The sequence below is a fragment of the Nicotiana tabacum genome, chromosome 6 (genome assembly GCF_000715075.1).
Source record: "Nicotiana tabacum cultivar K326 chromosome 6, ASM71507v2, whole genome shotgun sequence".
NCBI classification, from domain to species: Eukaryota; Viridiplantae; Streptophyta; class Magnoliopsida; order Solanales; family Solanaceae; genus Nicotiana; species Nicotiana tabacum.
Window position 1 is genome coordinate 215387194 of NC_134085.1, and position 72089 is coordinate 215459282.

A 72089-nucleotide genomic window follows, 5' to 3' on the forward strand; every position below is an offset into this window, starting at 1 on the left:
ACGTACGCACGAGGTGACGAGAGTTCGTGCGTAGCTACTATTATGCTATTGTCCGGGTAGTTTAGGACCCAAGAGCATGTTATACTTGAATTATGTGTGAGCTTATTGACAGTTTGAATAGCTTAAATCACATTGAATTAGTAAATGAACTTCTAAAAGGATTAAACTGGATTTTCTTAAATTGTGAAAGGAGGATTGGCTTTTATTTGGATAAATGTTCCCCGATAAATCCTTAATTAGTTGTTTGAGCATGTATTCTTATGTGTACCTACGTCGCACATATGATTCGCGAGCAGGGTATTTGTTTACTTTATGTTGACCGCGTCGCAGGATAGTTCGCGAGCGGGGTAATAGATGCATCTATGGTTCGAGCCGTTCGACCCTCGGCAGTGCACAATTTACATTTTCTGTTGGAGCAGGCCGTCGACCTCGACATGATATGCGCATGCTTATATTGCTTGCCTGAAACTATTGAATGTTGATATTGTCTTTTATGGCCTAATATAAATTGCTGAAGATAAATGAAAAAAGATCTTGAAAATCCCTTATTACTTGTTAAAGGTGTTTACCTGTTTTCCCTTCTTTGTGAGTTAGAACTGCTATAATAATCCCTGATGTCCTCACATTTAGTGTATTATTATTTGACCACTAGCAAGTGTTAAAGTCGACCTCTCGTCTCTACTTCTTCGAGATTAGACGGGATACTTGCTGAGTACACGTTGTTTTCGTACTCATACTACACTTGTTGTGCATTTTTGTTGCACAGGTTTATTGTGCGGCTAGTGGCTTAGTGGCATAGTAGCATGATTGACACGGAGACTAGGTGAGCTGTATTTCCTCGAGGCAATCCGCATCTAGTATAGTCTCTCTCAGGATTCTATTTATTTTCTGTCCAATTGTATTTCGGACAGCTGTTGTACTCTATTTAGTTTTTCTTAGAAATTGCTCATGTACTTGTGACACCGGGTTCTGGGATGTAGTTGGGTGTATTCAGAAATTTTAAAGTTGTTAAATATTTCCTTATTTATTCGGAAGAATATACTGATGTGTCATGTTAATCGTACAAAATAAGTTTTTTCAAAATTATTAAAATAAGAATTGAATTAAGTATTTCAGTTGGCTTGTCTGACAGCGATGTCCGGCGCCACCACGACCCTTATTAGATTTTGGGTCGTGACATGTATGGTACTTGTGAGTCAAATCTTGAGGTGAAGATGTTAAACTCTTATCCTTAGTCTATTTTAAAGATTCTTGGTGTGATGAATTAGGATAATTGTTTAAAAAGGTCGTGTCTATATAAAGTGTAGTTTGATTGCTCAAAGACAAGCACCATTTAAGTGTGTGGTAGTGATGTTTGGCTATAATTATATATTTTTAGTGCATTACTTACCTTATGTTTTGGGGCTTTAATGCTAAACTATTATATATTTGTGCTTAATTGAGTTTATTTTATGTGTAATGTCATGGGCGGCTTTCCAGCCATGCCCCATGACCCCTTGGGCGCGCCCCGTGGCGTCCTAGCAAGCCTCTCAATGCCTGGCGCCACGGACGGCCCCGTGGTCTTGGCCGCGCCAAGTGACAAGCGCGCAGATGCCTTTGTCGCCCCACCGGTATCCCTCGCCAGCGCCCAGACGCAGGTAGATGCCAATAACACTGCGCGCGCAGACAATGCCGCTCGCGCCGACCGTGATGCCAAAGACGCTGCTGCTGACAAAGGACCTGTTTCTGCTTTGTAGAAAACTAAGTCCTTTTCATTGTAAATATAGAGTAGTTTTATTTCATGTACTTCCATTATGTTTCTATAGCTTAGTCAAGTCTAGTCTTGTAGCTTTGGTTCATTTTTTTAAGCATTATTAGGGGGGATCAAGCATTCAAAACTTTCTAGCAAGCAACAATTCTCTGTACTAGTGTCTCTCCCCCTCGACACCGCCTTGCTTTTCTATAATAGCTTTCATTAATGCAATCAAGCTTTCTTTCATTATCAATTCTCATTTCTGTTCTCTCAATTGCCCTTGACATTGGTTTTCTCATACGGCACTAACAATCTAGTCTAGCGTACGGAGGGGACCTAAGTTGGCGGATAGTGACTGCACTGATATCAGTTGCTTAGCCTTACGTCGCCCTTCCAAGGAATCTCAGGAAGGCACCGCGTAACAGTTGGTATCAGAGCCTAGGCTCGACATCGGACGAGGGAACGCATTGCCATTACCACCATTTCTGACCATGGTGAATCATGGGGACCGCATTGCGGCCCTTGAACAGACGGTTGACGGATTACGGCCCATTGTGGATACTGTTCCTGAAATAAGAACCAGCCTAGAGCAAAGGTTGGATGACCTGGATCGCAGGGTGATCCAGGCCGAAGTTGACATAGAAAACATTAGTCGCGACTCCGAGGGAGACCGACAAACAGCAGCCACAGAAGCAACCAAAATATTTGGCAAATTCGATGGACTCCAATAGGAGCGTGCCGATGATTTAGCTTACAGGGCACAAGAGGCAGATATGATGACTGCCATGCAACAAACTATTGACGACTTGACAGACAAACTCAATGTTGTCAATGCTGCTTTACACGGCCTGCTTCAAGGAGGTGGAAACCAAATCAGGGGCGCTGCAAACCCCGCTTCCGTGACACAAAAACTAAAAATTCCTGAGCCAAAGCCATACAGTGGAGCTAGGAATGCCAAGGAAGTGGAAAACTTCATCTTTAACGTCGAACAGTATTTCGATGCTGTTGGGGGCCTAAAAGAAGCTAAGAAGGTAGCAACTGTTGCCATGTATCTTCAGGGTGATGCTAAACTCTGGTGGCAGGTGAAGTAAGAAGCCATCAAGGCCGGTGAAGATGCTCTCGAGACATAGGCAGAACTGAAGGTAGCCATACGCCTCTTCCCCGCAAATGTGGAATACAATGCAAGGAGAAAGCTACGGGAGCTCCGCCAGACCAAGTCAGTGCGGGACTACGTGCGGGAATTCTCCGCGCTCATGCTAAGAATATGTGACATAGGGGACAAAGACAAGCTCTTCACCTTCCTGGAAGGGTTGAAACCATATGCCCGTGTGGAGCTACAAAGAAAAATGGTAGATACCCTGCCTAAGGTGATCCAAGCATCTGAATGCCTTGGGGACTACCAAATGGAAGCTCGGAAGGATAGGCCTCAGCCGCCTGCCCAAGTGGGATTCAAAGGGGGCCAGCCTAGCAATTGTGGCCCTAGCAGAAGTGGGGGAGATCGGAGCTCAACCAAATCTAAGGCTCCCTCCTCAGGCAGCAACAATGCTGCGTCAAACAACAATGACCGGGGGAGAAAGCCTCCTTCAGGATGCCATCATTGCGGCGGACCACATTGGAACAATGAATGCCCACATGCACAGATAAACGCCCATCAAGCTCTTGATGATGGGACTGATGACGATTCAGACGATGCGGATGAGACGGAACCAATAGGTGCCTTCAATGCAATTGTTGGTTCTATTTCCGAGGCATTAGCGGAGATCAGTGCTGGTATCTACAAGAAGAAGAACCCAGGCCCAATCAACAGGAAAGGGAAAAAGAAGGCGGATGAGGGGACTCCTCTTAAGCAAGAGAGGACCTTGATGTTCGTTGAGATGAAGGTGAATGACAAGCCCATTCTGGCGATGATAGACACGGGTGCTACCCACAACTACTTAGCCTCAACTCAGGTGGGGCGCCTTGGTCTAGTTGTAGGAAACGGCAAAGGTCATGTTAAGGCTATTAACTCACCTCCTCAGCTAGTGGTTGGAATAGCCAAAGATGTACCGGTGAAGCTTGGCCCTTATGAAGGAAAATTCAACCTACGAGTGGTGATCATAGACGACTTCGAGTTGATAGTTGGGTTGGAATTCCTGAGGCAACACCATGCCCGTACCATATGCAGACATGCTACTGATGATGGGAACAAATGGGGCCAAGCCCTGCATCATCCCGTGCATGCCCATGAAGATGGCCGTTGAGAACATCTCGGCCTTGCAGTTGAAGAAGGGGGTCAAAAGTAATGAACCTACGTTCTTGGCAACCCTCTGCATTGAAGATATAGAATGCTCCTCGGGTCCCATTCCTGAACCCGTGAAGGAGCTACTACTGGAGTTTGAGGATGTCATGCCACAAGACATGCCAAAACGGCTCCCTCCTAGGCGCACTGTGGATCATGAATTTGAGTTGGTGCCGGGCGCGAAGCCACCTGCCCGGGCACCCTACAGAATGTCACAACCCAAACTCACCAAGCTCCGGAGACAATTGACAGAAATGTTAGACACAGGGATCATTGTACCCTCCAAGTCCCCATATGGTTCCCCTGTTCTATTCCAAAAGAAACATGATGGCATCCTACGAATCTGTGTGGATTATCGGGCTCTAAACAAAATCACAGTGAAGAACAAGTACCCTATTCCGCTAATGGCAGACTTGTTCGATAGACTGGGTGGTGCGACGATGTTCACCAAGATAGACCTGAAGATAGGTTATTGGCAAGTTTGGATCGCAGAGGGTGATGAACATAAGACGACCTGTGTGACAAGATACGGGTCGTACGACTTCTTGGTTATGCCATTCGGCTTGACTAACACCCCAGCCACATTTTGCACTCTGATGAACCAAGTCTTCCGAGAGTACATTGATGAATTTGTGGTGGTCTACTTGGACGACATCATGGTATATAGCCAAACATTGGAAGAACACCTGGTTCACTTGCGGAAGGTCCTAGCTCGATTGCGGGAGCATGAACTATATGCAAAGCTATCCAAGAGCTCTTTCGCACAAAGGCAAATCGACTTCCTCGGACATGTCATCGAGGAAGGGCGGATCAAGATGGACCAACAGAAGATTCAGGCAATCACAAATTGGCTGCCACCTAAGGATATCCACGCCTTGAGGGCGTTCCTTGGCCTATGCAATTTCTACCGGCGATTTGTGAAGAACTACTCCCTCATCGCAGTGCCATTGACAGAACTCCTCAAGAAGGTCACGCCATGGTATTGGGCCCCCAGACGAGCAGAGGCCTTCAATGCATTAAAAGCGGCTATGTCAGTAGCCCCGTCTTGGCCCTCCCTAATTTGGCCAAGCCATTAGAGGTACAAACGGATGCATCCGACTATGCCCTCGACGGAGTCCTTCTATAAGAAGGGCATCCTGTAGCGTACGAGAGCCAAAAACTAAAGGATGCAGAGCGGCGCTATGTCGCCCATGAGAAAGAATTATTGGCTGTCGTCCACTGCTTGTGCCTTTGGAGGCACTATCTACTGGGGACCCCATTTGTGGTCAAGACATACAACACAGTTGTTAGCCATTTCATGACCCAGCCGAAGTTGAATGGTCTATAAGCTAGGTGGCAGGAACTCCTAGCTGAATTCCACTTCAACCTGGAGTACCAAAGTGGGAAGACTAATAATGTTGCTGATGCACTCAGTCGGAGAGCTGATATAGCATCGGTGTGCCTACTCGCCACCCTAAGAAGGAGCGAAATTGCCACCTTCATCAAGGACCAGATACAGGATCTACTCAGCAAGGATCCTTCTGCACAGTATTTGGTTTATTTAGTATGACAGGGCAAAACTCGCCAGTTCTACATGGAAGATGGTTTTCTGAAAGTGAAAGGAAACTGACTTTATGTTCTTAAAGGAGGAGATCTGCGAAGCACTCTTCTGGCGGAATGTCATGATACTCTGTGGGCCGGCCATCCCGGTGAGGAACGCACCATACCGTTGCTTCGTCGTGCATATTATTGGCCTCAAATGGCCGACGACGTCACTCAGTATGTGAAAACTTGTCTAGTATGCCAGAAGGACAAGTTAGACCGCTTGACACAAGCGGGACTCTTGGAACCGCTAGCTGTCCCAAAAAGGCCTTGGGAAAACGTTTCCCTGGATTTCATCACCGGATTGCCCAAGGTCGGAGATCTCACAACTATCTTGGTTGTGGTTGATCGGTTTTCCAAGTATACTACCTTTATTGCAGCCCCACAATATATATCAGCAGAAGATACAGCTCGACTCTTCTTCTCTCATGTCGTCAAGTATTGGGGCCTGCCCAAAGACATTGTTAGTGATAGCGACTCATGCTTCACTAGCAACTTTTAGACTCAGCTCTTTAAGTGCCTTGGGTCAAAATTGAGTCACAGCTCAAGTTTTCATCCGCAATCTGATGGCCAGACGGAGCGGTTCAATGGTATGTTGGAGGAATATCTCCGCCACTTTGTAACATGGTCGCAAAAGAATTGAGTGAAGCTTCTGGATGCTGCTCAACTGTGTTTCAATTCACAAAAGAGCTCTAGTACAAACAAAAGCGCTTTTGAAATTGTTACCGGACAGCAACCGCTACTCCCACACGCTGTGAACGCACCAAATATGTCTAAATCTCCTCGAGCTGCTAGCTTCTCAAAGGATGGAAGCAAAATTTGGAGATAGTGCGGAGCTATCTTGTCAAAGCTCAAAAGCGGATGAAGAGGCATGCTGATCAGAATCGTCGCTTTGTTGAATACCAAGTAGGAGACAAAGTGATGGTCAAAATTCCGAAGCGGTACTTATTTGCGGGGGTACATGGCCCTCGCCTATTGCAAAATACATTGGACCCTTGTCCATTGAAAGACGCATTGGGAAGGTTGCATACCGGGTGGATACCCCAGCTTGGTGGAAAATTCATCATGTCTTCCATGTCAGTCTCCTGAAACCTTTTCGGAAGACACAGAGGATCCTTCACGGAGTCAGCTTACAATACCTAGTATTCGAGGTCCCAATTCAACTGGGAAAAGGCGTGTTGAAGCTATCCTTGATGATAGAGCGATTCATGCCTCAAGGAAAGATCACCAAGAGTTCTTGGTGAAATGGCAGGGCTGTGATGCAGAAGAGAATATTTGGGAGATGAGAACAAACCTCAAAGCTTACAAGAGCCTCATTGAAGATTATTTGGCAAGTAAGGCGCCGAGGACGTCGCCAACTCAGGTGGGGGAGAATGTCATGGGCGGCTTTCCAGCCATGCCCCATGACCCCTTGGGCGCGCCCCGTGGTGTCCTAATAAGCCTCTCAATGCCTAGCGCCACGGACGGCCCCGTGGTCTTGGCCGCGCCAAGTGACAAGCGCGCAGGTGCCTCTGTCGCCCCACCGATATCCCTCGCCAGCGCCCAGACGCAGGCAGATGCCAACAGCGCTGCGCGCACAGACAATGCCGCGCGCGTCGACCGTGATGCCAAAGACGCTGCTGCTGACAAAGGACCTGTTTCTACTTTGTAGAAAACTAAGTCCTTTTCATTGTAAATATAAAGTAGTTTTATTTCATGTACTTCCATTATGTTTCTCTAGCTTAGTCAAGTCTAGTCTTGTAGCTTTGGTTTATTTTTTAAGCATTATTAGGGGGGATCAAGCATTCAAAACTTTCTAGCAAGCAACAATTCTCTGTACTGGTGTCTCTCCCCCTCGACACCGCCTTGCTTTTCTGTAATAGTTTTCATTAATGCAATCAAGTTTTCTTTCATTCTCAATTCTCATTTCTGTTCTCTCAATTGCCCTTGACATTGGTTTTCCCGTACGGTACTGACAATCTAGTCTAGCGTACGGAGGGGACCTCAGTTGGCGGATAGTGACTGCACAGACATCAGTTGCTTAGCCTTACGTCACCCTTCCAAGGAATCTCAAAAAGGCGCCGCGTAACAGTAGGTACGTTGAAGACGAAATTGAGAGCGGAGTAGAAATTTTAAATGTATTTTATATACTACAAGAATGGTTCGTGATTATTTAATGACGAAAAATATTATGATTGTATTATTGTGCAATGATTGAAGACAAACCAAAAGAAGACAAAAGAACCATTGAAAAAAAGAGAACACGTGAAATTGAAAAGTTAGGCAGCAAATTTGTAAATGAAGTAGCAGCAGGCGACGCGAGAGTTCAAGCTCGCGTTAGAGCTCGCGTCGCGAGGGCTTACAGCGAGATGGATGCGTGCAGTAGATCTAGCGACGCCAGGGTTACAGCGAGATGGAACTCGTGTTGCGTGGTCTATAGTGAGGGTGTTCCAGGTTTTAAAGCCTATTTTGTTTCCTTTTTGATTTTGGATTTGGTTATTTCATTTAAGTCTTTTCCCTACATATATAAATAGTTATTAAACACCATTTTTAGAGAAGTTTTTGGGCGGGAGGCAAGAACATCACGTGAAACAACTTTTGGAGGAGAAAATCATCAAGTTCTTCATTCCTTCATCTTTTCTTTATAATTTGTTTATGCAACATACTTAAAATTTGTTACTACGAACATAAGTGGCTAAGCACTCTAGTTTCTAGGATCGTGGTTGACATGATTATTAACGTTTATTAATTACATTTTCGTTAATTCAGATTATCATCTTGCGGTTATTTCTTTAGTTCTAGTTTTAACTTGTGAATTATCGTAGCTACCAATTCACCCTACTATATATGCTATGCTTGGGAAAGCCGTGTTTAGATTAGAGTAGAATTAAAGAGAGCTTGTTTCTGAACCCGTGGCTCAGGGAACGATTTCGCGGTTAGGATAGGAATATACCATACAATCTTGCTTAGTTGAATACCGTATTATATTCGTTCATGATAGATTCAATACTATAGGAATATAAGATTGATATATTGCGTACATGCGAGTAGTATTGTGGGAAAATGCTATTCATATAAATGATTCAGTTAATTAGCAGCCATAGATAATCTGGATTAAGGAGTGTGATTATTGAACTTAAAAGGATTGATAAACCAACCACAATCCTGGAATTTTCATCTCCTATGAATTAAAATCTCATCATACATATTTGCATTCTTGATAAATTAGTTGTTACTTGTTTACTTTCCGCAATCGTAGATTAATAGAAAAATATCACTCTTGATTATCTTGGACAATTAACCGATTTTAGTTTGCTTAGTTAACTATTGATCTAAGTTTATGTGGGTCCGACATCCGACATTTGAGTCACTTTATTACTTGACGGTCACGTATACTTGCGTGTACTTGGGGAACCAACAACTTTTTGACAACTTATTTGGATGATTGTTATATGTTATATTGCACCGTATTGTAACTTTAAATGCAATGTTTGTTTTGATTGTTACTTAAATTATATTATATTGTAACGTTAAATCCATCACTACGTAACAATAAAAAGTGTCACTATATGTAACGACCGACTTGGTGTGATCACATCGTTATCATATTTTTCTCTCTCATTTTGTCCTTCCTTATTATGAAATAATTATATTTTATCTTTTTACTCTACCTTTTTATATAATAGTTTTATCTTGTACCATATTTTTTCTTTGTGATATTGCAAGTTTATTATTCATAATGTTGGTGCATGACATCATGAAACGATGATAAACAATACAATCTATCCAAACATTGTATCAATCAAAACGATACGATACAATACAATACAATACAATATATATAATATATTATGAAATGATACATAACAATCATCCAAACAAGATGTAACTAAAATAATAATAGTTACTGCCAATGTTAGACATTAGTTATTATATTTGATAATTCTTTATAGGAATTATGAATTTCCCCCCCACATAATTACTTGATACTTATCACTAATTTTATTTTTATACTTTTCGCAGGTTGTTTCCATGATAGCAACAGTAGAATCCCTTATTAGAGAATGATGGAGCAAAAGAAAAGAGAAAATAATAGCTATAAATAAAAGGCAAGCTAAAATCACACAAATTTCATTGAAAATGACCATTTAACATACTACGTGGATAAGTTGTTGAAATTTTAAATTTTAAAATATAGGTATGATCAAATAACTGATAATTTATGGATAAATTTTGGTGAAAGCGATGGTGATTTTAGAAAAAATAAAAGATGATAAACCGATATCATACATGCAAAAATTACAACGAGCAAATTTGCTACCAAAATATTCTAAGAATTTACTTCTTTCCCCTAATATATTCTTTCAAATTCATCCGAAAATAATTTTATGTACGTTTATGTTTTACAATGACAATAAAAAAAAAACTCTAGTGGTGGATTGTATCTATGGCAACATATATTCTCACATGGTCAATTTTATGTAGCACTGTCGATAAAAAGTTATGATCATATCAGAGCAATGAAAATAGATGAAAGGAACATACACCAAGAATATTGTCTGCATATACTCTATAAGAAAGCATTAGTGAGATATTTTTCATTACATGTTTATACTTTATAAAATTAAAATATCTAATTAAACTTTAAATGTACATCTTCTTATATTCGGATGACATTCAATCATCTTGACCTCGACAAATAAGCTACCACATAACAATCCACGTTGATCATTCACAAAACAAATGCTTATTAATTCATGTGTAAATCTTTACAAAAGATTTTGTTTCAATAATATTAATATTATTTTGCAAAATTGTATATTACATAACTCACTATTAAGGATGGCAAGCGGTGCGGTGCGGTTGCGGGGTGAATCCGCATAAACACGCAAAGATTTTAACTCGCCCTGCTCCGCCCGCGTAGCATTTTCACCCGCGTTCACCCTACCCACACACACCCGCGTCCACCCGCCCCGCATAAGTTTTTTATTTTATTTTGTTTGCTTATTTCTATTTTATATTTTGGCTGAAATTTCAGTTTAATCAACCAAAAATTTGAAAGTTCTTTTGTTGCTTATGTACTAATTCTTCAATTTTTTTAAAAAAAGAATCTGTTGGTTATTGTAAAAAGCAGATGACCGCTTATGTATTAATTTAGTATTCATTATAAAATAGTATTTACATTCCTATAATATTATTTCTAATATTCCTTGATAACTTGTGTATAACCCAATAATAAAATTAATTTGTTTGAGTTAGCTAAAAAAAATTGACTCTAAAAGAAGTTCAATAGGAAAGTTAAAAAAAAGTCTGCTTTGATCAAAAAAATATTAAACACGAAATATTATATTTGTCTTTTCGAAACAAAAGTCTATAAAAAACCATAACTTGAAGTTATCATCGAACTTCAAAAGAATAAGAAAGAAAATTTACTTAAACCCGCATAAACCCGCATGACCCGCATCCCGCCCCGCATCAATTTTTATGAAAAGATATTTCAACCCGTCCCGCCCCGCACCGCACTCGCATAACTGTGAACCCACCCCGTTCCGCATAGCCTTCAATATTCACCGTAGACTTGTCTTCAACTTCATTTGCACGATTCAAGGACAACCTCTATTAAGAAAAAAAAGTAAAACAAGAGTGGAAAAATAATATATTACGTAGTAATTTATATCGCCACTCGTGTGACAAAATCATAATAGAACCCAAGACCTCACCTCAAGCAATAACATCAAAAGCAAACCATTCAAAAGTCGTCGCCATTACCTTTCTCTCTGAGTTTCATATAGTCGTCGACTTCAACGCCGTTGGGTCCCTCCGGGGACCGGTAAACGAAAAGGTCTTCAACGCCGTTCCCTGAACCAGTTGAAGACCTTTTTATTCTACATTTTCCAATCATTTAATTAACCTTTGATTTCAATCTAATTCTCAAAGCGTTGTGTGTGTATATATAATATTCGAGTGATAATGGGTTGTCGCAGCAGCAAGGCAGCTGATGCTAGCACAATTTCGCGATGGCGTTCCACTGGCATCGTTGCTTTACGCGACTCTAAATTGAAGGCATTTCCTTTTTTAATTGTTTTATTTTCTTTTTTCTGATTACAATTAATTACATCTTCTTATTGCAATCACAGTTCGTATAATGTTTATTTCATGGCACTTTTAATTCATCGCCTTTCGTTTCACTATTTCTGAAAAATATGTTTTTGGACTTCAAATCCATTGTATTCTCATATATGTTTGATTAGCGTTTGATGGATGATGCTTACTGTTATGAAATTCATAATATAGCTAATAAGGCAATTCAGCTAGCCCGTTTGAAAAAGGTCAAATATTTGTGATGAAATGTTTGTTTGACTATCTTTTTTGTTTCTGTAAACAGACATTTCCTGATGAAGTTTTTGACCTGGAAAGATCTGTACGTACCCTCGACTTAACGCACAATAAACTGGGTATTGCTCTTTAGTTTCTTGAGCTCATAATTTTATATATATTTATTATCACTTTAGAGTATAAAACAAATGCTACTAGAAGATTGTTTTCGTATACTTCTTTATCTTATTTTCCTAAAGATTGTTTTCTTGGAAGCTAACTATTACTATTCTGTTGTGACAGTTGAAATTCCCGTGGAGATCAACAAACTAACTAACTTACAACGTCTTGTAAGTACAATATCCTGCTCTCCCTCTTTTTTTTTTTTTTTCCGTTTCTTAAAATTGAACATATTCCTATTAATGATGACCATATTTCTTAAGTTGATTATCTGATACTAAGAGCAAAAAATTTGTATTTCCAATTATCTCTATTCAGATTTTAGCTGATAACGTTATTGAGCGCCTTCCCATGAATTTGGGATTGCTTCAGTCTTTGAAAGTGGCAACACTTGATGGGAATCAGATCACAAACTTGCCTGATGAATGTAAGTGCAGATATGTTAGATCACTCATGTTGAGTGGATTACCTTTTTCTTATATATGACTGCACTCTCGGTTCTAACCATAGAAACTTCATGTGTTCAGTGGGGCAGCTGGTGAAACTTGAGCGTCTGTCTGTTTCAGCAAACTTGTTGACAAGCTTGCCTGACACAATCGGGAGCTTGCGTAGTGTAAGTGATTCATTACACTTTATCTGGTACCTGCTTTGTTAGTTCATTTAATGTGCTAATAAAGTTATTGATTATACGTTGTTTTATTGTTTGTTAAAAATATTTTTATTGTAAAGGTGTTTGGTGATAAAAGATTTACTTAAGTTTTGATCTTGCCAATGCCTTTGTTTGGAGAATTCTTCTAACTTGATATCCAGGACTATTGTGCTTAAGCTGTAGGTTTCAGTTGATACATATTTCTATGAAAGAAAGCCTAATTTATTTCTCAATTGTGCTAGTAAGCCCTTATTGTGACATTTATGTTACACCTCTTGCTTAATATTTTGATTAGTTTACCGTTATCTTTTCATTGTCACTGTTAAACAGAGTAAGTACTACTGTGTAGACTCGTTATAACTTATCATTCAAATTCTCGTGGTTGTTGTCTTGAAGTGATGAATTGGAGGCTCTGAATCAAGTTCGATGGTTCTGTTGACTCTATAAGGGCGTTTACAATTGCACAATATTGTTATTAAAAGATTATCAGTTACTTATGAATTCTAGATGATGTTTTTCTCTCTGTCTGTGTGTGTGAAGGTCATATTGCTTAGACTGGCATCTTCTCAGTTCTTTTTCACTGAAAACTTTGAGCTTTAGAATTTATAATATATTTTGGCAATGCAGTTGGTTTTGTTAAATGTTTCAAACAACAAGTTAAAGTTTCTTCCGGAATCAATTGGAAGTTGCTTTTCTTTGGAAGAACTGCAAGCAAATGGTACCTTCATCTTTAGCTCATAATCCTTCTGATTTTTCTGTCTCTCCTTTTCCTTTGGTTTCCTAGGCGTCGGAGCTTTGTATGTATATCAAATTGAACATTAGAATTTCCATCTTACATCTGAGAAGACTAGTCTTTGTAGTAGCCATTTTGAGTTGATATATAATATCATTTTCTTTTCTCCTTTTTCCTCAGATTCACAGTTAGTACTTCTATTGCTTTCTCTTGAGACTATGATTGCTTCTGTTACAGATAACTCTATTGAAGAGCTTCCTGGTTCAACTTGCAATCTCATTCAACTAAAATCACTCTGTTTGAATAATAATAATCTCAATCAGGTAATTTTCAAAATTTCCTCTCTCTCTCACTCTCACGTACACACTCATGGACATGTGCACAAGCATGGTAAGTATAAGTAGATCTAAGGTTTTACTGTCTGTACCACGTAATATTTTTGAGTAAAACCGATATTTACTTTGTTATAGACTAAAATTTTCTTTTGATGCTTGTAGTGTTTTCTCTCTCCCCCCCCCCCCCCCAACCCTCTCGCTCCCCCTTTCCTTACAAAAGACTATTCAACAGAATTGTATATAAATATGTTATATAGCTCTTCATCAACCATAAGACAAGCATGGAAAAGCATTTTCTTTAACGAAGAAGAAGCTTTACATAGGGAAACTGTAATTGAAACATCCTCGTGTCTTTAACTTGAGATGTGAAATAGTCGTTGTGCCAAATATAGATATTTGCTTAGTAATCTTCATCTGAAGTCATTTGTTTAAACTTCTAAGTAGATTCTTGTCTTTAAGGCATTATCATCCTGGAATTTACTATTCTACTAGCTTTTGTGCTTATTTTATAGACATCTTTTAGCTGTTGATATGTTGGTTCTCATTTTCTCAGATGCCTTTAAACTTATTAAAAGAATGCAAGGGTCTGCAGAGCATAGCTCTACATGGCAATCCCATTTCCATGGACCAATTTCAACAAGTCACTATTGGGCTCACTTCCGTGCATCCTGAAAAAAGTCACTAATGGAGATCTCCATTGACTACTTTTCTTTCAGATGGAAGGATTTCAAGAATTTGAAACCAGGCGTAAAAAGAAGTTCGACAAACAAATTGATTCAAATGTGATAATTAGTTCTAAAGGGCTTGACGAGGGTGTTGATTTATGATACCAATGTTACCGTATTTTTGTAAGGCTCTCCATCTTATTAATCTTGTCTTTATATCTTTACTTCCTATTTTGGTTAAAAAAAATGAAACTTCTCCCATCCTATACGGTTAGGCATAAGCCACATTTCACGAAAAGGGGTTGGCATCTGCTTGTAATGTCTTTTACGTCTAAATTTGACAACTTCATTGTAGTCAAATGCTCATGTCATTACTTGATATGCATGTTAGCTTTGATCTTACCTCCGTACCATATTACCTCTGCTATCATTTACGCCCCAACCATATAGCTTGTATGACAACTATAAGCTTATAGCGCTGCCACTGAGGGTATCCATGGTGGAAAACATGTTCAATATAAAAAAAGTACGAAATAATTGCTTACGGACAATGTTCCTTGCAACATGATTCTGTTGTCTACCAGTTAATTTGATTGCCAAACTAGTTTCAACTGAGTATATGCTGAAATGCCAGATCTGCTGGCCAATTTGTTTTGTTGCAGTTGGGTGGAAATGTGAGGCGTTGTAATTGTTTGACTTCGATAAATGGCTATTACTGCTGACTGCTAAGAATATGCTCAGGCCATACAAACTTAGTAGAGCCTTCAAATCAACTTAAACAACATCAAAAACACGAATCACACATAGATTCAAGCCTAATACAACAACAACAACAACAACAACCCAGTATAATCCCACTTAGTGGGGTCTGGGGAGGGTAGTGTGTACGCAGACCTTACCCCTACCCTGAGGTAGAGAGGCTGTTTCCAAATAGACCCCCGGCATCCTTCCCTCCAAGAACTTCCCACCTTGCTCTTGGGGAGACTCGAACTCACAACCTCTTGGTTGGAAGTGGAGGTTGCTTACCATCAGAGCAACCCCTCTTGTCCAAACAATTGATTTCAACATTATTACCTTCAAGATTATAACATTTTACAACTAAAAACACAATCAGACACATAAATAGGAAAGAATGGAGTGAAGCCACTCTGTTAATTTTCAGAAATATAGCAGGAACATTGGTGTGATCTTATGCAAATGTCTAGAGTGTTACTGTAATGTATAAAGCATGAACCAAATTTTTTGAAGGAAAAAAAAAACTAGTGTGGAGAAAATGAATGAAAATACCCACGGTTAACGCCCCGGGGAAATTTCTATGTTAATACCCACTAACAATAAAATTATCCCAGATTTCTGCATTATGCACACCTTACGTATTCGCATTATGCATATTCCACCATATAATTACATTCTTTGATTTACATCTTAACTGTTCGATTTTATTACAAAAAGATGCAAGATTTGTGATTCAGATTTAAATATTTCTTATGGCTGAATTGAAATACCAAAATAAAAAATAATGTTGCGCCTTAGTTCATATAATCTCTAATCTTAATATAGCTATTCATTCTATTCGTTCACTAGGCAAAAGGGAGGGAATCAAAACCAGCGGTGTGATTTGGTTAGCAGAAATCGTTTTACACATTCATGCCAAGTCTCAATTAGTTGTTTTGCCAAAGGTGAAACTAAAAATAAAAAGAAGAAAAAATACAATACATATTAAGAATGGTAAAGGTGAGAAATTTCACACAAAGGACAAGATACAGTAACTGTAATCAAATTGTACCATATCTTTTTCCACACAAAATAATTCACTAAAGTTACACCACGTGAGTGACCAATTTTACTAGAGTATCCTTTTACACACAAAAAAATAATGAAATAATCGTATGAATTCGAACAAGTGAAATTAAAGTGGTAATTTCTTACCCCTTAGCAGCACGTGAGCAGGGGCGGATCTATGTTGTAGGAAAGGTTGGTACGCCACCCGCAAGCTTCGATCGAGATTGTATTTATATCTTTATGCACATAGTAGATTATGTATAAATACTAAAGGTGGCACCTACACTATATAATTGGTGCAAGGTGCCACTGGCAAAGGGCAAGGTTTTCCATCCAATTGAGGGGAGTTCGAACCTAGTCTACGACGTGTATTTTGCTGTCTTTTTACTTTTTTTGGCTTACTGCAAATGATTGTTTTTACGTGTATTTTTGTTCTTTCGGCTTGCTTCAAATACATGTTTTTGTATTTTGCTCTTTTTGGCTTGTTGCAAATACACATTTTCACATGTATTTTGCTCTTTGGATTTGGTGCAAATACACCTTTTTTTTTTTGTAAGAATTCCTCTTTTCACTATCCTTTATTAATCCTAATTGACTGTTTTTTAATTAATTCTTAATTTTTTTCTCGCTATTTTAGGTATTACTCTCACTAAGTGCTAAATTTAAATAGATTATGGTTGTTGTTGTGTTATTTATCTTGATCACCTGATATTAAGAGTGATTCTGCTATGTTCTCAATCATGATATGGCCCTATAAGGACGCCAGTTAGAAGAAGTACCAGCCTCATAAGAAGTCAGTACGAAGCTCCCACCGGATTGTGTATGTACCAAAGGTGCGAGTATCATAATAGAGCTTCAAGTTATGGACGTGAATTACACCTAGGTGGAAGGGAGGTCATGAGAGAGATAGAAGATACGATGCGGGATTTTAAGGTAAGTAAGGTAAAAGTGAACAACGTATGAGATACTCAAGGGCAGAATATCATGAATAGTCTATACTTCGGATAGAAGGCTATAAGCACGAGGATTCAATATCCAAGAATAATAGCAGCATCGTCAATGGCATATCTTCTAGTCAATGATTTCTAGGTATCGAGAGGTCTAGTTAAGAACGTAGAGAAAAGTTAAAGGGGATGCGATATCTCGTTTGATGTTTCAGAAATGCATAAGGGGAATCGATCGCAAGCTAAATTATGATAGAACAACAGGGTTTTAGAAAGACAAAAATAAGGATAAGAAGAAGGTAAGTGAGAAGGTGACGACAATGGATAAGTCCTTGGGATAAAACCCGTGAAAACAAAGGAGCTGATGGTCCCTCTAAGTTATAGAACGCTCAATATAGCCTAAATAAACTCAAAGGAGTCTAAGACTAGTAGCATTTAGAAAAGATGGAATGCTGCCTGAGGATGTAATTGTGATAGATAAAGGACGATGTTTGGGCCTTCGATTAAGTAATGATTTGAAGAGAATTTCATGGATTGTACGGGATTAAAATACCCACGTAAGTCAATCACATTGGGATGCTATAAAATACGATCATTAAAGTACAGTATCACCCCTAAGTGGATCAGAAAAATAAATTTAAATATTCATCCATGCAACGTAAGCCCTAGTGGCAAGGTATGATGTAAGAAGTTTCAAGTTATCAGTGGTATATTGTAGATTAATATCGAGGTGAATTAACGATGGATGGACAATAGTCACAAAGTATGAGATGAGATTAGGCCGCCATTCTTAAAATGAACAGTAATGAGGAAGTATCAAAGGACTAAGATTTATTAATATGGGATAAGCAATTGATAATGAAAGGGAACGGGTGGTAAGCCTACCACAAATGATATTAAAATGGGAGCGGGTGGTACGCCTATCACAAGTATGATGAAATGGGAGCAGGTGGTACGCCTACCACGAGATATTGAGAAATGGGATCGGGTTGCACGCCTGCAACAAGATGAGTTGATTATGAAAGTCGTCTTATCTCTTTATTTTGTGATAGAAGCTAAACTGTAGTTGTACGATTTATTGTTCCTGATATTCATTTCTATCTGTTGCCCCTGAAGCATGCTCCTACCCTCCGCTTAACTGGTTTATTCATGTTGTTTTCCATTTATTCCTGTTTTATTTTCTGCTGCATATTATATAACTGCACAGGTTTATTTGGTAGTCTGATCCTAGCCTCGTCACTACTTCGCCGGGGTTAGGCCAGACACTTACCAGCACATGGGGTCGGTTGTGCTGATGCTACACTCTGCACTTATGTGCAGATACCGGAGCAGCATTTGAGCAGCAGCGTTAGATCGGGAGCCATCCTTCAGTCCACGGAGACCCGAGGTAGCCTTGCAGGTGTCCGCAGGCCTGACGTCTCCTCTATCTTACTCTTCATTTTGTTATCTCATGTATCCGAGACAAACAATTGTTAAATTTCTTCAAACGGTTGTATTTAGTATTCTTAGAAGTTCATGGGTAATGTGACGCCAAATTTTGGGTAGAGGTTGATGTTGGATTCCACATTTCTTTTAGTTTTACTTATTTAAGTCTTCCGCTCATTTAATTTATTCCACTGTCTTTACATTAGTCTTGTTAAATTGTTAAAGAAGGATTTTATTGACGAAAAAGGTAGATAAGAGTTGGCTTGCCTAGCTCCTATTAGTAGGCGCCATCACGACTCCCGAGGGTGGGGAATCCGGGTCGTGACAAGTTGGTACTAGAGCACTAGGTTACATAGGTCTCACAACTCACGAACAAACTTAGTAGGGTCTGAGGGATCGGTACGGAGATGTCTGTATTTATCCCCCAGAGGCTACAAAGTTAGAAAAAGTTTCACATTTTTTCTTTCTTGTCATGCGGTTTGGTTTCTTAATGCTAATTGAACTTCTACTCTGTTATTTCGCAGATGGCGAGAACACGCGCTTCCTTATCTTCCGATCAGCAGTCTGAGCCCCAGGCATCTCCCACTAGGGGCAAAGGACGAGGCTGTGTGAGAGGCCGAGGTAGGGGCAGAGCTCAGCCCCGAGCAGCAGCACCACTGGCGGAGGCTTAGGTTGACTTTGACGAGGGGGTTCTGGCCCCAGCTGCAGTAGTTCCAGTGGGCCCAGCTTAGGTCCTAGAGGGGTTTATTGCTACCCCAGTTTTTTAGGACGCTTTGGTCTGGTTGGTGGGCCTCATAGAGAGTGTCACCCGAGCAGGATTGCTTCCTATAGCACCAGCCACTTCTCAGGCTGGAGGAGGAGCCCAGACTCCTGCTGTACGTACTCCGGGGCAGGTAGCTCCCTAGGGTCAGGTTCCAGTGGTTCAACCAGCTATGGCAGTTCAGCCGGGGGTAGTTTCTCAAACCGGCGATAGCGCGGCTATGTCCGCAGATTCTTTGTGGAGGCTATACAGGTTCACCAAGCTCTTCACTACTACATTCAGCGGTGCTTCTTCTGAGGATCCCCAGGATTTATTATATAGCTGCTACGAGGTTCTTCAGAACTTGGGCATTGTTGAGTCCAATGGAGTGGATTTTGCTGCATTTCGCCTATTTAGATCCGCCAAGACTTGGTGGGGGGATTTCTGTTTAGCTAGACCAGCAGGGTCGCCGTCTTTGACTTGGGATCAATTTTCAAAGTTGTTCCTGGAGAAGTTTCTCCCCGTTACTCAGAGGGATGCCTAACGGAGGCAGTTTTAGCACCTCCAGCAGGGTTCTATGACGGTCACTCAGTATGAGACCAGGTTCATTGATCTAGCTCACCATGATCTTGTCATACTTCCCACTGAGAGGGGGGGGGGGGGGGTGAGGAGATTTATTGATGGTTTGACTCAGCCGATTCATCTCCAGATGGCTAGGGAGACTGGTAGTGAGATCATCTTTCAGGAGGAGGCCAATGTGGCCCGCAGAGTTAAAATGGTTTTGTCATAGGGAGGTGGTCACGGGGGAGACAAAAGAGCCCATCATTCTGGCAGATTCAGTGGTACCTCGTCTAAAGGTAGAGATACGTATGGTATAGGCCATCCTCCTAGGCCCTTTCAGTCAGCCCCCAGGTCTCTCATGGTACTTCAGGTGGTCGTGGTTCCCAGCCGCAGTATTCCGAGCAGCCGCCCATCTGTGCACCACCGCTTTAGAGTTTTTAAGGTCGTCAGCCCCAACAGCTGAGGGCTTGTTTTACTTGTGGCGATGCGAGGAACATTACCAGGTACTACCCTCGCGCGCCAGGTGGCCATCAGCATCAGGGTTCTCGTGCCATGGTACCGGCAACAGGTGCTTCACAGCCAACCCAGCCAGCTAGAGGCGGGGGTAGAGGTACTAGAGGTGGATTCAGAGGTCATAGAGGTGGAGCTCAAACCTCTAGAGGTGGAGATCAGCTAGCAGCAGATCGACCTAGGGATAGTACAGGGTGGTGGGGCCCAGCCCTGATGTTACGCCCTTCCAGCTAAGCCCGAGGCTGAGGCTTCAGATGCAGTCATCACAGGTACGGTTCTGGTTTGTGATCGAGATACTTCAGTACTATTTGATCCAGGGTCTACGTATTCATATGTTTCATCTTATTTCGCACAATGCTTAGTCATGCCTAGTGATGCATTAGGTATTCATGTATATGTGTCTACACCGGTAGGTGACTCTATCATGGTCGACCGAGTCCATCGTTCGTGTGTCATAGTGATTGGGGGTCTTGAGACCTGTGTAGACTTGTTGCTCTTAGATATGGTGGACTTCGATATCATATTGGGTATGGATTGGCTATCACCCTATCACGCTATCTTGGACTGCCATGCCAAGACTGTGACCTTAGCGTTGCCGGATATGCCTCGTTTAGAGTGGAGAGGCACACCAGGTTATTCTACCCGCATCGTCATTTCGTACGTGAAGGATCGACGTTTGGTTGAGAAGGGGTGTCTGGCCTATTTGGCCTATGTTCGTGATTCCAGTGCTGAGGTTCCTCCTATAGATTCTATGCCTATTATTCGGGAGTTTCCCGATGTTTTCCCTTCAGACCTGCCGGGCATGCCACCTGACAGGGACATTAATTTCTATATTGATTTGGCTCCGGGTACTCAACCCATTTCTATCCTGCCATATCGTATGCCGCTGCCGGAGTTAAAGGAGTTAAAGGACTAGTTACAGGATTTGCTAGAGAAGGGTTTCATTAGAGCCAGTGTTTCGCCTTGGGGCGCGCCAGTGTTGTTTGTCAAGAAGAAGGACAGATTGATGAGGGTGTGCATAGACTACCGACAGTTTAACAAGGTAACGATTAAGAATAAGTACCCACTGCCGAGGATTGATGATTTGTCCGACCAGCTTTAGGGTGCCAGGGTATTCTCCAAGATTGACTTGAAATATGGCTACCATCAGTTGAGGATTAGGGCATCCGATGTCCCTAAGACATTTTTCCGCACTCGGTATGGGCATTATAAGTTCCTGGTCATGTCATTTGGGTTGACCAATGCCCCAACAACATTTATGGAGTTGATGAACCGAGTGTTCAGGCCATATTTGGACATGTTCGTGATAGTCTTCATTGATGATATTTTGGTGTACTCCCGCAGCCAGGAGGAGCACGAGAAGCACCTTAGAGTGGTTCTTCAGACTCTGAGGAATAGTCAGTTATATGCCAAGTTCTCCAAGTGTGAGTTCTGGCTGAGTTCAGTAGCATTTCTGGGTCACGTTGTATCAGCAGAGGGTATTTAGGTGGACCCGAAGAAGATTTAGGCAGTCAAGAACAGGCCTAGACCAGCATCAACTACAGAGATTCAGAGTTTCTTAGGATTGGCAGGCTACTACCGTCGGTTTGTGAAGGGGTTTTCATCTATTGCAGCCCTGATGACCAGGTTGACCCAGAAAGGTGCCCAGTTCAGATGGTCCGACAAGTGTGAGGCGAGCTTTCAGAAACTCAAGACAACTCTGACCACGACACCGGTGTTGGTTTTGCACACAGAATCTGGGCCTTATACCATTTATTGTGATGCTTCCCGTATTGGGCTTGGTGCAGTGTTGATGCAGGATGGCAAGGTTATTGCCTATGCTTTGAGGCAGTTGAATATTCATGAGAAGAACTATCCAGTGCATGATTTAGAGTTGGCTGCTATTGTTCACGCCTTGAAGATTTGGAGGCACTAATTGTATGGCGTGGCATGTGAGGTGTTCACTGACCACAAGAGTCTTCAGTACTTGTTCAAGCAAAAGGAGTTGAATTTGAGGCAGATGAGGTAGTTGTAGTTGTTGAAAGACTATGATGTCACCATTTTATATCATCCAGGGAAGGCCAATGTGGTGGCCGATGCGTTGAGTAGGAAGTCAGCCAGTATGGGCAGTCTTGCTTATATTCCAGTCAGTTAGAGGCCACTTGCTTTGGATGTTCAGGCTTTAGCCAATCAGTTCGTGAGACTGGATGTTTCTGAGCCCAGTCGTGTATTGTCTTGCACGGTCGCTCGTTCTTCATTATTGGAGCGTATCCATGATCGGTAGTTTGATGATCCCCATTTGTGTGTCCTTAGGGACATGGTGCAGCGTGGAGGTGCCCAGCAGGTTACCTTAGATGCGGATGGAGTTTTGAGATTTCAGGGGCAAGTTTGTGTGCCCAATGTAGATGGACTTCGAAAATTGATTTTAGAGATGGCCCATAGTTCCCAGTACTCTATTCATCCGGGTGCCGCGAAGATGTATCAAGATTTGCGGCAGCATTATTGGTGGCGTAGAATGAAGAAGGATATTGTAGCATATGTGGCTCGGTGTTTGAATTGTCAGCAGGTCAAGTATGAGCATCAGAGGCCTAGTGGTCTATTTTAGAGGATTGAGCTTCCCGAGTGGAAGTGGGAGAGAGTTACTATGGATTTTGTTACTGGACTTCCGTTGACTCGGAAGAAGTTTGATGCGATATGGGTTATTGTTGATAGGCTAACCAAGTCAGCACACTTCATTCTTGTGGCAGTCTCCTATTCATCCGAGAGATTAGCTGAGATTTATATCCGGGAGATCGTTCGCCTTCATGGTGTGCTGGCATCTATCATTTCGGACCGGGGTAAGCAGTTTACCTCGTGCTTATGGGGAGCAGTTCAGCGATAGTTGGGAACACGGGTTGAGTTGAGCACAATATTTCATCCCCAGATAGACGGGCAGTCTGAGCGGACTATTCAGATTTTGGAGAATATGCCCCGGGCTTGTGTTATTGACTTTGGAGGTTCGTGGGATCAATTATTGCCTTTAGCGGAGTTTGCCTACAACAACAGCTACCAGTCGAGCATCCAGATGGCTCCTTATGAGGCTTTATATGGTAGGCGGTGTCGGTTTCCGATTGGATGGTTTGAGCCGGGAGAGGCTCGGTTGATAGGTACAAATTTGGTTCAGGAGGCCTTGGACAAGGTCAAGATCATTCAGGATAGGCTTCGTTCGGCTCAGTCGAGGCAAAAGAGCTATGCAGATCATAAGGTTCGAGATGTAGCTTTCATGGTTAGTGAGCGAGTATTGCTCTGAGTGTCGCCTATGAAGGGCGTGATGAGGTTTGGGAAGAAGGGCAAGCTTAGCCCTAGGTTCATTGGGCCATTTGAGATCCTTGATCGAGTGGGAGAGATGGCTTATAGACTTGCATTGAAGCCTAGCTTATCAGTCGTGCATCCAGTTTTTCATGTATCCATGCTTCGGAGGTATCACGGCGATCCAACCCGCGTGTTAGACTTCAGCATTGTCCAGTTGGACAAGGACTTGTCTTATGAGGAGGAGCCGGTAGCTATTCTGGACCGGCAAGTTCGTCAGTTGAGATCCAAGAGTTTTCCTTCTATTCGTGTTCAGTGGAGAGGTCAGCCCCCTGAGGCATCGACCTGGGAGTCCGAGTCTGATATGCGGAGCCGTTATCCCCATCTTTTCCCCGACTCAGGTACTCATTTCTTTTGTCCGTTCGAGGACGAACGGTTGTTTTAGAGGTGGAGAATGTGACGACCCAAAGGGTCATCACTTGTTTCCTTACCCTTTCTATGCCTCCGAGGTCTTGAAAACCTCATTTAGAGTTGCCTCGATTTGCGTGCGCAGTCCGGGCATGTAGCTGGAAAGCTTAAATATGAATTCTGTGAGAAAATGTTAAATCTTGATGTTAAATGGATTAAGTTTGACTTTGGTCAACATTTTGGGCAAACGGACCCGAATCCATGATTTGACGGTCCCAGAGGGTCCGTAGGAAAATATGGGACTTGGGTGTATGCCCGGAATCGAATTCCGAGGTTCCAAGCCCGAGAAATGAATTTTTGTGTGAAATTGTTTTCTAAAAATAATTAAGGAAATTGGAAATGAAACTTGATTAAAAGACTGTAGTATCAGGCCCGTATTTTGGTTCTGACGCCTGGTACAAGCCTTATATATGGTTTAAGCGCTTTCTGTAAAGTTTGGTTGAAATCGGACGCCGTTTGACGTGTTTTGGACTTAAAACTCTAAAATTGATGTTTTGTGAAAACTTAGGAGGAAATTAGGGGTCTTAAGGCCTACTTTGATGTTTATGATGTTGTTTTGGCGATTTGATCGCACAGATAAGTTCGTGGGATATTTTTGAGGTTGTGTGTATGTTCGGTTTGGAGCCCGGAGGGCTTGGGTGAATTTTGAGTAGGTTCCGGGAGGTCTTAGACTTAAAATACTAGGTGTTGCAGGTTCAGGAGAATTTGCAGGCTCCAGCGCACCCACGGTCACCTTAGCGCGGTCCGTGGTGTGTGCTGCGTGGATGCGGTCGCCTTAGTATAGTCCATGGTGGAAGCTACGCGGCCGCGGTCGCGGTCGTCCATGCGCGGTCCGCGTAGCTAACTTCAGAGAGCCAGCACTCTCCAGGTCTACTAGCGCGGCCGCATTCCCCTTTTGTGCGGTCCGCTCTGGATGATTCAAAGAGTTGTATTTTGTTCAGTTCTTCAGCGCGGCCGCGGTCCATTTTTGCGCGGTCCACGCTGGGACTTCAGCGGGGGTATATAAAGACGGGAATTTCAGCTATTTTTCACTTTTTCAAAAACCCAAAACATAAGAGACGATTTTCCAAACAATTCTTCTTCTTCAAAATGATTGATAAGTGATTTCTAACTCATTTTCTTCACTCTTTAACATCTTTTAACTTAATTTCAACTTCAACACAAAGATTTTAATAGGGAAATTTGGGAATTTTGGGTAGAACCTAGGTTTTCAAAATTTGGGGGTTTTGGACCTCAATTCGAGGTCCGATTCCAAAATAAATTATATATTTGAGTTCATAGGGGAATGGGTAATCGGGTTTTGGTTCAAACCTCGGGTTTTGACCATGTGGGCCTGGGGGCATTTCTGACCTTTTGGGGAAAAATGATGAAAAAGCTATAATTAGACATGGGTTTGATTTGTTTAGCACATATTGATACTATGAAGTCATTATTGTATAGATTTGGTTGAGTTGGAGCCAAATTCGAGAGGGAAAGCGGTTATTGAGGATTGAATTGGCCGTGGAAGTTTGAGGTAAGTGTTTGGTTTAACATTAGCTTGAGGGAATAGGAGTTGAGTCTTATTTGCTACTTGCTAACTGATCGAGTACGATGTATAGGCATGGTGATGAGTATCTATACATTGGTGTCCAACATGACCGTAAGTCTTAAATTGATAATCGTGTATCCTTAATTGATCCTATGGAAGTTGTGATTGAATATTGGTATAAGTGGTGCCAAGTAGAAGTTAAATAATATTGGTTATAGCTGATTCTCCCTTGCCGGGATGTTTGACTTGTTGTTATTGTTTTCCTCTTGTCGGGAAGTCATTATTTGTGTATTCTCCCTTGCCGGGATTATGTTGTGTATTTTGTTGGAAAGTAATGGGAGCGGGTGGTACGCCTACCACAATTGATAATGAAAGGGAACGGGTGGTACGCCTACCACAAATGATATTGAAATGGGAGCGGGTGGTACGCCTACCACAAGTAATGGGAGCGGGTGGTATGCCTACCACGAGATATTGAGAAATGGGATCGGGTTGCACGCCTGCAACAAGATGAGTTGATTATGAAAGCCGTCTTATCTCTTTATTTTGTGATAGAAGCTAACCTGTAGTTGTACGATCTATTGTTCCTGATATTTATTTTTATCTATTGCCCCTGAAGCATGTTCCCTCCCTCCGCTTAACTGGTTTATTCTTGTTGTTTTTCCGCTGTACTTGTATATATATATATCTGCACAGGTTTATCTGGAGTCTGTTCCTAGCCTCGTCTCTACTTCGCCGGGGTTAGGACAGACACTTACCAGCACATGGGGTCGGTTGTGCTGATGCTACACTCTGCACCTATGTGTAGATACCAGAGCAACATTTGAGCAGCAGCGTTAGATCGGGAGCCAGCCTTTAGTCCACGGAAACCCGAGGTAGCCTTGCAGGCATCCGCAGGCCCGACGTCTCATCTATCTTACTCTTCATTTTGTTATCTCATGTATCCGAGACAAACAATTGTTAAATTTCTTCAAACGGTTGTATTTAGTATTCTTAGAAGTTCGTGGGTAATGTGACACCAGATTTTGGGTAGAGGTTGATGTTGGATTCCGCATTTCTTTTAGTTTCACTTATTTAAGTCTTCCACTCATTTAATTTATTCCGCTGTCTTTACATTAGTATTGTTAAATTGTTAATGAAGGATTTTATTAACGAAAAAGGTAGATAAGAGTTGGCTTGCCTAGCTCCTATTAGTAGGCGCCATCACGACTCCCGAGGGTGGGAAATCCGGATCGTGACACCCAGAACCCGGTGTCACAAGTGCAGTAGCATCTACTGACAAGGAAATATAATACAACATCTATCCGGAATACATTAGACAGGAAGTAAATACAGTATACGGGAAGGGACTGCTCTTGCTGCGGCCGTCTCGAACAATGCAGCTCACCTAGTCCCCGAATCATTCGTGCTGCTACACCCAGTAGACCGCTAGAGTTACATGTACCTGTGCAACAAAAATGCACAGAAGTGTAGTATGAGTACGAAAACAACGTGTACTCAATGAGTATCCCGCCTAATCTCGAAGAAGTAGAGACGAGATGGTCGACTTCATTACTTACTAGAGGTCCAATAATAATATACTAAAGTGTGAGGAAATCATGAATTTTATATAGCAGTTCTAACTCACAAAGCCAGAAAATTAGGCAAAATACCTTCAATAAATAATAAAGGATTTTCAAGGTTTACTTTTCATTATCTTATCAATTTATATCAAGCCACGAAAGGCAACGTTTCATTTAAAATTCTCAGGCGACAATATATCATGCGCAAATCATGCCAAGGTCGATGGCCCGCTCCAACAGAATTAAAATGTGCACTTGCCGAGGGTCGACGGTGCGCCTATGGATGCATCTATTACCCCACTCGCGAACTAACCTGCGACGCGGTCAACATAAAATAAACACACACCCTGCTCGCGCATCATGCATGCGACGCAGGTACACATAGAGATACATGCTCAAACAATCAATCAAGAATTATCGGGGGACATTATCCAAATAAAACAACTTCTCTTTTAACAATTCGAGAAAAGTAACGTTTAATCCCTTTTTAAATTCATTTACTAATCCGAGGTGATTTAAGCAATCCAAGCCGTCAATAAGTTCACAATTAATCCAAGTATAGCATGCTTTTGGGTCCTAACTACACGGACAATAGCATCATAGTAGCTACGCACAGACTCTCGTCACCTCGTACGTACGTAGCCCCCACAAATAGGAGCACATAATCAATTATTTCACCTATGAGTACAGTTCTCACTTACAAGGTTAGAAAGGAGACTCACCTCGCTCCGAAGATCCATAACCGACATTCCACGCCCTTCCGAAGACTCTAATTGATGCACCATGCTCCAAAACTAGCGAACAATCACGCAAATCCATTAATATATGCTCAAATATTCATTACAATCTAATTTATAGCAATTCCTAACTCCGATCGAAAAGTTGACCAAAACACCCTCGGGCCCACGTGCCTGAAATCTGAAATTTTTCGAAGATAAAGGTTACCCATGACCTTAGGAACTCAAATATATAATTTTCACTAAATTCCATACTCAATATCGTGGTCAAATTCCAAGAAATGTCAATTTCTAGGTTTTCCACCAAAACCTCAATTTTTCCATAATTTCCTTGCCTAAATACATGTATAAACTTTGTATTTAACTCAAAGCTAGTATAAATTACTTACCTCATGACGAGTGATGAAAATGGCACCTCAAAATTGCTCGCCATCGGCTCCAATGGAAGAAAAAGGGTTGAAATGAACCCAACCCCGAATTTTAAAAGACCTCACTACCTCAACTATTTCCACACCTGCGGTCCTTTGACTGCTTCTGCGCTTCCGCAGGTGCGGTTAAAATTCTGCATTTGTGGTCCTCTCTAGGCCACCCCTTTTCGCTTCTGCGCCAACTCTTTCGCAGATCCGTTAATCCCATTTTCGATCCGTTAACCACCCGGAATTCACCCGAGGCCCCCGGTATAACAACCTGACCGGTCGTTTTTGAGCTATAGCGCATTTTTCAGCAGCCTAAGGCCATGAGCATCTTCATTTCAGGTATTATGACTTGTACACGTGGTCGGAATTAGATTTCGGGAAGTTCAGAGTTGAATTGAAAAGAGAATTCTCATTTTGTAAGCTTATAGTTGAAAGAATTAACTATGATTTGAATTTTGAGTAAATGACCTCAGAATCGGGATCTGAAGGTTTCATCAGGTTCGTATGATGATTTCGGACTCGGGCGTATGTCCGGATCGGGTTTTGGATGACCCGGGAGCATTTTGGCACCCATTGTGGAAGTTAGCATTTTTGGAAGGAATTTCATAAGATTGGCTTGAAGTGCATTTCAGCATTATCAATGTCCATTTGGGATTTCGAGACTGGGAGTAGCTCCGTATGGTGATTCTGGAGTTGGGAGCGCGATCGGAAGTGAATTCGGAGGTCCGTACGTCATTTTGGAACCATTTGGCTAAAGATTTCTTTGAAGGTTTTTGAGAAGTTTGACCGAAGGTGGACTTTTTGATATCAGGGTCGGAATCCGATTCCGGAAGTTGGAGTAGGTCCATAATGTCAAATATGACTTGTGTGCAAAATTTGGGGTCAATCCGATGTGATTTAATAGGTTTCGGCATCGAAAATAGAAGTTTGAAGTTCTAAAGTTCTTAAAGCTTGAATTGGAGGTTGATTCATGATTTTAGCGTTGTTTGATGTGATATGAGGCCTCAAGCAAGTCCGTAATGTGTTATGGGACTAGTTGGTATGATTGGTGTGGGTCCCGGGGGCCTCGGGTGGATTCCGGATGACTAACGGATCGAAATTTGGCATTGTTGGATAGCTGAAGGGCCTGGTTGCTGGTATTTCCGCTTCTGCGGAAATGGGACCGCAGAAGCGAGAAAGGGAGCCGCAGAAGCGGATTGTGGTCAGGGGTTCATGGACCGCAGATGCGGTCAAGGGTCCGCAGAAGCGGGACCGCATCTGCGGAATTTGTGTCGCAGAAGCGAAAAGGGTCAGCCTAGGGGAGGACCGCAGAAGCGGCGCTTGGACTGCACCTGCAGAACCGCAGAAGCGGTCAAGGGACCGCAGGTGCAGAATTCACTGAGCCAGTGAGTTCTTTAAAAATCGGGAGAAGGTCATTTCTCTCCCATTTTTCACTTGGTATGGGCAATTTTTGGAGAGCTTCAAGGAGGGATTTCGTCATCTATGTTAAGTTTTGGAGCATTTGTGCAATGGTTCAAGTCTTCGGAAGAATGTAGAATGACGGTTAAGGATCTTCGGAGCGAGGTGAGTCTCCTTTCTAACCTTGTAAGAGGGAATTGTCCCCATAGGTGAGTTAATTGGTTATGTTCTCCTATTTGTGGGGGCTACGTATGCACGAGGTGACGAGAGTCCGTGCGTAGCTACTATATGCTGTTGTCCGGGTAGTCTAGGACCCAAAAACATGCTATACGTGGATTATTTGTAAACTTATTGACATACTGAATTGCTTAAATCCCATAGAATTGGTAAGTGAATTTCTAAAAGGATTAAACTTCATTTTATTAAATTGATTAAAGGGGAATTACTTTTAATTGGATAATTGTTCCCTAATAAATTCCTAATTGGCTATTTGCGCATGATTTTTGATGTGTACCTGCGTCGCATGCATGATTCGCAAGCAGGGCATGTGTTTAAATTTTGGAACGGGCCGAACGCCTCTGCAGATTAAATAGATGCATCTATGGTTCGTGTCGTTCGACCCTCGGCAGTGCACAATTTACATTTCTGTTAGAGCGGGCCGTCGACCTCGGCATGATTTGCGCATGCTTGTAGTGCTTTCCTTGAAACTTATTTGAAGTTGTTGCTGCCTTTTCCCGGGTTTAGAATATTGGTAAAAATAATGAAAATGAGTATTTTCCTATAAAAGAAAGAATTGTCTATTTGCTTCTCCCTATTGAAATACAATCATGTTTTATAAATCCACGATTAAATATATTATGGATAAATCATTATTGGACCATTAGTAAGTGTCAAAGTTGACCATCTCGTCTCTACTTCTTCGAGATTAGTCGGGATACTCATTGAGTACTCATTGTTTTCGTACTCATACTACACTTCTGCGCATTTTTGTTGCACAGGTCTACATGTGGCCAGTGACTTAGTGGCATAGAGGCATGGTTGACACAGAGACTAGGTGAGCTGTACTTCCCTAAGGAGATTCCGCAGCTAGTATAGTCTCTCTCATATTTTATTTATTTTCTGTCCAATTGTATTCCGGACAGTTATTGTACTTATTTGGTTTCTCTTAAAAATTGATCATATACTCGTGACACCGGGTTCTGGGATGTATTTGGGTTTAATTCAGAAATTTTAAAGTTGTTAAACATTTCATTATTTATTCAGATGAATGTACTAATGTATTGTTTTAATCGCATAAAAGAAGTATTTTCAGAATTATTAAAACAAGGATTTAATTAAGAATTTCAGTTGGCTTGCCTGGCAGTGGTGTCCAGCGCCACCACGACCCTTAGTGAATTTTGGGTCATGACACCTAGGACCTCAACCAATCACATCAACCAGTTCTAAAACACATTACGGACTTGCTCGAGGCCTTAAATCACATCAAACAACGCTAAAATCATGAATCGACCTCCAGTCCAAACTTAATGAACTTTAAAATTTCAAACTTCTATTTTCGATGTTTAAACCTATCAAATCACGTCCGATTGACCTCAAATTTTGTACACAAGTCATATTTGACAATGCAGACCTACTCCAGCTTTCAGAATCAGATTCCAACCCCGATATCAAAAAGTCAACTTCCAGTCAAACCTCTCAAAATCCTCCGAATTCTATCTTTAGCCAAATGGTTCCAAAATGACCTACGGACCTCCGAATTCACTTCCGATCGTGCTCCCAACTCCAGAATCACCATATAGAGATATTCCCAGACTTGAAATCCCAAACGGACATCGATATTATTGAAATGCACTTCAACCCAGACTTATGAAATTTCTTCCAAAATGCTAACTTCCACAATAGACGCCAAAACGCTTCCGGGTTATCCAAAACCCGAACCGGGCATATGCCCAAGTCTGAGATCATCATACGAACCTGCTGGAACCTTCAGAATCTGATTCCGAGGTCATTTACTCAAAATACCAATCCTAGTTCATTCTTTCAATTTTAAGCTTCCGAAATAAGAATTCTCCTCCCAAATCAACTCTGGACTTCCCGAAATTCAATTCCGACCATACGTACAAGTCACAATACCTGAAATGAAGCTGTTCATGGCCTCAGAATGCTGAACGACGTGCTAGAGCTCAAAACGACCGGTCGGATGGTTACAAATATTAACAGAAACAAAAAGGAAATAAGAAGGCTCAAACATAAGTTAAGATTAAAGATAATACAATGACAACATATGCTATAAAGAAAAATATTGCTATCTGAAGGAAGAATTTTGGATTGTCCCTCATGTTTGGAGATGTTACCGCACTGCAACAGAGAATTAAAACAACTGATCAATTTTCTCCAAAAGCTAAAGTTTAACTGATAGGAAGGCTGTCCAATAATTCAACTAATTCCACTTGCTGCTGCTAGGAGATTTACCTAGCAATGCATTGAGAAAGCCTGTGAAAAGGCATGCTTTGGACGAAGACAATACCTGGCCCCGTTAGAACAACCATTATTAGATTATCACTCTGTAATTGCATAAACATGGTCAGAACAACATGCCTCGGAAACCAAATTAAAGAGATGACAAAGGACTCAAGTTGGATTACTTGCATAAAAGAACTACTCAAAGCTAGAGGATCGTAGATAATAAATCACATTTCTAATTGGATAATGTTCCAATCATTAGTAGAGTGCCAAAGTAATTATGCTATTAGCAGAGATGTAGACACTACATACATTGGTTATTGAATGCAATTTGGATCTCAAACATTATAATGGAAGAAAGCACCAGAAACTTGCAATATAACTGAAGTTCCAAAAGATCAGGATTAAGTTTAAAAAGAGGAGGGTATACTTCTAGGTCCATGGAACTTTCTTTCATTGTGAAGGAAAAGGAGGAAAGTCCACATGACATAAGGTGACAAAGAAAACAAAATAAGAGATGATATCAGTAATGAGCAATTTAGAGTCTTAGGGTTGTGTGGGGCAACAGAGTGAATCGGTGCAAGACAAGAGACACAAAATTTCCAACTTCGAACTTGGGATAAGTAGAAAAATCACCTTACAGGATCAACCAACAAACGATGTGCATCACGTAGGTCCGTCGATCATTGCTAGGCAAACTATGTAAGTTAATATCTACGGGGATAAAATTACATGACACAAAAACTCCTGAATCAAAATCTTCATGTTGTCAACGGCTCCTAGACCAAAATAATGGTAGTTTCTAGTAATTGAATGCAGAAGATTCAAGAATTATATTTGGAACATCAAACGTGTGTTCGTAGAAAGAAGAGATGGTTGGCATCTCCCCCAATAGGGAAGGGAAGTCGGGAACCGCCTTCGGGCTCTACCTGTTGCCACACACATCTGCGGTTAAGGCTACCACTTCGGTGGATCTTACCCCAACTTTATCAACCCAAAAACATTTTTTTGAAACATAGTGAACTATCTCGATGATTGTTCTTGCTCATCCCTATTAAGATCCACTAATCATATCCTAGTCAATTTCCCAACCCCTTTCAAACCATCTCAAGTAATGCTGCTCTACTCTTAAGAATCCAATGCTAACAGAACTTGATTTTTATTTGATATAATATGTCAGCAGTTATTTTACTTGGCAGTTCCTCATATCAACTCTAGTTTCATCTAAACCTTGATTACTGGTCAAGGACGACCTTCGATGTAGTTCAAACCTTATTAATCATCAGGCAGTCACTAATTTCCTTAGAAGATACAATTACTTTATAGTGTGTTTTCCTGATTGTCACCTAAATATAATCACTATAGATAGTTAAAGTTAGTTTCATTTTCCTTGTAAGATTATTGAGGAACCATTCTCTAAGTTTCTGTAGGACTAAATTGTAATTTTGAAGGTTTTTATAAAAAGACCAGGTTCCTTTGTTAAGACAATTTGAGGAAGACGGGGAAGGAATTGTGTGAGACATGCATAAGGCCAAATATGAGTTGAACCCTTGAAATTTAGTAACATGAAAGATCTAGCAAAGTATAGCAAAGTAAGGCTCTTGGGTCTCTTCAAAGTACAAGTTGCCATAGTGACAAAATGATTCTGATATAGGCATAAGAAAATATTCTAACATACCCTTTTAGGATAACTGATTCTTTTTCCCAAATCATAAAGCAACCACCATAACACAACCTACATCTTTCCTTTTTTCATCTTTTGAGAAAACATTACATCGCCATTGTCACAAAGCAATGCGGTCTCTAGCTCGGATAAAGGAGAACAATGCTAAGTTGACAGCAAACACAAAAACTATTTAATTATAATGAATTAGTATGACGAATCCTCTGAGGATCATATAGTCAGCCCAACTATTTTGGAATTCAGATGTTGTTTATCCATTGAATTTTACTAAAATAGGCATAACAGAACAGAAGACACCTTTTTAAAGGTGCTATTTTTTTCTCCAAATAATACAACAAACACCATATTTATTATGCAAGCATCTGTTTTCAGCAAGCCTAGTATAAAACTTTAAAAGAAAACATGTGAACTGAATAAATTACCACTTCAAATACTAAGCTTCTCGGGAAGGAATCATTCCAGCCTTTCTTGCATAAGCAAAAAATGCCACCAGCTTCAATGACAGGACCAACATCACCAATTGACTTCAATTTATACTCTTTTCCGGTTGTATGATTAATCAACCTACTCTATCCTAGCTCAACAGTCACCACATCACCCATCTTACACTCCTCACAAATCCTCAATTCAAATTCAAGCGGATAAACTTCACATGTCGTAACCGAATTCCTGAAGAAAATCCTCGCTTCTCTGCCACCACCGCCGCCACGCCCGTGGCTCCTAAAGCAACCGGGGCGTGCTCACGCGACAACCCGCACCCGAAGTTGTCGCCGCCTATGATGAGGGAGTACTTGGATGTGAATTCATCCGAATCGATGAAACGGGTTTGGTATGATGAAGGGAGTCCGCACAGCGCGTAAGACACGAGTTTTTTGTACTCGTCTAGGTTTGTTGGGACTAGGGTTAGGTATTCCGCGGGGATGATTTGGTCAGTGTCAATATTATCCCCAACGACTTAGCAGAGGCAGTGGAATGTGGTGGCGGTCGTGGTAGTGGTTTTCGGTGTGGCAAAGGCGGCAGAACAATAGAGGGGTGCGACGCTGGTTTTTTTGGGAGTTGGGCCAAAATGAGAAATTAAATGATTGAAAGGGTTATTGGAGAAAATTGAAGGGAGTTTAACGGAGGCAGTAATAGAGGAAGTGCGTGGTTGGCACGGAGACAGTTTAAAGGTGGTGATGGAACTGGAAAGAGTTGATGAAGCCGCCATTGAAGAAAGCTTCGGAGATTGCAAATTTTTGCTGAGAGAGTGGAGTGTGTTAAAAATGTGGGCATAACTTATTAGATATTGGGCCTTATTATTATGAATCAGAAAAGTAGGCGAGCCACCAGTTTAATGGACCAGTGCCACCATTTTTAGAGTCCACCTAACCCTACTCTCTCTAACCCTATATTTATTTCATATTCTCCTGTCTTTTTTGAGTATGTGTTAAGTAGTAGTAGGACATAAGAGAATTTTATCATAAGAACTCATGTTTCAATAAACCAATATATGTAGCCAAATATTTCAAAGTCTTGTTTGAATAGCGTCGTGGAATACTTTTTTCTAAAACCAAATAACCATCCTAGCAATGGTAGTAGCATAACCAAACACCAGTATAGACATTGGGAGACACTAAATGCTTTTGGTCCATCGACGAGCAATAGTGTTGAAGTTGTATATGCAGTATGTTTTCTTTCTCCTTAAAAAAAGGACCCAAACCAAATCATGAACATCCCTATATAGCAACATAATCAGTATATAATCTATGTATACCGTCTAAGAAAAGTAAACAGTGCATCCGACATAAAAGAGCGCAGGAACAAACATGTAACATGCCTAGGTCCACCTCAACATCTCATTTAATTGCTTAAGCTACTAAATGTTTGAAATGGTTGAATTTTAGTGATTATAAACTCCATTTTTGTCTTTCATGTTGGTGAGGATTATAAATACTTAATTACTGGAGAAGTTTGTTAATTCTTAAAAAAAATAATAGATTTCTCTTTTCCCGACGTTTCACTTGTAGAAATTAGCAAAGATATCAAGTATTGAACCTTCTTCAATGATCCATAACATACTGAATTTAATACAGGGACAAACCATGCAGTTCTAAGACAAGAAAAGCCACTACTATGATGTGAAATTTTGATGCAGATACTGTACAAGTTAGCAAGGTCAATCGAAAATACAATTCCAACATCATACATGACTCTATCATTGCCACGCTAAAATCTCTGCTTATATTTACTCTATATTTACAACTAAGATTTAAATGCTGGTCAAACCAAAAGAAAATAAAGGTGACAAAGAACGATATAGAATATTAACAGAAACAAAAAGAAAATAAGAAGGCTCAAACATAAGTTAAGATTAAAGATGATACAATGACAACATATGCTATAAAGAAAAATATTGCTATCTGAAGGAAGAATTTTGGATTGTCCCTCATGTTTGGAGATGTTACCACCCTGCAACAGAGAATCAGATCAATTTTCTCCAAAGCTAGAGTTTAACTGACAGGAAGGTTGTCCAATAATTCAACTAGTTCCACTTGTTGGTGCTGCTAGGAGATTTACCTAGCAATGCATTGAGAAAACCTGTAAAAAGGCATGCTTTGGACGAAGACAATACTTGGCCCCGTTAAAACAGCCATTATCAGATTATCATTCTGTAATTGCATAAACATGGTCAAAACAACATGCCTCGGAAACCAAATTACAGAGATGACAAAGGACTCAAGTTGGATTACTTGCATAAAAGAACTACTCAAAGCCATAGGATCGTAGATAATAAATCATATTTCTCATTGGATAATATTTCAATCATTAGTAGAGTGCCAAAGTAATTATGCTATTAGCATAAATGTAGACACTACATACATTGGTTATTGAATGCAATTTGGATCTCAGACATTCTAATGGAAGAAAGCACCAGAAACCTGTAGTATAACTGAAGTTCCAAAAGATCAGGATTAAGTCTAAAAAGAGGAGGGTATACTTATAGGTCCACGAAACTTGCTTTCATTGTGAAGGAAAAGGAGGAAAGTCCACATGACATAAGGTGACAAAGAAAAAAACATAAGAGATGATACCAGGAACGAGCAATTTAGAGTCTTAGGGTTGTGTGGGGCAACATAGTGAATCAGTGCAAGACAAGAAACACAAAATTTCCAACTTCGAACCTGGGATAAGCAGAAAAATCACCTTACAGGATCAACCAACAAACGATGTGCATCACGTAGGTCCGTCGATCATTGCTAGGCAAACTATGTAAGTTAATATCTACGGGGATAAAATTATATGACACAGAAACTCCTGAATCAAAATCTTCATGCTGTCAATGGCTCCTAGACCAAAATGATAGTATTTTCTAGTAATTGAATGCAAAAGATTCAAGCATTATATTTGGAACATCAAACATGTGTTCGTAGAAAGAAGAGATGGTTGGCGTCTCCCCCAATAGGGACAGGAAGTCGGGAACAGCCTTCGGGCTTTACCTGTTGCCATACGTATCCGCGGTTAAGGCTACCACTTCGGTGGATCTTACCCCAACTTTATCAACCAAAAAATATTTTTTTGAAACATAGCGAACTATCTCGATGATTGTTCTTGCTTATCCCAATCAATTTCCCAACCCCTTTCAAACCATCTCAAGTAATGCTGATCTACTCTTAAGAATCCAATGCCAACAGAACTTGACTTTTATTTGATATAATATGTCAGCAGTTATTTTACTTGGCAGTTCCTCATATCAACTCTAGTTTCATCTAAACCTTGATTATTGGTCAAGGACGACCTTCGATGTAGTTCAAACCTTATTAATCATCAGGCAGTCACTAATTTCCTTAGAAGATACAATTACTTTATAGTGTGTTTGCCTTATTGTCACCTAAATATAATCACTATAGATAGTTAAAGTTAGTTTCATTTTCCTTGTAAGATTATTGAGGAATCATTATCTAAGTTTCTGTAGGACCAAATTATAATTTTGAAGGTCTTTATAAAAAGACTAGGTTCCTTTGTTAAGACAGTTTGAGGAAGATGGGGAAGGAATTGAGTGAGACATGCATAAGGTCAAATATGGGTTGAACCCTTGAAATTTAGTAACATGAAAGATCTAGCAAAGTATATCAAAGTAAGGCTCTTGGGTCTCTTCAAAGTACAAGTTGCCATAGTGACTGTCACACCTCCTTTTTACGCACCCGATGGGCGCAAGGGGAGTTTTTTCCAATTAAAGGACAATCGAAACGGAATTTGTTTATTTATTTCAGAGTCGCCACTTGGGAGATTTAGGGTGTCCCAAGTCACCAATTTTAATCCCGAATCGAGGAAAAGAATGACTCTATATTATAGTCTGCGTACCAGAAATCCGGATAAGGAATTCTGTTAACCCGGGAGAAGGTGTTAGGCATTCCCGAGTTCCGTGGTTCTAGCACGGTCGCTCAACTGTTATATTCGGCTTGGTTATCTGATTTTATACAAATATGAACTTATGTGCAAATTTTAACTTTTTACCGCTTTCATAATTATTATTTTTAAAGAATGTGAACATCGCTTAAAACATGTCTTTGGACTGCGTCACATGAAATGCACCCACAATCCGAAATATTTTTTATTTGATGTTTTGGGATTTGGATTTGGGTCGCATGAAATACACACCCTAGTTTAGGAAAGTAGACTATTAAACACGCGCCTAAAGAGACTATCGCGTTATTATTTTGGGAAGACCGTGAAATTCGCTAAACGGCCCTCCTGAATTCTAAGTAGTTTAAAACAAGTATTTACTGAGGGCTCCGCAATCTGTACATTTATTTGGCGAAGCTAGTCTCGTTTTTTATTTATTTCTTTCTTTTTTTTTTCTTTTTTTTCTCTTTTTTTTTTTAGAAAATGACAAGGCTAAAATGACTACATTTCTTTGCTACTTCGCGAGGTCATGGGTTGTCGATTAAACTTATTTGATGAAACGAGTATTTTTTCCGCGGGATTAAATTACTACTATGATTTTAACATTGCTACTGCATGTACAAACAACTATTAAGACAAACATTTAGATAACAATAATCTGAGCATGAAGAAATAAAATGCCGAATAACTACTTACCATGACGGAACAAAGGAAATGCATTCACGACCAAATTTCAATATCATACGGAGTTAATTAACAAGAAATAGTGATTTACAAACATCATATGAATATGTCTCGCTCATTTGCATACTATTCGCATGAACTAGGATTGTATTTCAACAAAACACATGTACATATTACTAAACAACAAATATGAAGGACACGGACAGAGATGACCTACTTGATATTATCGTCTGATGCGTTGGACCTGCGACGAAACCTCGGACAACAACCTTGATGTACCGGACCTCGACTAACCAAAGGCGACCTCAACGGACTGCACGACGACAGTGAAAGAACAGCGATAGCATGGGCTGGTTGGTTGTCGCGTTTGGATAGCACAGCTGGAGCAGTGGTGTTTGGACGGTGTTCAGTGGTCGTTTGATCCACTGTTGGGCCTGAGGAAACGACGGGGAGACTGGGGGTGGAGTGAAGTCGAGCTGGAGGTTTGGTGGTGTACGCCGGTGGTCGACGAGGCTGGGTAGCAGGTGGTCGTGAGCTGCTGTTTGACGGACGTGCTGAAAACGAACAGCAGCAACAATGGCTGCTGCTCGACCGACGCAGCAATGGGGTCGACGATGAACCTAGGAGGATGAGGAATGGTCGTGAGCTGGTGGACGGAGCAGCTGTGGGCTAGTAGTTTGGGCAGTGGGGTTCGTTTATGGGGGTTTCACGTTGGGGGACGACGATGGAGGGAGTTGGTCTGGTTGCGACGAGGGGGGGTTGCAGATAGGTTTTAGGCCGTAGGGTTTGGTTGATTGGTTGACGGACTGGTTGCGAAACGACGAAAGAGATGGTGTCGTCGGAGCAGGTGGTCGTTTGGACGTGGTGGAGTCCGGACTGGTCTTTGGTGGAAGAGTGGTGGTTATCGGAATTTTTGGGCAGTGGTTAATACGGCTACTGGTTCGGGCAACAATGGTGGTTCACGGTGGGAAGGTGTCGACGAAGGTGGCTGGTGGTTCGACGGTGGTCTTGAGGCAGCTGGTTGGGTGTTTGTCGACAGTGGGGGTGCCGGGGAAGGTGACGGGATGGAGAGGGAGCTGTTGGTCGCTAGGGTTCCGGTCTTCTTCCCAAAAGAGGAAGAAGATGAACAGTCCTTTTGTCCAAATTTTCAAGTCCCTGTCCATTTTTTTTCTTTAAAATTTCCAAAGTCCCCCTTTTCCAAGTCCTTTGTCCGTGTTTTGTAATGGGCTTGCCCAGAAAAATGAGCCCCACGCGTGGTGGGGTTCGAGACTTATGTCCCCCACGCGTGGTGGGGTTCCCCATGTGTCAGGGACTCGGTTTATTATGGGCTAGGTCCGAAAATTAGGCCTAAAACCGGGTAGTTTGAACCCGAATATTATTCTTTTGCCCGGACCCGAGAAATAGGAACACGACGTTGCTTAACTAGTCCTATATAAGCAAAATAGCTACTAAAATAAGACTAATTATTTAAAACAAAACTATATTATGATTTTCTTAATATTTTTCAAGATTTAAAATAGCTACAAAATATTAATAAAACTATTTTTTGTAATTTTCGTTTTTTATATAAAGATAAAATATAAAGTAATATTTTTGCATTTTTTCCAAATTAAAATGACTACAAAACCTTAATAGAATTATATTTTTTGTAATTTTCGAAATTATATAAAGTACAAAAATAAAGTGCAATTTTTTGATTTTTTCAAGTTTATGAGGGATACATAAACTAAAATTTATATATATATTTTTTAGTAATTTTTTCTTTTGCGAGAAAAATAAAGTAAAAATAGTCAAAATAGCTATATTAGTCCTAAATTAAATATTTAAGCTAAGAACGTAAAAATTCTCGGGGAGGGTCAAAAATCACGTGCTTACAGCTGCCCCTCTTTGACTGGAAACACGAAGAGTTTTCCGACAAAGAACGACTAGACGTGTTTTTGACCCGACCATTACTTGGACGGACTACACTTAAGGAAAGGGAGGGAATGTGACCGAGCCCTGGTATCTGAGCTGCCTACATATCCTTGGTTATACAGGAATCAGGCCACGTGTAGTTCGGGAGTGAGAGAGATGGTGAAGTGTACCGAGGTGAAGAGCCGATCGAGGTGCCATTCCGTTGAGGTTCCGGTCCGCGGTCCTGTCATTACAACAAAAATGAAAACTGAAAAAGACTAACTAAGCCTATCAGCTATTAGTTACAAGGATTCCTATCTCTAAGTCTTCTGAAACTTGATCTTGAGTCTTGAATGGTGTTTCATACAGACTTTGGATTTGAACCTTGATACTTGCTAGTTGTAGGCGCTAGTTCTTGAGCAGATCACATCTGTTCTCCACATCCTTGCTTCGGATTCATTCATTTTTCTTTTTTTTTTTTTTTTTTTGACTAGCTTTTGTTGACCCCCTCAGAGTGTTGACTCGCATTCTTGGGGCGAGCTTCTTGTTGCTTCTATCTTGGATTGAGTGCTGGGGACTTCTATCGTAGCCTTCTGCCTTCCAATGGGTTGCGGCTTGACTTTGAACGATGTTCCGCTGCTCTACAGGCGGACCCCTAACTTCTTCAGTCTTCGGCATACAACAACCTCCGCTCTACAGGCAGGCTCCTGACAACCAAAACAAACAACACAAATGAAATTTCCTAACCCAGTTTGCACTGGGAAGGTTTGTGAGTCGTTAGCAAAATCGTAGCCTACTGATACTACTGATGCAGTGCTAAGAGTGAACTAAACACTAGATTAGGATGTATTCCCTTGTTATACAGGTGGGCGCCTAACTTCAATGCTTGAAATGTAAGGACTGAAATGTATTCCTCTGTTCTATGGGCGGGCTCCCAACTTCAACACTTGTAATGCAAAAGACTGACATGTATTCCTCTCGTTATACAGGTGGGCGCCTGGGTTTAGGAAAATGACTTTTTTTTTCAAACGTTTTTTTTTATTTATTTTTATTGTTTTTTTTAGCATCTTAGGAGAAAGATTCATCAGACTAAGATTTGGATCCTAGGAGAAGGTTCGTCAGACTAGGTCTCTATCTTAGGAGAAAAATTCATCGGACTAAGATTTTGATCCTAGGAGAAGGTTCATCGGACTAGGTCTCTATCTTAGGAGAAAAATTCATCGGACTAAGATTTTGATCCTAGGAGAAGGTTCGTCAGACTAGGTCATTTTTTGTTTTTGGTATCTTAGGAGAAAGATTTATCAGACTAAGATTTTGATCCTAGGAGAAGGTTCGTCAGACTAGGTCTCTATCTTAGGAGAAAAATTCGTCAGACTAAGATTTTGATCCTAGGAGAAGGTTCATCAGACTAGGTCTTTTCTTTTTGTTTTTTTGGTTATCTTAGGAGAAAGATTCATCAGACTAAGATTTTGATCCTAGGAGAAGGTTCATCAGACTAGGTCTTTTCTTTTTGGTATCTTAGGAGAAAGATTCATCAGACTAAGATTTTGATCCTAGGAGAAAGTTCATCAGACTAGGTCATTTTTTGTTTTTTGGTTATCTTAGGAGAAAGATTCATCAGACTAAGATTTTGATCCTAGGAGAAGGTTCGTCAGACTAGGTCTCTATCTTAGGAGAAAAATTCGTCAGACTAAGATTTTGATCCTAGGAGAAGGTTCATCAGACTAGGTCTTTTCTTTTTGGTATCTTAGGAGAAAGATTCATCAGACTAAGATTTTGATCCTAGGAGAAGGTTCGTCAGACTAGGTCTCTATCTTAGGAGAAAATTCGTCAGACTAAGATTTTGATCCTAGGAGAAGGTTCATCAGACTAGGTCTTTTCTTTTTGGTATCTTAGGAGAAAGATTCATCAGACTAAGATTTTGATCCTAGGAGAAGGTTCGTCAGACTAGGTCTCTATCTTAGGAGAAAAATTCGTCAGACTAAGATTTTGATCCTAGGAGAAGGTTCATCAGACTAGGTCTTTTCTTTTTGGTATCTTAGGAGAAAGATTCATCAGACTAAGATTTTGATCCTAGGAGAAGGTTCGTCAGACTAGGTCTCTATCTTAGGAGAAAATTCGTCAGACTAAGATTTTGATCCTAGGAGAAGGTTCATCAGACTAGGTCTTTTCTTGTTGGTATCTTAGGAGAAAGATTCATCAGACTAAGATTTTGGTCCTAGGAGAAGGTTCGTCAGACTAGGTCTTGTTTTTTTTATCTTTAACAACCACTTAGGAGTAAATGCATCTCCTACGGGTGAAACTAAAACTTAAACTTAGGAGGAAATGCGTCTCCTATGGGTAAAACTTAAACTTAGGAGGAAATGCATCTCCTATGGGTGAAACTAAAACAAACCGAGGAGGAAATGCGTCTCCTATGGGTAAAACTAAACTACCTTAGGAGGAAATGCATCTCCTATGGGGTGAAACTAAAACAATCTTAGGAGGAAATGCATCTCCTATGGGTAAAACTCAAACTTAAGAGGAAATGCATCTCCTATGGGTGAAACTAAAACGAACTTAGGAGGAAATGCATCTCCTATGGGTAGAACTCTAATGATTTCAAACTAGGAAGTGTGTCTCCTATTAATGAAACCTTCGCTTTCTTTTTTTTTTTTTGAATTATTTACTTACCTGTGTTGTCCTCCCTCGAAACTGTTGGGGATTATTTAGATGGGGATGACTTTTTACCCTTTTTTTCTTTTTTTTCATTATCATCTTTTTATTCTTCTCTTTTTTTTTTTTGCATAGCTTCTTCCTTCGAAGACTACCTCCCTTGAGAGTCGTTTTGCCTTTCCCCGAAAGGAACCGCTGAGGATACCGACTTTCCAACCTTGTGTTGGACTCCTCGCAACTGCTAGGGATAACATTGTTGGGGAATTATTTACTTACCTGCTAGGGATAACACTGTTGGGTAAAATGTTATCAGCTGGGGGTACCTGACTTCCAGAAAATTTTCTAAATGGAAGGAAAATTTTCTGCCCCAGTTTGATAATATCCCTTGTGGCATGCAGTTCTGGCATCAATGTCATTTCCTTTACCTGCTTCAAATCAAACAAAATTTGTTAGTTTAAAACATGGTGGTTGGTTGTGATACTCCTACTAGGATGGCTTTCCCTTTCTTCTTCACTGCGCTGTGCTCCGCGACTTGTTGGGGATGATATTATGTGCTGGGAATAATCCCTTCCTGCTGGGGATATCCCTCTTCTTTTGTGGCATAGCTTGGAAACTGGCATTTCCCCGACCTTTTAGTCTAGTATGGATTTCGCCAAATCATGCTCACTGTTCTCCTTGCTTTGTTCACGGGCCTTGTCTTGGAGGTTTATAACCTTAGTTTTGGCAAGGATATCCCTCTTGACGCTCGTCAATCCTTTTGTCAATTCCCTTTTGCTGGGGATATCTTTATTGACATTGGCTTCGCGTTTGTTCCTTGCTGACTATACCATTTGGATGTACTAATCAGATCTTATCTTGCATAATTGGGAAGCTGATGGCATATTTTGAAGTCATTTCATACTTGTTCTGACCAGACAGACTCTATTGGGGAATTTTTCTATGAAAGGAAAAAGATAAAAGGAACAGAATAAAAGGACAAAAGGAAAAAGACGACCTTTTAACAAAAGAAACTATAAATAAAAACCTATCAAACGCAGATACCGACTCTAATGGTCATGACATGCATATGTGGCCTATCCTCCGCCGTTAATCGTCTTTCCAGATCTTCAATTGGCAATTCCCCATCTGATTCTCAATCCTATTCGACTTGTAGTGCCCAAAGGGTTTTCACTATCAAGCCTCTCTCATTTCTGGTTTTTCTCTCAGCTTTCATCGCCTTATGGTGCCTGTGAAGGTTTTACCGATAAGACTCTCTCATTTGTATCACTTTCCAGCTGGGGGTTTGGAGTGTCGCCGGTATGACTCTTTCCGCTGGGAATCAGAGTCCTTTCTGCTGTGGAACAGAATGTTATGCTCACCGGTGAGACTCTCATTTGTCTGACTTGGCATCTTTTGAAGACTGATCAGAAGGTCTTTCTTTGGACCGTAATGTGGGTTTTGGATAGGCTAGAAAGAAAGGGTATAAAAGGCTCAAAAAATACATTAATTTTGGGTTATTAGTTACAACCTTCGGAATTAGATTTATTTACAACAAATGCAACCTTTGCTCCAGTTTCTTGCTTGGGGATATTTTAACTGATTTTTTTTTCATTTTCAAAACTATGACCGAGCCGTGAAGCGCCTACGTATCCTCTTTGAGGAATCAGGTCAAACGTAGTTCCCAATTCCTCTTTTTCATTTGACTTTCTTTTTTTCGTTATCATTTTTCTTTTCTCTTTTTCTTTTCTCATTTTCTTTTGTCGTTTTGTTGATTTTTCTTTTTTTTTTTCTCTTTTTTTTTCGTTGTTACTGATTCCGAACGAGGGGTATGAAAGAAAAATAAATAAGGCTCAAAAGGGGTAATGAAGGATAAAGTGTTTAGGTAGCAGAACAAAATGCCTTCGTCATTTCAGTCTTCAAAACATGCCAAGTGCAAACAACACACTTTAAATTTGTAGTCTCTTCTGATGGTGCTGGACTTGACAATTATGTTAAACATTTTATTTTTCCTTTGTCATTTCTAAGCACCGTTGGGCGACACTCTCATTATCATGACCGACCCTCATGCCAATTTGGCGAATCTTGCTTTTAACGGTTTTCTTTGTGCTTAACTTGCCCCAGTTCCACATGACTCGAGCTCTGAATAATCTCAAACCATCCTTATTTTCTTTAAATGGTCTGATCGCCTTTCCAGGGTTTTATGATTAACTTTAAAGACTAGGCCCAAAGTGTGTGCGCATGTCATGTCCCTAGAATCGGCATTGAACGAAATGATAAAAGGACTAAACAAAAGACGACTGGAACTAACAAAAGACCGACTTTGTATTAGACTACCGGCGAAATGGTTTGAATAATAAAACAAACAAAACAACCAGAATAAAATCCTAACACAAACTGGACAAAATTTAAACAAACTGCTATGACAAAATGGAAAGATAAGAAGGTTTGACACAGGACAAAATCCCAATTACAACCTTAATAATCCGAACAACAGAAATGACCACAAAATAAGCCACCACAAGCTTCTCTCTTGCTGACCAAGGAACGAAGCGTCCTCCCGCTTTATCAAAAAATTGGCATCTTAGCCACTGAGCTTTGCATCAATACTGCCAAGACCATTACCCGCTTCAACATCGTCACCCTCTGTCAACAAGTTCTTGATAGGGTTCGAGTGCTCCATGTCACTGTTATTGATCACAATCCGCCCTTCTTGGATCATTCTTTCTATTTCTCTTTTCAAATCCCGACAGCTTTCAACATTGTGCCCCTGGGCATTGGAATGGTATTCACACCTTTTAGAAGGGTCAAAGCTTCTTGCACGTGGGTCCACACGATTTGGAGGAATAGGTGCAATCATGTCATGATTCTTTAATTTCTCAAATAAGCTTTCATAGGACTCTCCTATTGGTGTAAAATTATCTTTCAACCTTTGTTCCCCTTTATACCATTGGCTTGGCTGTGGGTTATAGGGCACCTGAAAATTTTGTGGAGACTTCTGGAGATTTTGTGATGCTCGTGCTCGCCTCCTGGGGTGTTTTGGTGGCTGGACAACATACTGAGGTGGAACGACAGAGTATTGAGCGTCCTGAGGTGGATAATACTGCTCAGGGGAGCCATAGAAAACCTGAGGAGGCTGCTCATACCTTTGAGATGTTCTCCTGGGACCTCTTCTAGACCCTGATGTTATCATGATTTCTTCAATCTCCTCATTTGTGTCGCTAATATTATCTGACTCAACCCGGACAGCCTGAGTTGCGGCTTTAAGAACAGCTTGACTTATAATTTTGCCTGTCTTAAGACCACTCTCTACCATTTCTCCAATTTTGATTTCTTCCGAGAAGGTTTTGCCAACTGCGGATACCATGTTTTGAAAGTAATCTGGCTCTTGCGCTTGAAGGAAGACAGTAATTAGCTCATGGTCATCCATGGGTGGCTTAACTCGAGCTGCTTGCTCTCTCCATTTTATGGCATATTCCCTGAAATTTTCACTTGGTTTCTTCTTCAGGTTTGAAAGGGAAATGCGGTCTGGGGGAATGTCGATGTTGTATTGGAACTGTCTGACAAAGGCCTGTGCCATGTCATCCCAGACATACCAGCGAGACGTGTCTTGATCCATAAACCATTCGGAGGCTACTCCCGTAAGGCTTTCCACAAAATAAGCCATCAACAATTTTTCATTTCTTCCTGCCCCTCTCAGTTGATTGCAATACCTTTTCAGGTGGGCTATGGGATCTCCATGTCCATCGTACTTTTCAAATTTGGGGGTCTTGAAACCAGGCGGCAAGTGGACATCGGGGAACATACATAGATCTTTGAAGGCAACACTCTTTTGGCCTGCTAGCCCTTGTATGTTTTCCAACCATTGTTCTAAGCTTTTCAATCTTTGGGTCACCTCTTCCTATACCATCTTTCGGGCAGGCTTCTCAGTTTTTGCAGCAAGATCAAACGAGTACGAGTGATACTCAGGAGAGTGGTACTGCTCTTGTTGTGTCACAAATTGTGACTCATGACGAGGAACCTTCCCACTCTGAGTCTCTGGAGCACTTGTAACAGCTTCGACGTTAGTTGTCATTTTTCTTTGAGGCACAAACCAACCACCTCAACTTTCTTCACAATTCAAAACCAAATATGTTAGAATGGACTCAGTCGGTCCTTATTATTATCAATATATATATATATATATATATATATATATATATATATATATATATATATATATATATATATATATATATATATATATATATATATATATTTATTTATTTATTTTTTACCTTTGTTTTTCTTTTCTTTTTTTCTCTTTTTCATCATTTTTTTTGTGTGTGGTCGAATCTTATGGAGATTGCCTGCGTATCATGACCCCGCATGAATCAGACCTTGCGTAGTTCGGACCAATAAAAGATAAACAACAGTAAATATTTTTCAATTTTCATATTAGAACAAACTGAGTTTCAAAGGTTTGAAGATGACCTACAAACTTGAAACTCAAGCAACCCACATTATTCTAATCAAGAGATTTATAAACTCAAAAACAAAAGGCTAGCTCCCTTTCTCTGTTCGACAAATGCAACCAAACAGTTATTTTTGCAAATGTGGCCCCTTCCAATTTTCACATGAATTTTGAGGCCGGGGAGGATTATTTTGACACTTTACAAACTTGTCCATTCTTTTACGAAAATAACCTTTCGACAACTGAAAGATACTCTAAGGCTATTTCGGTAAGAACGGTTTAAGACGCGGCCGAAGCTGGCTCGGCTTATTATGACAAAATTTGAACGGTATTCACCTGACCGTCGACTCTTTTTTTTTTCAAATTATAATAAAAACTTGGTGTTGCAAAACACGACCCTTCAGCGTCTCGGGGACGAAGCTTTTTAAGGCTGTGTGGGTCAACTGGACCAAACTCCTAGACATGACCCAAAAGGTGGCTGTTTATGCAAAGTCAGTCTTCCGGCGTCCCTTTCGGGAACATTCGGCTATTTATGACAAACAAGCATCTCCTGACTTAGTTATGACTCTTTTATTGTTTTTTTCGAAAATAGGAAACCCAATACTGCAAACACGGCCTGTCAACGTCTCGGGGACGAAGATTTTTAAGGCTGTGTGGGTCAATCGGACCAAGTCTTAAAAAATGACCCAAAGGTGGCTGTTTATGCAAAGTCAGCCTTCCGGCGTCCCTTTCGGGAACATTTGGCTATTTATGACAAACAGCATCACCTGATTTATTTATGACTCTATTGAAATTTTGACATGTTTTTTATTATTATTATTATTATTATTTATTTGTTTTTTTTTTTGGCTTTTTAGCAAAAGGTGGGGTTGGACCCGATGAGGGTTGCCTACGTATCTCACATCCGGTGAGAATCAAACCCGCGTAGTTCGGGAAAAAGAACTACTTTAAAAGAAGAAAGGAAATATTTTTTTTATTATTGATTTTCTTTTTAAAAGAAACACTTCTAAGATATATTTTTTGAATTTTCATTTGCTTTTTTTTTTCTTCATTCTAAAGAAGAAGAAAATATTTTCGGAATTTTGCTTTTAATAAAAGAAATGCTTTTCAAAAATGTGTTTTTTTTTTTGAATTTTCTTTTCAATTTTGAAAAAAGAATCAAAATATTTTCGGATTTGTTTTTTTTTTATATTATTTTTTGAAAACAATTAGAAAGACTTCCTAAAAAAGTCAATAATGGAGAAAATATTTTTGGATTATTTTAATTTTGTCATTTTCATAAACAAACAAATAACACATATTTTAAAATCAAGACTCTTTTTTTCATTTTTATGGCAAGACAAACTATTTTCTTTTCTATTAATGTTTTTTTTTTAAAAAAAAGAAAAAAAATAAGACAAAACAATGATTATTTTTTCTATTTTTCCTTTGCTTTAATAAAACAAACTAATAAGACATATATTTTTTTTTATTTTATATCCTCAAAATTTCGGCAGAGTTTCGACACTACTTGGACATTTGTTTTTTTTTTCTAACAATAAGTAGTTATATCTCTACACTGTTATTTTCTCCTATTTTCCATTATTTTCTAATTTGTGGATGATGATGAAAACATACACAATCTTTGTTTTTTCGAATTTTCATTTTTTTTTATATATATATACATATATATTTTATTTTTTATATTTATTATATTTTCAAAAATGTGGCATGGGGGACATAGGGAATTTCAAGACTTCTTGGATTCCGCAAATGTTCCCCATGTGCTTTTCCCAAAAATGAAGCGTGAGGGACATAGGGAATTCCAAGACTTCTTGGATTCCACAAATGTTCCCTAGGTGCTTTTCCCAAAAATGAAGCGTGGGGGACATAGGGAATTCCAAGGCTCCTTGGATTCCACAAATGTTCCACATGCTTTGATTAAAATAACACCATGCTGGAAATGACCAAATGACTCATTCGCCCTTGACTAAATACAACATGTAGCACATAGGATGCAAAAAGCTGGTCTATTATTTTCAGGTTGCTTGTCCTAGACGGACCCAACCCCTGTGTTGAGTCCCCTAAGTCAAATGCACATGATGCAAATAAACGTTCCTACTAGGGATCCGGCATGTGGCTTTGTTATACTAGGTTCAGAACCTGGGTGTTTGTTCTAGACCTGGCTTACCCGAGCGGACAGCTCGAGCCGAGGGGGGGCAGCGTACCGGGAATACAGAAGCTTCACCGGCTTAGTTACTTGTCCCAACTTCGTCTTATTTGGTATGACTTTAACAGAAAGGTGGGTCACGCGCACGTGTACACCATAAATTTAGAAGACTCAGAAAGAAGAAGGGTTTCGCAGCAATTTTATATACACAATTCAGATAATATTAAAGCGGTAAAAGCATCATTTAGGCACATTAGGCATATATCATGTAAAAATCAGATAATAAATAAAGCCAATTATAACAATTATTTTAAGCTCGAATTCTTGAACCCTGAACCAGTGGTTCTGGGTCCCAAATCCCCAGCAGAGTCGCCAGAGCTGTCACACCTCCTTTTTACGCACCCGATGGGCGCAAGGGGAGTTTTTTCCAATTAAAGGACAATCAAAACGGAATTTGTTTATTTATTTCAGAGTCACCACTTGGGAGATTTAGGGTGTCCCAAGTCACCAATTTTAATCCCGAATCGAGGAAAAGAATGACTCTATATTATAGTCTGCGTACCAGAAATCCGGATAAGGAATTCTGTTAACCCGGGAGAAGGTGTTAGGCATTCCCGAGTTCCGTGGTTCTAGCACGGTCGCTCAACTGTTATATTCGGCTTGGTTATCTGATTTTATACAAATATGAACTTATGTGCAAATTTTAACTTTTTACCGCTTTCATAATTATTATTTTTAAAGAATGTGAACATCGCTTAAAACATGTCTTTGGACTGCGTCACATGAAATGCACCCACAATCCGAAATATTTTTTATTTGATGTTTTGGGATTTGGATTTGGGTCGCATGAAATACACACCCTAGTTTAGGAAAGTAGACTATTAAACACGCGCCTAAAGAGACTATCGCGTTATTATTTTGGGAAGACCGTGAAATTCGCTAAACGGCCCTCCTGAATTCTAAGTAGTTTAAAACAAGTATTTACTGAGGGCTCCGCAATCTGTACATTTATTTGGCGAAGCTAGTCTCGTTTTTTATTTATTTCTTTCTTTTTTTTTTCCTTTTTTTTCTCTTTTTTTTTTTAGAAAATGACAAGGCTAAAATGACTACATTTCTTTGCTACTTCGCGAGGTCATGGGTTGTCGATTAAACTTATTTGATGAAACGAGTATTTTTTCCGCGGGATTAAATTACTACTATGATTTTAACATTGCTACTGCATGTACAAACAACTATTAAGACAAACATTTAGATAACAATAATCTGAGCATGAAGAAATAAAATGCCGAATAACTACTTACCATGACGGAACAAAGGAAATGCATTCACGACCAAATTTCAATATCATACGGAGTTAATTAACAAGAAATAGTGATTTACAAACATCATATGAATATGTCTCGCTCATTTGCATACTATTCGCATGAACTAGGATTGTATTTCAACAAAACACATGTACATATTACTAAACAACAAATATGAAGGACACGGACAGAGATGACCTACTTGATATTATCGTCTGATGCGTTGGACCTGCGACGAAACCTCGGACAACAACCTTGATGTACCGGACCTCGACTAACCAAAGGCGACCTCAACGGACTGCACGACGACAGTGAAAGAACAGCGATAGCATGGGCTGGTTGGTTGTCGCGTTTGGATAGCACAGCTGGAGCAGTGGTGTTTGGACGGTGTTCAGTGGTCGTTTGATCCACTGTTGGGCCTGAGGAAACGACGGGGAGACTGGGGGTGGAGTGAAGTCGAGCTGGAGGTTTGGTGGTGTACGCCGGTGGTCGACGAGGCTGGGTAGCAGGTGGTCGTGAGCTGTTGTTTGACGGACGTGCTGAAAACGAACAGCAGCAACAATGGCTGCTGCTCGACCGACGCAGCAATGGGGTCGACGATGAACCTAGGAGGATGAGAAATGGTCGTGAGCTGGTGGACGGAGCAGCTGTGGGCTAGTAGTTTGGGCAGTGGGGTTCGTTTATGGGGGTTTCACGTTGGGGGACGACGATGGAGGGAGTTGGTCTGGTTGCGACGAGGGGGGGTTGCAGATAGGTTTTAGGCCGTAGGGTTTGGTTGATTGGTTGACGGACTGGTTGCGAAACGACGAAAGAGATGGTGTCGTCGGAGCAGGTGGTCGTTTGGACGTGGTGGAGTCCGGACTGGTCTTTGGTGGAAGAGTGGTGGTTATCGGAATTTTTGGGCAGTGGTTAATACGGCTACTGGTTCGGGCAACAATGGTGGTTCACGGTGGGAAGGTGTCGACGAAGGTGGCTGGTGGTTCGACGGTGGTCTTGAGGCAGCTGGTTGGGTGTTTGTCGACAGTGGGGGTGCCGGGGAAGGTGACGGGATGGAGAGGGAGCTGTTGGTCGCTAGGGTTCCGGTCTTCTTCCCAAAAGAGGAAGAAGATGAACAGTCCTTTTGTCCAAATTTTCAAGTCCCTGTCCGTTTTTTTTCTTTAAAATTTCCAAAGTCCCCCTTTTCCAAGTCCTTTGTCCGTGTTTTGTAATGGGCTTGCCCAGAAAAATGAGCCCCACGCGTGGTGGGGTTCGAGACTTATGTCCCCCACGCGTGGTTGGGTTCCCCATGTGTCAGGGACTCGGTTTATTATGGGCTAGGTCCGAAAATTAGGCCTAAAACCGGGTAGTTTGAACCCGAATATTATTCTTTTGCCCGGACCCGAGAAATAGGAACACGACGTTGCTTAACTAGTCCTATATAAGCAAAATAGCTACTAAAATAAGACTAATTATTTAAAACAAAACTATATTATTATTTTCTTAATATTTTTCAAGATTTAAAATAGCTACAAAATATTAATAAAACTATTTTTTGTAATTTTCATTTTTTATATAAAGATAAAATATAAAGTAATATTTTTGCATTTTTTCCAAATTAAAATGACTACAAAACCTTAATAGAATTATATTTTTTGTAATTTTCGAAATTATATAAAGTACAAAAATAAAGTGCAATTTTTTGATTTTTTCAAGTTTATGAGGGATACATAAACTAAAATTTATATATATATTTTTTAGTAATTTTTTCTTTTGCGAGAAAAATAAAGTAAAAATAGTCAAAATAGCTATATTAGTCCTAAATTAAATATTTAAGCTAAGAACGTAAAAATTCCCGGGGAGGGTCAAAAATCACGTGCTTACAGTGACAAACATCTTTCAAGTATGATTCTGATATAGGCATAAGAAAGCATTTTAACATACCCTTTTAGGATAACTGATTCTTCTTCCCAAATCATAAAACAACCACCATATCACAGCTTGCATCTTTCCTTTTTTTTTCTTCTGATAAAACGTTATATCGCCATTGTCACAAAGCAATGCGGTCTCTAGCTCGGATAAAGGAGAACAATGCTAAGTTGACAACAAACACAAAAATAATCTAATTATAATGAATTAGTATGACGAATCCTCTGAGGATCATATAGTCAACCCAACTATTTTGGAATTCAAATGTTGTTTATCCATTGAATTGTTCTGAAATAGGCATAACAGAACAGAAGACACCTTTTTAAAGGTGCTATTTGTTTCTCCAAATAATACAACAAACGCCATATTTATTATATAATCATCTGTTTTCAGCAAGCCTAAAGTATAAAACTTTAAAAGAAAACATGTGAACTGAATCAATTACCACTTCAAATACTAAGCTTCTCGGGAAGGAATCATTCCAGCTTTTGTTGCATAAGCAAAAATGCCACCAGCTTCAATGACAGGACCAACATCACCAATTGGCTTCAATTTATACTCTTTTCCGATCGTATGATTAATCAACCAACTCTCTCCTAGCTCAACAGTCACCGCATCACCCGTCTTACACTCCTCAAAAATCCTCACTCCCGATTCAAGTGGATAAACTTCGCCTGTCGCAACCGAATTCTTGAAGAAAATCCTCGCATACGACTCTGTCACCACCGCCGCCACGCCCGCGGCTCCTAAAGCAACCGAGGCGTGCTCACGCGACAACCCGCACCTGAATTTGTCTCCGCCTATGATGAGGGAGTACTTGGATGTGAATTTATTTAGGTCGACGAAACGGGTTTGGTATGATGAAGGGAATCCGCACAGCGCGTAAGACCCGAGTTTTTTGTACTCGTCTGGGTTTGACGGAACTAGGGTTAGGTATTCCATGGGGATGATTTGGTTAGTGTCCATATTGTCCCCGATGACGTAGTAGAGGCCGTGGAATGTGGTGGCAGTCATGGTGGTGGTTTCTAGTATGGCGGAGGCGGCGGAACAACGAAGGGGTGTGACGGTGGGGTTTTTGGGAGTTGGGCCAAAATGAGAAATTAAAGGATTGAAAGTGTTATTGGAGAAAATTGAAGGGAGTTTGATGGAGGCGGTAATAAAGAAGAGCGTGGTTGGCACGGAGACAGTTTGAAGGTGGTGATGGAACTAGAAAGAGTTGATGCAGCCTCCATTGAAGAAAGCTTTGGAAATTTCTAATTTTTGCTGAGAGAGTGGAGTGTGTTAAAAATGTGGGCAGTACTCAATACAAAATTTAAGACTAAAATCAAAACAGAAGTGAGGTGAAGTTCTCTTGATTCTTAGGAGTTAGGAGAAACCAATTTGTCATCACAAGAACACAATCTCAAGTAAGTTGGCGCAAAAGTGATTTGCCATAGTAGCCACGCAAATAAGAATAAACTATGGTCATTGGAGAAAGCAAAAGTATGGAAGTCACAGTGACTCTATCAAGAGTAAAATATGAGCGCATTATAGACATGCTTTAGAATCTATACAAAAAATACAAAGCACCACTGCCACCAATCGAAGGGAGATTTTGCATGCTGTAACGCTAGTCTGCTACTTCTGCAAATACTGCTAAGGTTTTTGAAAAAATGTACACCCAAAAAAGAAAGGAGAAGAAGCTTTTACAATAAACATACATAGATGAGTAAACTTTTGGCACATCCACTGAAATGAACAAAATGGATATTGCCTTATTTCACTGGAGACGAGCCAATTTTGTCTCTGGAATGATAACAAGCAAACTTTTGGGAAATTGCCTCGTTTATAGCTGGAGACAAGTCAATACTTGAATGATGTAACTTACTTATAGCCCGTTCATCCAGATGAGGATAAAGTCTAAAAAGAAGAGGGTATGCTTATAAGTCCACGAAACTTGCTTTAATTGAGAACCAAAAAGAGGAAAGTCCATATGACATAAGGTGAAAAAGAAAACCACCTAAGAGAGGACACCAGTAACGAGCAATTTAGAGTCTTCAATTTGTAAGTTGCAACCGAGTGGATAAGTGCAGGACAAGAGACACAAAATTTTCAACTTCGAACCTGGGATAAACAGAAAAATCACCTTACGGAATCAACGAACAAACAATGTGCATCATGTAGGTCCATCGATTATTGCTAGGCAAGCTATGTAAGTTCATATCTAAGGGGATAAAATTACATATCATAGAAACTCCTGAATCAAAATCTTCATGCTGTCATCTCTCCTAGAACAAAATGATCTTGCTATTTTCTAGTAATTAAATGTAGAAGATTCAAGAATTATATTTGGAATATGTGTTCATAGAAAGGAGAGAGGGTTGTCATCTCCCCCCATAGAGATAGGAACAACCTTCGAGCTTTACCTGTTACCACACACATCCGATTAAGGGCTTAAGGCTACCCATTTCGGTGGATCTTACCCCAATTTTTATTAATAAAAGAATATATTTGGAACATAGCAAACTATCTTGATGATTGTTGTTGCTCATCCCTACTAAAATCCATTAATCATATCCTAGTCAATTTCCCAACCCCTTTCAAACCATCTCAAGTAATGCTGCTCTACTCTAGAGAATTTGTGACGACCCGACACGTTGTCTCATGAGTTATCGCTCCATTACACCCATTTTATGCTTCTTCATGTTTCATTATCGGTATTTGGTGTGTTAGAGCTGATTTGGATTGGTTTTGGTAGTAAATGAGACACTTAGTCTCTTTAAGGAAGGTTTGGTTTGGAAAAATCAACCAGATGTTGACTTATGAGTTAGAGGGCTCGGATGTGAATTCCGGTGATTCGGTTAGCTTCGAGGGATGATTTGTGACTTATAAGTGTGATCGGAAGTGATTTTGGAGGTCCGGGGTAGAATTAGGCTTGAATTGGCGAAGTTAGTATTTTGGCGAATTCCGGTTGATAGATGAGATTTTGATCCAAGTGTCGGAATAGAATTTCGAGAGTTGAAGTAGCTTCGTTAGGTGATTTGGGATGTGTGTGCAAAATTTCAGGTCATTTGGAGGTGATTTGGTTGTGTTTTTTATCAAATGCGTGTTTCGGAAGATTTTGAAGAACTTAGGCTTGAATTCGATGAGAATTGATGATTTTAGTGTTGTTTGATGTGTTTTGATGAATGCAACAAGTTTGTATGATATATTAGGATATGTTTGGGCTTTTGGTTGAGGTCCCGGGGGCCTCGGGGTGATTTCGGATGGCTAACGGAGAGTTTCGGACTTGGATTTTGCAGCAGAAAATGCAACAGCAGTTGCAGGCCATATTTGGCCTTCGCGTTCGCGTAGAGGAAACTTGGAAGGCAGAAAAGTGCTCTTCGCGTTCGCGTGGAGTGGTTCGCGGTCGCGGAGTGCTAGAGAATCGTGCTTCGCGTTCGCAGTGGCTAGGTCGCAAACGCGTATGAGGAATCTGGGCCCCAGGGCAGTTGCCCTTCGCGTTCGCGATTGGAAGAACGCGTTTGCTTAGTTGAGGTTCGCATTCGCGGGTTGGGAACCGCATTCGCGAAGGGGTAATTTTGGTTAGTGATTTTTGTTCATCGCGAACGCGGGGCGTTGACCGCGTTCGCATAGAGTAAAGTAACCTGGGGAGAAGGGTTTTTATTAAATATTTCATCCGCGAGCTAAGTCTTATTTCCACAATTTTTGAACAACCTTGAGAGCTCTTGGATGAGGATTAAAGAGGTTTTCGACTGGGATTGATTGGAGGTGAGTCTTATGACCTAAAAACATCATTTAATTGTAGAATCAACATCTAAATTCATGAAAATTTGATTAAAATGGGAGGAATTAGGACTTGACTTTTTGAATGAGAAATTAGGATTTGAGGGAGCATTTGAGCTCGGATTTTGGAGTTTTTGATATGTATAGACTCGTGGCAAGATAAGGAGTCCGTTGATGTAAAAATTTCTGAGTTTTGAGAAGTGGGCCCGGGGCTCGGGTTTTGCAAATTTCGGAATTTTTGATATTTTTCGATTGTTTTCGATTGGGTTTTGTTCCCTTAGCATATTGTGACGTATTCGTTGTGGTTTTGGTCAGATTCGACGCGCGAGGAGGTCAATTCGAGAGGCAAGGGCATAGCGAGATAGACTTTTGGCTGGCTTGAGGTGAGTAATAGATGTAAATGATGTCCTGAGGGTATGAAACTCCGGAATTTCACATCGTAACGCTATATTGAGGTGAGACACGCGCTCTATGACGAGTGCGGGGTCGTTTACTATTGGAGATTGTGACTTGGTCCGTCCCGAGTGATGTTTTTACCGTGTATTCGATTAGAACTTATTTGAGATCATTCTTACTTGGATTTAATTGTTATATTTGGGCTTCGTGCCGATTATTTGAATCCTTCAGGGATTGTTATCACTGTTTCCACCTTATTTGGCATATTATCTGATCTCAGTCCTAAGTTTTAAATAATGTTTTGCAAACTCAGCCATTTTACTAAGATTTGAAACTTAAACAATATTTTCTTAATGTTTTGAGCTGAGAACTACTATTTGATTAATGCCCGAGAGGATTATGTGAATTTTGGACTAAAAATGGATCGGGCTGCGCGCCGCAGCAGTGTTATATTGATATTGAGGCCGAGAGTCTGGTTGATGACACGAGATGGCTTTATATTGCGTTTGGGCTGTAGGAGCCCCTCTCGGAGTCTGTACACACCCCCAGTGGGCGCCGTCGATGATAAATAAATGGATCGGGCTGCACGCCGCAGCGGGTACTAGTATGTACCGTTCTATGTGTTGCATCTTTCCTTATGCTTTTATTCTTTGGTTGTTTATCTGTTGTTGTATATCTATACATCTGTCTCATTGGTTACTGCTTTCTTATTTATTGCTCTAAATTGCCGGTTATAAATTACTTTGCGTTTTTCCATGATTTCTTATTCTCAACCTTTATTTATGTTTATTACTCACTGGGTCGGAGTACTCACATTACTCCATGTACCTTGCGTGCAGATCCAGGTACATCACAGGCTGACTGAGGATTGTTTAGCTGAGCAGTAGTATCCGGGAGTATCGAGGTAGCTGTATGGCGTTCGCAGCCTTGATCTCTCCCCTCTATCCCTATCTTTTATTTCGCATTTCCTAGACAGACTTGTAATGGGTGGATTAGGTCGTGGTCGATCAAATTTGGAACCATACAGTTAGTCCCTCCGCTCGTCGGGGTTGCGACCGGATGCGTCCTTGATGAGCGGACTTCATGCATTCTTTTGGAGAAATTTGACCTGTTGAAACATTACAACGTGGCCAATGGGAGATGGTCATCATGTTTAGCAAAACACCGAGTGGTACACTTTATCGGGAAGTGATGTCAGCTTTACGTGCGTCATCATTACGCAGGTTTTCGAGGTAGGGATTAACGGCTTGATGCTTCGATTCTTGCGCTGCTTTGAGACCTGCCGCCTCGATTATGGTGCCACCTAACCCTATAAATAGGTGAAGGATTTGATTTTTTGAAAAACTTTAGCCATTTCTCTCTTCTTGATAAACTCTTTCATTCTTCCTCAATTGCTCTCATATCCTTTTGTTTCTTCTTCCGTTCCTCACCAGAAGCTTCTTCTTCTTCTTTCCTCCTTTTGTGTTGATATTTCTATGAACGATATCATGCCAAGGTCTTGTCGTTCTCGTGAAGAGGTTCCTGAAGCCACCCCGTTGTCCACGGTGCCTCCTTCTGACGGTGGAGAGATGGTGGTAGAAGAGGGTGACAACCATCATACGGTGGAGGAGTTACTACCGAGACACCCCTTATCCAGGAATGACTTCCTCAAAGATCCCCCTTCTACCCAGAACCCCCGAATTTATTGAGATGGAGCAGGTCCATATCGATGCCCTTCATGTAAAGTATGACATTCCTGCTCATATAGAAATAGTTTCGGTGGGGAGAGATTACATGGACGTCCACAGACCTAGGTACTGCGCTTTCTATGAGTACCCCTTTATGATCGGCTATACTCTTCCTCTTTTCCCTTTAGCGGAAGAATTCTGTAGATTCTACCAAGTTTGCCCAGCACAACTTTCGCCATATATGCTCAAGGTGCTACTGTTATTGACCAAGTATGTAGAGTTGGCTGAGTGTAGCGTTTCTATCCACCACTTTTTGAACCTGTTCACGCCTGGCTTCCTCAAGGTTACCATGGTGCATTTGAGGCTTCGTGGCACGAAAGGGCTGGTGGTCGGGACAAATGACCGTGCAAGCCGCAAGTTTTGGCACAAGTACTTTTTTGTCAAGATCGATCACGTCGTTTTTGACTCCGCCAGATTCCTGGAGCGGTGGAACAAGGCTCATAAGTGTCATTACTCATTTTGTTCCCTTTTCTTTTGTATTCACTGTAAAGTATATCCGCTTGCCGTTTTGCAGCTATGGGTCGTCCGCCTCACCTTATTGCGGATATCAAAGATTGGGTAGCCCGTCTGTTGCCTCATGTGCAGAAACTTGAACTTGGCCCGCCTTCGTGAAGCGTTACGCCCTAAAGTTCCCTCTAGTAAGTGTCTTACTTGCTACTTCGTTGGCCGTGTGAGTCTATTCGAGAGGGTCGTCCTCAACCTATTTAATTGGGAGATCCGTCTCGAGTCGTGGTCGCGAGGGATGAGGCCTCTTCGGAGCCGGCCTCACATCCTTTGGATGAATCCTCTAACGGGGACGATCCATTGTCGAGAAAAAGAAGGAGGCTGGTGCTTGGTAAGGGCGTGGCCACGGATGCTAATAGAAGCAGGGCATCCCGGACAACCCTTTGTGCGCGTATTCATGGTCGACGCTATTTTCTCAGGGAGATCTCCTCAAGTGGAAGGAGTTTGTCTGGGATCTAGCTCAGTGCACTCTATTAAGGGTGGTGCATCGTCCAACGTTGGAGAACGTCGTGTTGAGGATGACGGCTCAAGTTCGGATGTAAACCCAGAGGATGTTAATGAGTTCATGGATTGCGACACCCACGTGGAGGTTAGGATGGACGGATCAGACCGTCATGTAATCATCCTGGGAGACTACAACTTGCTTCTGAACAGCGAGCAAATGGCGTCTGCCCTTGTTCCCCTATGTTCCACTCCTGAAAGCGAGATGCTTAGGGTGATGAGTGACGTGGAGTTGTCCCAGAAGGTCGCCGGTATGGCCCTGCAGGTAGAGGCTTTTTCTTCCCTTTTCATCGTTGGGTTTGTGCGATGATCGTCATTCTATATTTTGTTTCTGACTTCTTCCCTTCTCTTTTTATCAGACCCTCGTCAGGGAGGTTGAGAGAGAGCATTGAAAGAGGAGAAGGACCGCCCTTTATGAGAAGATGTCGTCCAGATATCATCAGTATCGTCCTAAGCACCGTGCGATGACCGACATTTATCATCACGACCCTGAGTTTCAGGTGTTTCATGAGGGGCTCAAGCAGCGGGAGGACTAGTTGGAGCGCAAGGTTGAGGAGTTGAGGGAGAGGGATGAGGAGATCGTGAAGGTTGTCGCCCGCAATAGTGAGCTAGAGGCTTCCCTTAAGGCGAGAGAGGATGAGCTCGAGTTGAGCAAGGGGGTGATGCCTAAGAACATCGACTTACTGGCAAAGGTGGCCGTCTTGACCGCTGAGTTGAGTACTAAGGCAGCGGAGATTGAGGGGCTTAAGGGCGAGCTGGACGTTAGTGCTGACAAGCTGGAGGCAGCTATTTCTGAATCGGTAACTTTGGAAGATGCCCTCTGTATTTGTAGGTCGGAGTTGACTGAAGGAAAGGAAGCCTCCGGTCATCAGGTTGTAGGGCTCGAAGGGCGTGTCAAAGAGCTAGAGGTAGAGCTGGCTGCATTAAATGGACAAATGGCCTCGCAGAGGGCAGAGGATGCGAGTCGACATTCTCAGCCTTCTATGTCTCGTGCCTCAGACAATCCGGTCGTGCCCCGTCATTTATACGAGTTGTGGGTCCACGCGAAGGCTCGTCAATCCTGCATCGGCTGAAATATCGCCACCTTATTTTTCTGTATGGCTAAAATACCGCCACCTTTTATTTACGTCTTGCATCGGCTGAAAGACCGCCTCCTTCTGCACTTCATGGGCTGAAAGATCGCCAAATTGTCCGAAGGAGTCATTGTTTGGAGACACCATTTTCATAGCCCGAGAACGCCATGCCATAACCTGAGGACCCCACTTGTATCTTTTGCATATCATTATTCAAAGGCATCATAGTTCGGAGGCATCATTCTCATAGCCCGAGAACATCATTTCATAGCCTGCGAATCCTTTATTATACGCTTCATGGACCAGGACGTCATGGTCTGAGGACGTCATCCTAATCGTCCAAAGACAACATTCATGGTCCAATGGGAACTTGCATCACGTTTAAATTTATGCACAATACATGTTCGTATTGCTCATTTGCAGGTAAACTGGCTATCAACGGCCGTCTCAGCAGAAGCGATCCCGCTCTAGTTCCCGTAGCCTATTAGACTCTGACCATCCTTCTCAACCTGAACATCACGTTCGTTTTTTCGAAAATCTCCATCGGCATATTCCACCTATGGATCTCAAACTACATATGGCATGATTCCTGTAAGACCATGGATATGTAGGCAGCTCAGGAACCAGAGCTCGGTCAAAATTCTTCAAATTTTTTCGTCCGGTCAAATTGGCCATCATGTCTTTACCCGACAACTTTTCCATCCTTCCCGGGTAAAGAGGGGCAACTATTGATACCCAATTTTTCATTATGTATTTTTATATAAAAAATACTTTCAAAATAGCATGTACATGCATATATAAGCATGCCCAAGAGTTTTGGTATTTTTTTCTAATTTTTAAAGATTTTAAAATCAATTTATTGTCTATTTTATCAGTACAAAATCCAATAATTATTTCCAAGATTATTATTTTGGTGAATAATTTATTTTTATTCTCATATTTACACCAAAATATAATTAACATGATTTTGTGTATTTTTACAAATTTATTTGGTATTTAAAAGACTAAATTGCATATAACTGCAATTATAGCCTACTTTAAGATTAATAGAATTTTATAATTGTAAAATTAGTTCCAGTATTTTTAATTTGATATTTATATATTATTTGTCGGCTCAGTACTTTTAATTTTCTTTTAAAATCATTTTCACTGTTTTTTATAAAATAAAAAAGGAAATTAGCTATTTAATATTTAGCCCCATTTCTATTTCAATTACAGCCCCTTTTTACCTTTCAACTTTAACCTTAAATTGACCCAATTTCAATCCTAAATCGGACCAGCCTAATCCCTAAATTATCCGACCCCAAACCCAATTAAAAAACTCGCTCTGCTCCCCTTTGATCCAGGCCGTTGATCATTTTGATCAACGTCCATAATTCCCCCTTTCCTTTTTTTAATTTCCAAACCCCCCTAACCTAATTCATTTCGTCTGATACGCCACTTTTGAATCCTTTCGTCTCTCAAACTCTCTCGAACCTTCCTGGAACCTTAATCGTCTCCCACCTTATTTCACTATGTTTCTACCGGAATCCATGGCGTCTCAGGCCATGGATGGTCTTTACTCACCCTTTCTCACCATTATACCTAAGCTATTCAAGGTCGTGAAGTCTGACTTCGATGTCTCTCTTCAAGACCTTCTCAGATTTGTAGATCTATGGCTTCTCCAGCCATTACTCCGTCGTATTCAAGCAAGATGAGCCTTTTCGACTCAGGATCTAACTTTTCTCAAGACCTTTCTCATTTCTAGGGTTTTCTCTGCAACCCTAAGTTGTCTGAGGTTCTTTACTTGCTTATTCTCTTAGATCTGGAACATGTCTATGTTCTATTGAACTTTTTAAAGGTTTTCCCCAAATTCTCTTTTTCAAAATCGTTTAATTTCGATTTAGGGTTTCCGAAAAGTTTCTTCAAAATATCTTTCTGATTCTTTTTGTTCTTTCTTTATGTGTGTTTGTCCGATTTCTTTTACTACGCATGTACTGTTCTTCTACTTTATTTTCTCCTATGCTCACATGTTAATCTTTGCTATATGTGTTTACGATTGAGTTCTTTGATTTTGTTTGCGTTACTGGACTATGTTTGTATTCTTACTAAGCATGATTCATCTGTTTTTGCCTAAGTTTGTATCTTTTTCTTCTGAACTTGTTTAAGTTCTGAGTTTTTTCTCAAAACGTGTTCTTCATGCTCTTAACTGTGTATCTTGTCTGTTTGTTTCTCATAAGTCTTTGGAAAAGACTCATGAGACTCTATCTAGTGGCTTGCCTTCTCATCTCTATTGTCTGACTCAATTCGAAACCCTAAGATTTGGGAGTTTCTTGGCAATTTTGATTTTTGTGTGCGAGTTAGGGTGCCTCTTTGGGACCCTGGACTCTCAGACTCCTCGTGAGTCTACAAATTGGACTTGTACCACTTTTTGCTTATGATTCTGAACCTCTCTTTAATTAAACTCTCTTCGAAATAATTTGACAATCCCCTCTTGATTTACATATTTGTGTGCCTTATATATATGGACTCTACTTTCAAAAGGTTTTTTTCCAACTAATTGATTGATTCCGAAATCCTTTTAATAAGGCCTGACTGATTTTCTTTGATTGAACCTCCTTTACCTTTTCCTGACTTGGTTCATTCGAATTGAACTTGCAATTTTGGTTTCACTAGCTGTTTGATTGATTCCCTTTCCATATTTATCACAAATCGTGTACCATTGACTGTTTCCCTTTTGTGCTATTTTGAAAAGGTTTTAATTAAAACCTCTTTCCTTAATTGACCTTTACCCGTTGAAATCAAAATCCCTTAACTAAAGGGAGAGTGATTTCAATGTTATTTCTTTACCTTTTCTTACTTGTTTTCTGCACTATAAAAAGGGCATGACCCTTAGCACTTACACACCTTCAGTTCAGACACTACCAATCCTTAACTCCCAATTCAATACTCTCACACACATACTGCTTTGAGTTCACTACCCTCTCAACATTCTGCTTTTTTTTAGATCTTTTGGAACTGTTTTGCTTGCAACTTGGCTTTTTCAAGACTATTGTTTTACTTATTTTCCCTGAAACTGGTATGTACTGATTTAATTTTACTGCCTCACCCCTATGTGTTTACTTTATAGTTTCAGCATCCTTGTTTACTTTGTTGTTCATGTTCAGTGACTAAACTATGTTTGTTCTTTCCTTGCATATGTTTCTATTGTGAATCTTTACCCCCTATTCCCTTATACTCCCTCCGTTTCAATTTATGTGAACCTACTTTCTTTTTAGTCCGTGCCAAAAAGAATGACCTTTTTCCTTATTTGGAAACAATTTACCTTTACACAATGATTTATAGCCACACTAAATATATGTGCCTCATTTTACACCACAAGAACAAACGTCTTCTCTCTTTTCTTAAACTCTGTGCCCAGTTAAATGAGTTCACATAAATTGAAACGGAGGGAGTATGTGTTTGAGTTAAGGCTCATGGCCTGGCAGTATTCAAATTTCTACCCAGGTCAGAACCTGATCCTCAATGGATCCTAACTCCCAATTTTGGCTGACAGGCTGGTCAGGGGTGTGCCAACACTCCCAATTGTTGGGCATGACCACCAGCCTGCCATGGCATTCCCCAATTCCCCTCTATGCACTTACTCTTAGACTTTATGTTTTTCCCCCTCTTATGATCCTTGCTTTGGGACCTTGAGTTCCCTCTGAACTTGGACATTTGAGGGCTGGCCCTTCCACACTGCACTATGATCTAATTCTACAATGTATTTGGGGTGTAAGCACTGCCCGGAGCCCTTTGAGACTCTTGGGAACTTTGACACATCCCAAATATGAGAAAGTCTTTTGTAAATCCGATCCTAGAAGTTAGTTTATCTCATATTGTTAGACCTTGAGTCTGAATTAGGCGGTTTGGTTGTAGCTTGGAGGTCTGATGTAATTTTTTTATCTTTTCTTGATTGATTCGGGTCTATAATAATTTGTAATAACTATTGGGGATGGCTAGTGGAAAGGGATGAGAATGATTGTATGCAAAGGGTAGATAACTTGCCTATAGGATTTCTGATTCCTGCATTCACATAGACAACATGCCTATAGGTTACCTATACATTTCTACATTCTCATCTTAGATAACTCGCCTATAGGATTTTCTAATTCCTGCATTCACATAGACAGCATGCCTATAGGTTATTTAAAAATTTCTGCATTTCTACATATAGAAATTCTGTCTCTAAGTCTCTGCATTTCTGCATATAGAAATCATGATCATAAGTTTTTTTTTTTGCACTTCTGCATATACCTGTCATTAGGCAAACAATCATAGGTCTAATAATAATCAACTTCATTCTAGATACCATGCCTATAGGACTCCTGCACTTACGTAATCATTTTTATAATCAACAACGCTTAGAAATCATGCCTATAGGAGTAATCAATTGAATCAACTTCTTATATTCCCTCTATGAGTCTAAAATCAATAGTAATGACGTTTAACACCTGCAGAACTTTGTTTATAAAATCAATGTTCTCTCTTTAAAAGTAGTCCGCCTTTTGCATTGTTAGATACCATACCTATAGGTCTCACCTAGGCAAACTATTAGGTAATTAATTAACTGTGTCAGTTTTTGATAAACTACAACCAGACCAGGCCTAATTCGGACTTCTCATCTGAGAAATATGTGATAAATCAGCCTATCCTAATGCTTTAAATTTAATTCAGACCATAACCAGTATTTGAAGTCATGCTATATAATTTGCTCCTTCAAGTGAGGAGGCCTGTTTGAGCCTGTAACTACTATTTGTCTCCCCCTAACAATTTATGTGTTTTTTGTTTGTCGCCTTAGACTTTTATCCTTTTAAACTCTGAAAACCTCAATTCCCTCCCTTTTTAGGATTGGTAGTCCCAAATGCCTCCGGGGCTGATAGAAATGGGACGAGTAATAGCATGCAATAAGTAACAATACCATTCCGCGCTTTAATACCTTAATGGGGTGGGAAGGGTAGATATGGAGATGATGACCGGTGTGCTAATACCACGTGAAACCCCTCTTCTAAGGAGCGATTGCCGGGTATTGCATTGATGTGATCCATATTAATCGTAAACCTACGACCCCTCCCCTTTTTACTTGTTTCCATCTATTTTCAGAATTGTTTAAATTCTTTTCTTAAAATTTCTGCCCCTTTTACTTTTTCTCAAATTTCAATTTACTTGCAATACTATGTGAAAACTCCTTCTATTTGAGCCCTTATTTGCTTACTTGCTATGTGAAGTCGCAATTATAATATGGATGGGAACCACATTAGTGGATCTCGAGGGGTGCCTAACACCTTCCCCTCGGGATAATTTCTAGCCCTTACCCAAACTCTGGTTCTTCAACTCAAACCCTTCCTTAGTGTCCTAATGCACTTTAATCATTAGGTGGCGACTCTTCAAATTCAAAACCCAATTCCCAAAAGGGAACGAGTTGTCCTCCCAAATGTCATAAATCCGATTTGGCTTTATAAAAAGGGGGCATGACAGCATGGCGACTCTGTTGGGGACTTTTTTCGGCTTTTACCATTTCATGTTACTTGTGAATTTACTGTTTCTTTATTGCCTTTATTTAATGTCTTCATCTCTCTTCTACTACAAAACTGACTTGGCTCCTTGTTTCTTTTCTTTAGTGCCTTCTTTTACTGCTTTCCTTCAATATTGTTGTAATTATGAGCAATTATTGTAATCATTACTTTATGAACGTGCAAATACATGACAACTTGTTTCATTCTTGTAATTGCATCCTCAACATCATATTCCACTCGTGCCAAACAAAATACCATAGCAACGCTTATAATAAGTGATTGTGCCCTTCCAATATTATCACCCCCTAAATTTGTCAAAGGCGTATTTGCGGTAAAACCAATCGATCAGCGGTGCAGTCGACGGTTCCGTGCCTTTCCCTTTTGAGTTGTCCGCTCAAGGGTATCGGTATAATACCCCATAGAAACCTTACTTTGTTCAATTGTGCATGCATCACTATCAACCTAGTCGAGTCAGTTATGATGTCCGCATAATGACTCTTTAAGATAGCCTTGTCCAAAGTCCACTGGGTTTCCTTGGAACCCAAACGGACATTACCACGTCTGTGCATTTATTTGGAGAACTAATGCTGCTTATGCCAATTATTGATATTTAAATAGTCGAGTCTGGTGGGGGTAAGGGTCTAACACTTTGTTTTGCAGAAAATGAGGCATGAAGTCCCCAGATTTGGCATGGTAACCAACATCCACCCAAGGTTGCTAAGCTGGTGGGAAGACCTTCACTCTAGTGATCAGACCCTTGTCCGCAAATATTTGGGAAATTTTCCTTCTCTCTTGGAAATCTAACCCGACAACAAAATCATAGAGGCTGCAATTCTACTCTAGGATGGAGGTAGATAGGTGTTCCGCTTCAGGGATCTGGAAATAACACCTCTGCTCGAGGAAATAGGAGGATTAGCTGGCATTCCATGGGAGACTCCGGGTTTACTTATGCCGAAAAACCGCAAGGATAGGGGTTTTCTCAAAATGATGGGACTAAAGAAGAACATAGACTTGACCTGCTTGAAGGATTCCTACATTCCTTTCGACTATCTGTACGAGAGGTGCGGCCATAGTAAGTCCCACCGCACTTACCCCGATGAATTCTCCATTACGTCATTGTAGAATATCCACAGAAGAGTTTTCGTCTTTATGTTCTGCTTTCTGGGGATGGTAGTATTTCCTATGAAGAAGGCTAGGATCCATACCAGACTGGCCATGGTCACCAAGACCTTAATGGAAGGAATTGGCAGGCAGCCTTTTAGCATAGTACCTATGATCATTGCTGAGATATACCGAGCCCTGGAAAACTGTCAACGAGGGGCCAAACACTTTGAGGGTTGTAACTTACTGCTCCAACTCTGGCTCATGGAGCACCTCTAAAAGAGTGAATATCGGCAAGAGATTCTGCGCAGAGACTGGGATGATCATATCACCTTTCATCGGCCAAGGCAAATGAACTATATGCCTAACATGTTTGCTCAACCAGAAGATGCTAAAGGATAGGTAGAGTTGTTCGAAAATCTGAAAGAGGACCAGGTATAGTGGATGTTCGAGTGGTTCCCCACTGGAGAGTTCATCACCCGATCCAGGGATGCACCTTTCCTAATACTTATCGGTTTAAGGGGGACTTACCCTTACGTTCTACTACGAGTTATGAGACAGGCCGGGAGAAGGCAGGTTATACCAAGGGTCGACAAGATGGATCATTTCACGGCCAACTTTCAGGATGACAATAGCCCTCACAAGTGCCAAGCCCAACACATGTGGCACTACAAAATTGTCATGGGATGAGACACTATTGAGCCGGATAGGTACCATGCAGGTTATACTCCTTACTATCCAAGCTGGTTGGAAGACGATCATAATGGGTTAGGACAACCCGGGTTTGTTCTAGGTCACAGGATCATTGACGAAAAGGCTGAGGTACAGGTCAAGTACAACCAACTGCGCAAGAGGATACGGGAATGCGAAAGTGAGCATCGGGAAATTCAAGAAGCCCATCAAAAGTTGATTGAAGAATGGAAAGACATGGCTATCAGCGCCAACAAGCGGCTGGGGTATTTGGAGCGGGGTTTAGTGGAGCTAGAAAGAAAGTTCATCCAGTGGATCAAAAACTGCCAGAATGATGAGGGAAACGAAGGAGGACACTTGGTTAGAGCCTACTTGCTGCTGGGACTGCGTGAGCTAGTGAAGCTGTTCGATGGAGCTAAAGATGCCGAGTCTGGGGTAGGTCCTTCTGGGACCAAGTAGTTAGGAGTCATTTTCCTTTTACTTTAAAATGTAATATGGCCAAGGGCCATTAGTCACATTTTATTTTCCTGCAGTTTTAGTGTCATTTTGGGACTCGTCTTATTTCTATTAATAAAATGAGGCATTTAGAATGTAAGTTATCCAAATCAACTTGTCGCTAGGCCTACCTCGGGCACAACGAGACTCCCAAATTAGGATGCGATTTATCTTCCTGCACTATGTGTTTATATCTTGCAACATTTTCTTCTCATAATCCGCACTAACTTGTTACCTTTTGTTTTTCTTTTATTTTATTCCCCTCCCCAAAAGGTTAGTTCATGCACTCTGGCATCATCATCATACTCCACAAGATCCAAGGTCCCTCCACCTCCTCCTCCTCCTCCTCCTATCCGAAATAAAGACAAGGAAGAATGGGAGAGTCAAACATCAAAAAGGAAAATGCAATTGAAAGGGTAGAGATTCCTCAGGGTACTTCGATTGCCAAGGAGAATGCTTCTCAGCTCGAACAGAAGTTATTGAAATTTCAGGAAGAATTGGACCAAGTTCGGAGCTTGGCAAGTTTGTCATTTTCCCTCACTACCCCAGATGTCAGTTTTCCAAACACTCAAAACCCTGCACCTCCACAAAATATCCCGAAACCACAAAACCAACCCGTTCCCCATCACCACTGCAACACATGCCACACTCCAAACAACACCTTATTGCTCATCCCTAAACCACTAAACTCCACAAATGACTATCTCCACACTCACCACAACACATCCATCTATGCGGAAACCATAACGCACTATACTCAACTCATTTCAAGCACACCTGAGTCTGATGACAAAGACTCTCTTATCAGGAATCTGGCTGCAGAACTCAAGAAGCTGACTAGCCGAGTTCAGGGTGTTGAAGGAAGCAAGGGTATCGAGGGACTAAACTACGAAGACCTTTGCATTCAGCCAGATATCGAACTGCCCGAGGGGTATAAACCTCCCAAGTTTAAGATGTTTGACGGTATCGGGGATCTAAGAGATCATTTGAGAACATACTGCAACAAGCTAGTCGGAGTAGGGAAGGACGAAAAGATTCGCATAAAACTCTTCGTAAGAAGTCTAAAGGGAGATGTTCTGTCTTGGTACATCAGCCAAGACCCGAAGAAGTGGTCGAATTGGGTGAGAATGGCGTCCGATTTCATAGACAAATTCAGATTCAACACGGAAGATGCATCCGATGTGTTCTACATCCAGAACTTAAAGAAGAAACCTACGGAGACATTTCGCGAGTATGCTACTCGTTGGAGATCAGAGGCTGCTAAGGTCAGGCCGGCCTTAAAAGAAGAACAGATGAGCAGGTTTTTCGTCCGAGCTCAAGACCCACAGTATTATGAGATTTTGATGCTGATTGAAGGCCAGAAATTTTCTGACATCATTAAGCTAGGGGAAAGGATCGAGGAAGGTATTAAAAATGGTGTGATCACAAACTTTGAGGCTTTGCAGGCTACCAATAAGGCTCTATAGTCTGGTGGCACGTCCAAGAAAAGAGACATAAGTGTCGTGATGGTTGCACAAAGAACAAAATCTCCAATAAAATACCAAACTTATCCAATATCTCATCTCACATATCAACCTACCCCAAATTACCAAGCACTTTTGGCCTCTTACCAAGCTCCACCACCTACTTACCAATCACCTCCACCACCCGCATATCAACCTACTTCACCCAGATACTCCCAACCCGCACACGTCTACCAAGCCTACAACACCCAACAAGCCCATTATCAATCACCTCTCCCTTGCCAAAGTTTCCCTAGACCCCGACCAAACTTCGACCGCAGACCTCCCAAATAGTACACGGCCATTGTCGAACCTATCGACCAGCTGCATGAAAGGCTCAAAGCTGCTGGTTACGTCACCCCTATCCCTGCCATAAACCCGAAAACCCCTCCCAATGGGTCAATCCAAATAAAACTTGTGCATACCATTGATGAATGCCGCTCCCTGAAGGATAAGATCCAGGCACTAATTGATAACAAGATTATTGTGGCTAAGGATCCTGCTCCGAATATCCGCAACAACCCTCGGTCTGACCATAAAGGCGGAGGTGTTCACATGATTGAGATAGAAGACGATTGGGACCCTAAAGGGTCGATCGGATTGATCACTGAAGGTGACGAGCCAAAGAAACCAATAGTCACCCTGAATCTGATTGTAGTCCAGGACCTATTGAGGTCGAGTTTAGGTCCCCAAAGGCACCTGTACCATTCGAAGTGGTTGTGTTACCATCCAAGTCAAGGGTACCCATTCCAGTAGCTATGTCAGCCATAGCACCATTCCATACGAAGGCCATCCCTTGGGATTACACAGCCAAGGCAAGGAGAAAAGGGAAATCCAAATCCGGAGAAGTAGTTGCAACACAGGGTATGACAAGAACTGGCAGGGTTTATACTCCGGAACATTTAGTTGAGTCGAGTAAGCAGGCCTCTGGGCGACCAACCGAAACCGGGCTTGCTGATCTCTGAAGGAAGATACAAGCAAAGGAGTACTCAGTCATCTATCAATTGAACAAAACACCGTCACAGATCTCCATCTTAGCTCTGTTACGAAGCTCTGACACACATAAGAATGCCTTATTGAAGGTGTTGAGCGAGGCATATGTACCCAGCAACATAACTGGAGGAGAAATGGCAAACATGGTAGGGCAAGTATTGGAGAGTCATAAAATCACTTTCCACGAAGATGATCTGCCACCGGAAGGGCTAAGCCACAACAAAGCGTTGCACATCACTGTGCAATGCGAGGATTACTTCATCACCAGGATTTTGATTGACGAAGGGTCCAGCCTCAATATTTGTCCATTGGTGACACTCAGAACATTGGGAAGCTTGCATGAGATCAAAGATGGAGCCATCAATGTCAAAGCTTTTGATGGTTCCCAAAGGTCCACTATTGAGGAAATCAGTTTGTGTATGCAAATGGGACCGACTTGGTTCGACGTTGATTTTCAAGTAATAGACGTCCCAGC

General features: G+C 40.9%; 1 protein-coding gene and 5 pseudogenes across 1 annotated transcript; 4 read left to right on the plus strand and 2 right to left on the minus strand.

Annotated features, from left to right (window-relative positions):
- Window positions 1–11248: 11248 nt before the first annotated feature.
- On the plus strand, window positions 11249–14849 carry LOC107806366 (plant intracellular Ras-group-related LRR protein 7). The gene is made up of 9 exons (XM_075256686.1): window positions 11249–11633; window positions 11956–12025; window positions 12189–12235; window positions 12384–12492; window positions 12593–12678; window positions 13342–13432; window positions 13685–13770; window positions 14336–14422; window positions 14499–14849. The coding sequence occupies exons 1-9, from the start codon at window positions 11541–11543 to the stop codon at window positions 14607–14609; spliced, it is 780 nt and encodes a 259-aa protein (XP_075112787.1). The 5' UTR covers window positions 11249–11540; the 3' UTR covers window positions 14610–14849.
- Window positions 14850–33100: 18251 nt separating this feature from the next.
- On the plus strand, window positions 33101–33237 carry LOC142182423 (U6atac minor spliceosomal RNA; annotated as a pseudogene).
- Window positions 33238–34364: 1127 nt separating this feature from the next.
- On the minus strand, window positions 34365–35138 carry LOC107802985 (3-isopropylmalate dehydratase small subunit 1-like; annotated as a pseudogene).
- Window positions 35139–37331: 2193 nt separating this feature from the next.
- LOC142182429 (U6atac minor spliceosomal RNA) lies at window positions 37332–37468 on the plus strand (annotated as a pseudogene).
- Window positions 37469–53789: 16321 nt separating this feature from the next.
- LOC107790328 (3-isopropylmalate dehydratase small subunit 1-like) lies at window positions 53790–54565 on the minus strand (annotated as a pseudogene).
- A 1105-nt stretch (window positions 54566–55670) lies between these two features.
- On the plus strand, window positions 55671–55807 carry LOC142182427 (U6atac minor spliceosomal RNA; annotated as a pseudogene).
- The last annotated feature ends 16282 nt before the right edge of the window (window positions 55808–72089 follow it).

Coding starts and splice junctions, on each gene's coding strand:
- LOC107806366 (XM_075256686.1), top strand. CDS start 11,541: ATGGGTTGTCGCAGCAGCAAGGCAGCTGATGCTAGCACAATTTCGCGA. Junction 13,433..13,684: donor GGAAGAACTGCAAGCAAATG/GTACCTTCATCT, acceptor CTTCTGTTACAG/ATAACTCTATTGAAGAGCTT. Junction 14,423..14,498: donor CCATGGACCAATTTCAACAA/GTCACTATTGGG, acceptor CTTTTCTTTCAG/ATGGAAGGATTTCAAGAATT.